General features: G+C 50.5%; 1 protein-coding gene across 1 annotated transcript; it reads right to left on the reverse strand.

The window, feature by feature from the left end:
* Positions 1-26,377: 26,377 nt before the first annotated feature.
* On the reverse strand, positions 26,378-58,125 carry ARHGAP40 (Rho GTPase activating protein 40; the record flags this gene model as incomplete). Its single annotated transcript, XM_080925721.1, has 15 exons — positions 26,378-26,469; positions 27,260-27,309; positions 28,980-29,155; positions 29,943-30,083; positions 32,788-32,991; positions 34,550-34,632; positions 35,786-35,945; positions 36,238-36,315; positions 36,873-36,964; positions 40,341-40,506; positions 42,555-42,706; positions 43,024-43,099; positions 43,553-43,770; positions 47,679-47,872; positions 58,001-58,125. The coding sequence occupies 15 exons, from the start codon at positions 58,123-58,125 to the stop codon at positions 26,378-26,380; spliced, it is 2,007 nt and encodes a 668-aa protein (XP_080781847.1).
* Positions 58,126-60,948: the final 2,823 nt, after the last annotated feature.

The following is a 60,948-nucleotide window of genomic DNA, read 5'->3' on the forward strand; positions in this document are numbered from 1 at the left end:
CAGTTTCTCCCCTGTGAGACAGCCATTGCTGAAATACCAGAACTGCATCGTATAAGCCAATCTGGTCAGTGCCATATATATAATATTGGATCTCACCAACTAGACTGGTGACCAGCAGACTCTGCTCCCACCCCGTGCCCCAGCGCTGGGGTCACGGGCAGTGCACTGCTACGCCCATCATAATAGCTTTGGCATTGTCTGGGATTTTTTGTGTCTGCATATTTTTCCTCTTTGCTCCCTTGTCGATGGTCTATCAGGCAAGTGGGGGGGGGGTGTGGGGAACTCCCGGAGAACTGACAACACCCAGTGTTGAAAGGTTGCAGATAAATGAGACTCCCTGTGTCTATAGTCAACGTGTGAATGACTGTAATCTTTGAGAGAGTAGTCTGTCAGGGTTCATTACAATCAGAACGTGAATTCTTTCACTAAGAAAGTCAGCTTTGGCTATCTAATCTGCAGAAAGAAAGGCTTCAGGATGCATGGGCATGCGCAATGGACACCCACTAAACATCGCCTGTGCTGGCAGAAACTAGAAATTAAGAGTCAGTAAGCAGGGACTGGTTGAGTAAATTCTTCCACATCCAAACTCAGGAATATTTCACAACTATTCTGATGGCTGCAGAAAATCTGACCATAAATCTTGTCCACGGTAGGTAGAAACCTGAAAAATACCAAATCACAGAGAAACTAGTATAATGTGTGTTCTGGCTAATTTTATGTCAACTTGACACAAGCTAAAGTCATCTGAGAGAAGGGCTTCCATAAGATCAGGCTGCAGGCAAGCCTGTAAGACAATTTTTACATTAGTGATTGATGGAGGAGGGCTCAACTCATTATGAGTGGAGCTATCTCTGGGCTGGTAGTGTTGGGTTCTATAAGAAAGCAGGTTAAGCAAACCATAAGGAGCAAGCCGGTAAGAAGCACCCCTCCATGGCTTCTGCGTCAGCTGCTGCCTCCAGGTTCCTGCCTTCACTGCTTTTGATGATGAACTGATCTATGGAACTGTGAATGAAATAAACCCTTTCCTTCCCATTTTTGGTCACGGTGTTTCATCAGAGCAATCATAGCCCTCAGACAACATGATATCATTTTAAAATAAATAAGCCCTGGGCTGTGTTTATATGTATGTGAGACTGGAGGGGTTTGGCATGAAGAATATATACTGATATATTTTATAGGATGCCTGGTTTGTGTGGGCTCTGGGATCTGAACTTTGGTCTTCATGATTCAAGCTCTCTTAACCTCTGAGCCCCTGGGCCTAATTTTAGTTTCTTTGTAAGACAAGGCCATGAGGGGACAGGACAGGACACTGCCATTTATATTTATGTCCACACTGTGTCACTTGTTCCAGAAGAGCAGATAACTTATAAATAAACTATATATGGTTTATCAACAGACAAAAAGCATAAGGCCTGGGCTCAAGTAACCACTTAGTTTCCCCGAGCTCCGCCTCCCTTGTGACGTTCATGTTCATCTCCAAGTCTGACTCAAGCTCCTTTGTGTCAAAGACCCTGAGTCACCCAGAAACAGAGCTTCATGGCAATCCCCGTCCCGGTTGTGGTAGTTCATTTCCACTGTTAGCATGGTCAGACTTAGAATCGCCTAGGTGATTGTTAAGACACACTTACTGATTTGTCACAAGAGTGTCTCTAGAGCACCCGATGGGGAAATTCTGCCCTTAGTATGAGTGGCACCATCCCATAGACTGAAGGCACGGGAAGAAAAAAAAATGGGTAAGGAAGAATGCCAAGTGATGGCCTCTGCTCCCTTCTCTCCTTCTTGGCCAGTCATGTCATGAGCTGGGATGCTCCACCAGGCTCTTCCTCTGAGAGGCCGAACCTCTGAAATCATAAGCAAAAGCCTTTTTCTCTTCAGTTGCTCCTGATGGGCTCCTGTCACAGTGATGGAAAGTATCTAGTATTCTAGCGTAGTCCTGTAGACGCTGTCAGGAGACGCAGGACCCTGTAGTTCGGTTCCATGATCATATCACACGTTTAAGACCTCACCAGAGACTTGCAGGCAAAAAGCCAAGGCAATGCCACAGCTCCTCAGGGGATAATTGAGCATCAGATGGCTCCTTCCTCCGTCTGCAAAATTCTTATTCTGTCCGAGACTGTCTGGGGGCCAAGCCATGTGTGTCTCATTGAGATGATCTCATGGAGTTGGTTTAAGAGGAAACTAAAAGACTTCAGGTCTCAGGTGTGAGCACGCACACATGCTCACATGCTAGCATTCTCATTCTCTCTCTCTCTCTCTCTCTCTTACACACACACACACACACACACACACACACACACACACACACACTCCAGAGTAGGATGGTACCTCCAGAAGGTTCCTTGAGTTACGCTCAGCCTTTCTGTCATTGTGCACGCCTTCTCATGATCTCCATGTCTGGTGAGTGCAGAAGCCAGAAGAGAACGTTAGATCTCATGGGACATGGCTGTTGTGAAGCGCCGTGCACGGGTGCTGGCGGGCAGCTGAACCTGGGTCTTGAAGAACAACAGTTTGTGAACACGGAGCCTTGTTCTAGCTCCAATGCCTTACTTAAGAAATGTTTCACAAATGTAGATAAATCCAAGAATCTAACTGTGCACCGTTCATCCAAAGTGCTTCACAGCTGTAACTCAGGTCAATGACTAGACCCTCTTCTGGGCCTGCCCATGGGACCCTCCTCTCCTTTGTCCTCTTCCTCCAAAAAAAGTCACATTCTGGCTTCTGAAGTCAAGAATTCCCTCACTTCCTTTTAGAGTCTGCTGCTCTTATGCGCGTACCCAAATAAAATGGCATTTGTTTGTTGAGTTGATTTGCAGCAAGTTTCCATGCAGGGCCTGGCACATGCTAGGCAAATGCTATACTGCTGAGCTACATCCTCAGCCTTGCTCACCTGGTACTGGGCACAGCTTGGCCTGTGTCACTCATGTTTGTTGCTGTTGCTGTGAGGAAAACCTGTCACATTGATGCGTCATGTGCTCCGTGTTCCCTCTGCTCTGCCACGCTCTGTCTGTGATCACACCACCGTGTGTCATTCCGCCTGTGTCAGGGGCTTTGGTCATTTCATGTAATGTCTCCTACTGTGTATATGTCCCTTAATGTGTTTTCTGCACCTACAAAGAAGCACAACTCCTGTCAGAGGGCTTGCACAACTCTAGATTTATCTAGATTGTCTAGATTTACTAGATAATCTCTGGATGATTTTTCAAAATGGCAGCCTCAGCAGCAAATGAGAATTCCCAACCACCCAACATCTCACCACGGGCCTTTGTGGATGATCTTTTCTTCAAAGTCTTTGAAAGTGTTGGTCCTACTTTCTAGATCATTCCTTTTATCTAGGTCACAAGGACTCTTCCTCCCAGAAGCTTTCTGGGGCTCCTTTAGCCTATGTTATCTGCCACTCTTGGCTCTCATAGCTCCCACAGTTTCCACAGCACCGTAGACCTCACAGTGCTTAGCTCTAGCCCCTTCCCTTCCACCCTGCCTCCCACTAGCCTTGGGACTCTTGGAGAGAGAATGTATGTATAGGACAGGTACAAAGTTGGTGTCTGGTCCATAACTGTGGAACAAACTGGTTACAATCCCTTCCTTCCCCAACCCATGACTCCCCTCAACCACTGGGAGGCCAGGTGACTATTACAGCTTTTCATAAAATTGTTGCCAAAACAACAAATAATAACTCTGGGGAAATTAATTGTCAGATCTGCTCTTTCATTAGTGGCTCATCAGAGGACTGTGAGCCCCCGGGGGACTCTTAAAACTAAGTAACGGATCAGCATGGGAGGAGGCATCTTCTCCCCTCCACCAACACAACATGCAAACAGACACACCTCCTGTGAATTGGCGGGCCTGGCCATTTAACACAGTTATTACCAACTCCCCCTTAGTGAATTACGGGCAAGAGCCTCGAGAGAGCTTTCAGAGTTCTTCAAATGGATGTTTAAAAGCCTGCGGTTGCTCAGACTGGCTTAGCTAATGGCATTTATTACTTGGAGAACAGGGTATTTACATAAAGCTGGATTTTTATTAGAGTGATCAGGTGGTTTCTGAGGGGGAGGGAGGACGGAGAAGATGGAGAACCAAGCATTCTACTTCAGCTTCAGCAGATGCAGTGGAACTCTGACCCCACGGCAAGGCTGGTCCCCCCACATGCCAGTTACAAGATAGCCTAGGGATTGAGTATGGCGGCCCTAGCACAGAACGCCCCCGTGTTTCCTTGGAGTGCAGAATCAGGACCACGGACAGCTCACAGGGCCCGGCTTTGAGTCCCTTGGTCCCTTTGCTCTTTCTTTGGTAAAACAACAAACACCTTTATGGTTAATTCCGATGATTTCACACATAATGCATTCCGGTTACTTTCTTTTTAATCTCCCACCCCATCAATTTTTACTGCTCACCCCCAGTCCCTCGATCAGACGGAGGACTTTCAGTTCTGTTTTGTGACCCAGTTAGTACAACCAGAGCCATCTTGGTGACCATTGGATCTGCACTCTCCGTTTGACCTTCACGAGGTCACACAAGGATGGCAATGCCTCTGTCTCTCCCTGAATCTATCACTAAGCAATAGTTCAGCAGTGTGGGCAAAACTCCCCAAACTCCTCTTCCATTCCTTCCGTCTGCTTCGCTGCTGACGGGCCCATGCTTGTGCGGAGAATTCATGGGAGCTCATGGTTGCAGTGGCTGTAGAGTTCCCAGAAGATGTCAGGTTTTTAATTGAAGGCTTGGGGGAGGGTCCTCACTCCTTTCAGCTGTAGTCTGGACCACTGGAGGCAGTGAGCCGCTGCCTTTGCCAGCACTTGGGGGAGGAGAGTCTTGTATACTCCCAGCATAGCAAGACAAGACGAAGGTAAACTCAGGCCACTGGATACTGGTTCAAGGAGCGTCTGTTGACTGTCCATTGCTATAGGGGGCTTAAAAGATGGCTCAGAGATTGAGAGGACTGTTGCAGAGGACTGGAGATCCTCTGCAGATTGGGTGAATCACTAACAGCTGTACCTTCAGATCCAGGGGATCCGATACCCTACTCCATGGGCATCTGTATTCACATGCAAATATTCAAACACACGAGCGAGCACGCACGCACGCACGCACACCCACACACACAGAGAGAGAGAGAGAGAGAGAGAGAGAGAGCACCTTGTTATTTATCCCTCGAGAGTCGGTATTCCTGAATTCTCAGGACGTTCCTCTCCTGGACTTTCACCAATAACCCATCCAATTGCAGTCAGTGTCCAGATCACTCGGGCCTGGAGGGTCAGATGATAAATTTAACGGAGGAAATGATGAAAGCAACGAGCCTAGAAGAGAAGCAGGTGTTTGGTAGGTAGGCAGCACTGAGAAGAACATTCTAGAAAGAATGAAAACAAATGACACAGCAAAAGGGCTATCAGGAGCCATGGGGATTGGTAAGCGGTCAGGTGACTGCAGCGGAAGTAAGCAGAGCAACTGGCACCTGCTGTTATCCCAAGAATGAAGAGGCTGGAGCGATATATATATTTAAGTAATTGTGACCTCTGGGATGCAGTGCTGAGCTGAGCAGGTGGGGTGTTGTGCTTTGTTCTTCTCTCAGCACACCCATTCTACAGATGAAAACACTGAGGCTACATCCCCATTCTACAGATGAAAACACTGAGGCTACATCCCCATTCTACAGATGAAAACACTGAGGCTACATCCCCATTCTACAGATGAAAACACTGAGGCTTTCCAGGGACAGCAATGTGATTCAGAACCCAGGAGTTCTGGCCTCGAAGCTGCAGTTTTGATTACCATGCCCCATAGCCTTTCAGAGTGGGTAAATTACACATGCCTGACAGCACACACATGTACAGACACCACGAACATCCACCCAGAGTGGAGAGAGACAGTATGCCCCTGTAATCCCAGCCCTCTGGAGGTCCAGTGTTGTGTGACTTTTCCTGGGGAGAGGCCACCAATGACCGTCTAAATAAATTATCACATTAGATCTAGCGTGAAGGACCAATGAGTTGTAGGGGGGGGGGTTACTTAGGGAATATGTGAGGGGTTACCTACAGGATCGTGGATGTCCCGAAGGCAGCTGCATCCCTGACAAGCCCCCCCTGGGAGGGTGATAAATGAAAAAGCCACGCTAGCACAGGAGATGATTCGCAGAGCCTGTATCCCTCGAGGTCCCTCCTCGATCTGCAGACAAGGCTGCCAGAGAGGCCAGGAGCTGGCAGTGGTTCCTAGCCTTGCTCAGTCTGTCTATCCTGCACCAAACATGCCTTGAGCTTCTCTGATGGGCCTGGACCTGGCTCTCAGTGGTGAATGAGCTTCCAGCAAAGTCACCCATGGTCCCTCCATCTTCCCTCAGAGGGTGGGCTGTAGCCCCCGAGCCAGTCAGTTTTTCTCTGCTGTTGCTTTCTGTGGAGCATGAGCTGAGAGACTCGAGCTGGACCCAAGTGTCTCAGAGCCTTTCCGCATGGAAGCGCATCCTCTGCCTTCCCGGGGTATCGCTCCCCAGAGGCAGGGTGCCTGCTCCTCTAGGTTAAGGATAATGGAAGTATCCAACACCGTGCGTCAAAAAGAGACCCAAATCCTTTCTGCAGGCTTTGGTTGGTCTTCCTGGTGTTCCAGAGTTCTTGGAGTGTGCATGCAGACTGTTCACACCCCAGTGAGAAGCATCCCGGAACACAAGCAGTTAAAAGAAAGAGACTGTTGAAATGTGTCTTAAGCTTTTATCTGTCTGAGTCTCCAACACAAACTGACAGACCAGCAGGCTTAATTCAAATGAAATGCACGTAGTTGGCTCTATAAAAAAAGACTTTATCGCAGCAAGGAAGAGCGATTAGGAGAAATAAATATGTGTGTGATTGGGGACAGGATGCCCAGTGACAGGAGATGGAGGATGCTTCAGCCTAGGCTTGCCTGCTGCCGCTCCAGGATGCTGTCCCCTCATCCCTCAGAGGCAGATAGCCACAGAACCAACCCTGGCAGCTGCCCCTGGATGCAGGAAACAGCCAATCTGGGCCACCCTGGCCCCCTGATGTAGTTGGTGCAAAGGGAGCAGAAGAGGGATATGGCATGTGGGCCCAGCCGGCTTGGGTCTGGATGGCAGCTGTCCCCGTAACAGCCCTGTGGCCTTAGGAAAGTTGTTTAGCCTAATCTCGATGTCTCCGCTGGGAAACGGAGCTACCGATAACACTGTAGGGCATCGCTGTTCTAACTTGGTTGCAAAGAGAAAGTTCTTAACACACGTGAAGTAATAATGATGGTGGACTGGGACGGTGCTCTGTTGCCAGAAGCCCTGGGTTCGATCCCCAGGACTGTATAAACCCACTGCGACGGCAGATTCAGCACTAGAGAGGTAAATGCAGAAGGCTCAGAAATACAGGGACATCCTCAGCTACATGTCTAATTCAAGGCCAGCCTGAGCTACATGAGACAACAAAAGCAAAAACCATGGTGTTCCTGTTGTGGATGCCAGGTGGGACTACAGTGCTAGGCCTGGGCAAGGCCACTCAGGACCTGTATTAGCTAGGGATGCTTGAAAAGCAGCAGGCACACCTGCATCCTGCGTCACCAAGCCACAACAGCCACACACGAAGCTACCTGCTAGCAAGACAGTTGTGGGGCTAACCTCTGCAGCTCAGAGACTCCTAGCCCTCGGTAGCTGTGTGGCTTTAGGCAGTTCCTCTACCTCTCTGAGCCCCAGCACCTGGCAACCCTCATATCACAGCATAAGGACTGATTAGTCATTGCAACAGGCAGCTCAGTCCTGAGAGGGAAGACTCGGGGAACACCAGCAACTACTAGAACCCATTATCCTGACCTGTCTCCTCTCACCTCTAGATCTTATTTAGCCGGTTGGTCTAGAACCCATTATCCTGACCTGTCTCCTCTCACCTCTAGATCTTATTTAGCCGGTTGGTCTAGAACCCATTATCCTGACCTGTCTCCTCTCACCTCTAGATCTTATTTAGCCGGTTGGTCTAGAACCCATTATCTTGACCTGTCTCCTCTCACCTCTAGATCTTATTTAGCCGGTTGGTCTAGAACCCATTATCCTGACCTGTCTCCTCTCACCTCTAGATCTTATTTAGCCGGTTGGTCTAGAACCCATTATCCTGACCTGTCTCCTCTCACCTCTAGATCTTATTTAGCCGGTTGGTTTCCAGAGGACCACTGGCTCATGAAAGTATGTCCTAAGTGCTGAAACCTTCCCACCCCACCCCACCCCCGCACCCTCTCTGCCTCCTTCCCCTGCTCCCTCCCAGATAAGGCTCCCTCAGACCTCAGCTAAACCTCCCAGAACCAGAGCACTGACACAGCAGTCGGTGGTCACTGTCAAAGTGTTCAGACCTGGCCCAGAGCGGTGCCTCCTCCCTGTCCCCTGTCCCTAGATGTCATCCTTACCCCTCCAACTCCCAAATGCCGGGATCTGTGGAAGTCAGGGCCCTTCCAGAAGGAGCCCCGTTCCGTCCCCAGCTGTGGACCCTGAAGCCTGGATCCCTCAGGTTTGGTCCACTCCTCAGATGGGTGTCCACACAAAAAGAAGCCACCTGACTCTGGGTCCTAGAGAGCACTGATCTAACACCTTCACCACCCCCCCCCCCCAGAGAAAGGGCCTGGGGATGAGATGGCAGCTGAAAATGGGAGCAGGGTGGGGGTGGGGTGACTGGCTGCATGTAGGCCTGATACCAATGGGGACCAGAGAACCAAACCAAAACAAACAAACAAACATGCAACAGAAGCACTGGTCCCTGACCATCAGGACCCCTCTCCGAACGGAAGGAAGGTCTAACTTGAGGCACAGAGCCTGGTAGGTCACAGCCCCTGCCAGGCATGGGGCCAACTTTGAAGTCCACAGCGTCCCCACCGTGGGCACATTCATTGCACTTCATCTGTTCCTGGGCGAACCTGGAAAGTGTGGGTCCTGCCAACCCTCTCCTTCAGGTCTCAGCATAAATGGCCCCTCCTCTGGGCAGCCTTCCTGGCTAGCCTGTCAGACCCTAACTCTGTTCTTTCTGATGTCATCTTCTCTATCTCCTTTCTCCTTTCTTTATGAGGAAGGGCCTCTCTTCTCCCCTTCCCCCACCTTTCTATCCTGCCCCTCCCCCTTCCCCTCTGTTCCCCTTCTCCCTTTTCCACTGAGGGGGAAACACAGGGTCTTTGCTTATTTAAAGTTCCGACTCTAGAGCTAACCTGAGTAGCAGGTTGGGGGTGGGGTGAAAATCCTCTCCTGGATGCTTTGGGTCTGGGAAAAGCTGAAAGGACCCAGTTTCCGAGCTGATGGCCCCAGTCCATGTGCAGTGACGGCAACGTGTTATCTAGCCTTGGCCAGCCAGGGCCGCTCAGCCTTGTGCTTTGAGAGGATAAGGTGCTAATGTCCACAGCAGCATGAGACCTAGGCCGGGGAAGGGAGACTGCAGACAGCCTGCAGAAGGCCCAGCATTGGGCACCCAGCGTTGGAAACCTGATCCTAGTTTATGAAGCAGAGTTAGGAGTTAGTCAAAGGTGCCTGGAGCAAAAGCCTTAAGTCCTAAGTGGTTCCCAGTGCTGTGACCCTTAATACAGTTCCTCATGTCATGGAGACCCTCAACCATAGCATTATTCTTGTCTCTACTTCACACCTGTATTTAGCTACTGCTGTGAATCCTAGGGCGAGTATCTGTCTGTTCCAATGATCTTAAGGGACTCCTGGGAAAGGGTTCTTTGACCTCCAAAGAGGTCGTGACCCAGAGGTTGAGAATCACTGCAAATTCAAATAACTTAGAACATACCCAAGCCTGAGAGTGTAGACTTCCCTTAGAAGAGAGTTGCCTCCTTCTCTGTGTGTGAGTGTGTGTGTGTGTGAGAGAGAGAGTATGTGCCTGTGTGTGTTAGTGTGTGTGTCTGTCTGTGTGTGTGTGTGTGTGAGAGAGAGAGAGTGTGTGTGTATGTCTATGTGTGTGGTGGGACATTCTTGTTTGTGATATGGTCTCACTTCATAGCCCAGCTGGCCTTAAATCCCTGTCCCAGCCTCCCCAGAGCTGGCATTACAGGAATTGGTGTGCCATGCCTGGCTCAGTCTCTTTAGTCTTGTGCATTTGGGAGAGTTGATTGGTCTTCCTGAGCCTCCATTTTCCCACGTGTAAGTGGGGCAGTCTTGGGACTTGTGGCCTGACTTCAGATTCAAGTAGGAACTGAATAAGAACAAGGAACCGAGGCTGTTAGTCCCTGACCTGAGAGACAATGAGAGGCCAAGAGTTTTTACCCAGGATCACTGCAAAATCTCCCTCTCTCAAGAAGGAGCAGACGTCACAGCAGCCAGCCCGCGGCAGCTCAGTAGGAACTGTCTCTGTCATCCTCCCTCTTGGCTGAAGCCCAAAGAGGTTAAGCAACTGGGCAAAGGTCACACTGGGGGAGGGGTTGTGTGGAAACTGAGGCTCGAACCTGGATCTGAATCCCCACATCTGCGCTTTGTAACCAGTCTCCTTGGGCACTCTATCCTGTAGACCCAGAGCTGCAGCTGGTGTCCCCCTAGTGAGATCTTCACATTGCAATGAGAAAGTGGAGCAAATTCAGCTCTGAGACTTAGTCTTTAGTTTCCAGTCTGCTTACGTGGTTACAAATAAGCCGAGTCCAGTAGGGAATGATGAGTGTGAGAGTAAGCACAGTAGGGCTAGAGGAGTCCTGGGGACCAGAGCAGGAACCCTGGCCAGGCCACTAACCAGCACGCCCTTGCCCTCCCTGGGTCTCCAGACAGACCTACAACCACTGCCCACAGTGTGCCAAGCAGGGTATGAGGTTTTCCCCTGCATCCTGGTGAGCTTGAGCCTAGATGGTCACCTTCACTTGGGGAAAAAAGAAACTGAGTTTGGAAGTGTGAAATTCCTCCAGAGAGGAAGGGCAGTGCCCAGTTGGGTGGCAGATGGGGCAGCGCGCAGCTCTCTAGGTCTAGGCAGGGGTGAGAGGGAGGAGAGACGGGGGCCAGAGGCTCTTTTTTATGCAAATAGTAAAGAGGCAATTACGGTGCTAATTTGCAGTGCTTCGGGGAGGGAGGAAGCTAAGCAGGGACAGGCCCACTCTCTGGAGAGCCCCAGGCCCGGGCTGAGACACAGCACACACCCTGGCTCCCCAGAAAGAAGCAACTCCTGCCTCACAAGGCTCTTCTCCTCCATCCAGGTTCCTGCAAAACCAGGGCCATGAGGTGAAGTTGCTTGGGGACAGCTCTGATTCGTCCTTCCTCCGGACAATCAAAACAATAGCACAGGAGGGGTGTGTGTGTGTGTGTGTGTGTATCTTTAACTCCTATGTCTCAGTTTCCTTGTCTGTAAAATGGGGTGATGCTGTATCCAAGCCAGATTTGAAGGACATGAGCCTGAGGCTGAGGGAGGAAGTCACACGGTCAAAGCTACCCTGGGCTATGTACTGAGTCAAAGCTATCCTGGGCTACATAGTGAGAGCTGTCTCAGACACCCAAAAGAAAGCAGAAAAACAACACACGTGGTATCCATAAAGGCCTGAGGAAAATGCCTGGCCTGCCGGAAGTGTCGTCTAAGCCAGCACAGAACGGTGCTGACACTGGATGCAGTGCCTGGCAGGTCCTGCTGCCATGTCCACGGTCCCAGCCTTGTCCCGGAGGAAGAGACAATTATGCCATTAGGCAACAGGCAGTGAAGGCTGAGAGGTTATGGATCAAGACAGTGGTGTGTGCTCTTGGCTGGAAGAGAGGGTGTCATGGTAGAACACTCAAGCTCAGAAGCAAGCTACACTGGGTGGCGTGATGGTGCCTTTAATCCCAGCCCTGAGAGGGCAGAGGCAGGCAGATCTGAGTTCAAGGCTAGCCTGGTCTAGAGAGTTTCAGGATTGCCAGGGATATCCTGAAAAACCCTGTCTCAAAAGAAGAAAAAAAGGAAGGAGGAAGAGGGAGGGGAGGAGGGGGTAAGAGATCGTTCACCAGACCAAGGCTAGACTGAGGGCGAGGGACACTGCCAAGGCACCGGCTCACCACCTGTGTCTTGTAGTCCCTAAGCACAGCCACAGGCCAAGGCCACTCATCATGCACACGGCAGCTGACTGCCCGTGACTTAGAACACAGCCTGGGCTGAGCCGCTGGAGTGGTTTATGAAATGCTTGCTCACCACATAGGCTCATGAAGAAGAAAACTGACCACAAGTATGTCCCTGTGACGGGCGCTGTAGCCATGACCCAAAGCCCTTGAGAAAGACACAGGGACAGAGATCAGCCTCAGGGGAGGCTATTCTAGATTTATACGTTTTTACAATTTAATAATTACTAAGCTTTGCACAGTGGCAGTGTCCTAGCCAATGAGGTTTATCCGAGGTGCGATTATTGCTAACTGAAAACTTTCCCAACACCCCGCCGTGATGACTTGAAATACAGTCGGCATTGGCAATTATCAACAGTCTCTACAGAGACTGAATGTTGAGAAATAAATTACTGAAGCAACATAATGTTACATAATATATTATAAACATATAACCTAATTTGACATAAACATAAATACATACATACATTTATAGTGTATGTAAATATAAAATTATGTTTATCCTATAAATTATATAAATCTATTTTTATGAATTTATATTTACATCAGAAAGGCCTTGCTTCCTTCCTCCCAGATCAACTCTCAGAGCCTGTCCAGGAAAAAGGAGGATTTACTTTCGGGTACCCAAAGTGCTCAAGAATTTATTATTATTATTGTTGTTGTTGTTGTTGCTAAGACATTTTCTCATTGTAGCCCTACTGTGTTCCTTTAATCTCAGCACTTGGGCAGTAGGAGGTTCAGACAGAATCAGGCAGGTCTGTCTGAGTTCAAGGTCAGCCTGAGCTACAAAGTGATTTCCGGGATAGCCAGGGATACAGAGAGAACCCCTGTCTCAAAACAAAACCAACCAAACGATAATAATAGTTGTTCTTTTTTAAAAGATAGGGTCTTCTGAAGCTCATTCTGGCTTTAAATTAGCTATGTAGCTAGGTCCGTGACTTTCTAATGCCCTGCCTCCCAAGGGCTGCAATTACAGGCATGTGTGCCATCACATCCGGTCTGGGGGTCAGACCCAGAGCCTTGTGCATGCCGGGTAAGCACACTATGTACAGAGTGGGAAAATATGTTCTGTCCCCGGGCCAACTGAGGGGCCCCAGCTTGTGCCCCCACCATCCTGACTCCAGACTGTCCCGCCTCCCTGAGGACCTTTCCTGCCCCCAGACTGGCAAGTGGGAGGTGAGGAGCTGAAGACTTTAAGAGTAGGGACGTCATAGAGAGTTGTCAGTGTGTTGGGGTTGAGGAGGTTGCTTCCTGCAAAATGGCTTTGTGAAGGCCGGTGGCTGGGCTGCCCCAGGCCCATCTCCTGCTCATTCATTGATGGAGACTTGGAAAAAAATTACTGATTTTTTTCCCCCAGCACTGGAGACAGAGAGCAATCTGGGTTGCTATGCAACCAGCGCCTGTGCCCAGCAGATAACACCAGAGGAATTAACTGTCCTTGTCCTGCTCAGGCTCTGGAGGGGTTGATGCCAGTGGTTAGACTGTAGCCTCCCCCACCAGCCAACCTCTGGCTCCATTTTGGAAGGGGAACCTGGAGCCAGGTCCCAATCCCTGGCTTCCAAAGCATTCAAAGGGGAACCCTTGCCTCCAGTTTAGGGGGTACCAGGCTTCAGGGTGAGCTCTTAGAGGCTGGATGTCCCTGCCTGCTTTGATCTGCAAATGAGCTGTGAATTCAAAACAAACCTGGATTGGAAGGAAGCTGTGAGGAGACCCCAGGCTGCTGACAGTCCGTTGAGGGGTTTGCCAGGGCTGGAAACAAGACAGGCAGAATGAGGCCACCCCCTGGGGCTGCAGAAAAGGCCTGTGTGGCGAGCTGGCCTCGCTCCTATCACAAACCTCTGGGCCCAAGGAGGAGCAGAGCTGGGGTGAGAGCCAGGTCATACTGGAGAAGACAGGACCTCTTGAAGCTGCCAGGGCCTTGGCATTCTGGGAAGAAAAAGAACCGTAAGATCCTGGGTCTGGAGAGCTGAGCACAGCGCGCAGCCTGTCTGAGGGACTCGGGATTGATGGGTGGGACCTGGGGAGATTTAGCGATACCTACGTGGGCTTCAGAGTGAGCCAGAGATGCCGCTTTCTGCAGAAAACCATGTGCTGTTGGTGAACATGGTCCACCCTGGACTCCAGGAACCACACACATCTTCCCAGGAGCAAGGCAGCTGAACCTGCAGGTGTGGGTATCCTAACTTCTGTTTCTTTGTTTCTATCCTGGGCGATGCACAGATGACTAAGAGTCTCTTTTCTAAAATTTAGCCCCCAAAAAATGGTAACTAAGTTTCTTTTTTCACTTTCATATAAATATGTTATTTGCTCTTAGTGTGGGCAAGTGTGCAGACCCAGAGTCAGGCTGGGTCGTAGCATGACCTGGTGCCAGTCACCTGACCTCTCTGGGCACGTGTCCTAAGAATGGAAGGGACTGCGTGCCAGGTTGAGCTCATGACAAACTGCCCTCGCTGTGGGTGAGCGCAGGATAAACGTTGGCTCTTTCTTTTGGTTCAGACTCAGGGATACAAGGGACATATGATTGCTGTCCCCTGCTGTCCTGGGCAGCTAGGTGCCAAAGGACTGTAGGGTCTAAGCTGCAGGTCGCTGCTCCCAGGACAGAGAGATGCAGGCAGGCGATGAGGGAACTTCCTCTGGCCCAGGAGAATTGCTCAGCCTGAGAGGCCAAGTCCACAGGCTTTCCTTCCCGGCTGACAGGAGCCCCCATCCCCGCCTGCCCCCTGGTTTCCTTCCCCTCTTTGCCCCACTTACTGAGCAAAAAGTCTTGTTTCCATGTTACCATGGTTACCATTTACTTGTGCACTCTCACACCAGGCTCCAGGCTAACAGGCTTGGCAGGCATTATTAACTCATTTATTCGGAACAGCAGCTGAACTTGAACTTTATTTTTAACCCTTTGAGGTCATCTTAAAACTCCATTTTGTGTACACAGCATTCCTGAACAATAAATGCTCTTATTTTAACGGCACAGTTCCAAGAATTTGGACAAATGCTATGATAATCCGTGAGATCCTCTCTGCCCTACCCACAGAGAGTTCCCTGGCACTTGGCTCTGTCAGTCCTCCAGGTCATTCCACAGATCTTCCCTCCCACAGGCTGTTTGTCTGTCTGTCTCTGTCCTTTCCTTTTTTTTTTTTTTTTTTTTTTTTTTTTTTTAATGCAGAGCTAGAAGGTGGGACCCAGGGCCTTGGACACACTGAACTGCATCCCAGGCCCCGTAAATGTGCTTTCTGTCTCTTGGGTTCCTTTTGACTTAGAAAGTTATTTTATTTACTATAATTAGTGTGGGGAGGTGATGTATTTGTGTGTGTATTGTGATGTATTTGTGTGTGTGTGGTGTGAAGTATTTGTGTGTGTATACTGTGATGTATTTGTGAGTGTGTTTGTGTGTGTGGTGGGATGTATTTGTGTGTGTGGGGGGATGTATTTGTGTGTGTGTGTGTTGTGGGATGTATTTGTGTGTGTGTGTGTGTTGTGGGATGTATTTGTGTGTGTGTGTGTGCTGTGATATATTTGTGTGTGTATGGTGTGATGTATTTGTATGTGTGTTTGTGTGTGTGGTGGGATGTATTTGTGTGTGTGTGTGTGTGGTGAGATGTATTTGTGTGTGTGCTGTGATGTATTTGTGTGTGTGATGTATTTATGTGTTTGAGTGTGTGTGTGGTGTGATGTATTTGTGTGTGTTTGTGTGTGTGGTGGAATGTATTTGTGTGTGTGTGTGTGTGTGTGTGTGTGTGTGGTGGGATGTATTTGTGTGTGTGTGTGTGGTGGGATGTATTTGTGTGTGTGTGTGTGTGTGTGTGTGTGTGTGTGTGGTGGGATGTATTTGTGTGTGTGTGTGTATGGTGTGCTTATGTGAGGCAGTCAGAGAATAACTTTTGGAGTCAGTTCCCTCCAGGGACTGAGCTCAGCTCATCAGGTTTGCACAGCAGTTTTCTAGACTGAACCCTCTCACAGGCCCTGCTTTGAGACTTTTCTACATCATGAGAACAGAACCAGTGTCTGCTGCCTGCCTGCCTTCTCCTGCCTTGGGCTTGTCCCTTTTCAGAGGATTATTTTACATGAATACTGTACTTTAATTATACCTGCCCATCCCCTTTATTATGGAGTAGTTGTTCCAGACTGATTTGTGAGCAGAGAAACCTACGAGGAACCCACACAAGCCAGTCTCTGTCATCTGGGGCCTCCGTCCCCCAGAACCATGAAGGTCTTTTCAGTTGAGTCCACAGCCATGGTGTTAGGCCAGGCCCACCTGATGAGCCTTACACTCCAGGACCTGAGACCCAGATTCCTCAGCCCTAAAGCACCCAGGCTTCCGATCTCCAGCAGCCTTTGGATGTAAGACCCTTACGGATTACATGGGCGGGGGGGGGCGGTGGTAATCAGTACATCATCTTAAAGTTTAGTCTTGCCCTCAGGGTCATAAATGCTATGGCTGCCAAGTCAAGTCTTACATTCCTCCCAAGCCAAGACGGGTAGTTTGAAAGTCTTCTAGGCCGAAAGTTAGTTCAGAACAAGAACACTCTCCATGTGTGAAGGGGATTCCTTCTTCCAGAGCGAAGGCCACATGTGCCCTGTGCTGGGAATATACTGCATCCCTGACGTCAGGTCCTTACCAACACTAGGACTCAACGGAGGAGGCTGGGGGATGGCCATAACTGGAGCTCACCTAGCAATAGAAACTGGGGTGTACTAAACAATGAGTGCTGATGAGTTAGGGGTCCATTTGGTCTCAGCTGTAATGTGTCTTATCTTTGCCCAGCAGGGTTAGTGTCTTAGTTAGGGTTTTACTGCCATGAGCAGACACCATGACCAAGGCAAGTCTTACAAGTAATTGGGGCTGGCTTACAGGTTCAGTCCATTATCATCAAGGCAGGAGCATGGCAGCATTCAGGCAGGCATGGTGCAGGAGGAGCTGAGAGTTCCACATCTTCATCTGAAGGCAAACAGAAGACTGGCTTCCAGGCAGCTAGGACTAGGGTCTTAAAGCCCATACCTACAATGACACACCAACTCCAATAAGGCCACACCTCCTAATAGTGCCACTCCCTGGGCCAAGCATATGCCAGCCACCACAGTTACCTTGGAGTTGTAGATAAGGCCATGTTTTATAATTGGGGCTTTGGGTCTGTGTCCTCTCTGGTGACCCGGGCTTGCCTTCACTCTGGTCTCAGTCTCCTTCAGCCACGGGGTGTTCTCAAATCCTGTTGACATGCCACCTTTAAGGGTGGGGTATAGAGGACCTGTTTACCTCATCTGCTTCTTAAAGTTAAGGTATGACATCAGCTGACCTTATAAGGATGTAAGCACTAGTCGCATGGTGTGTCTGAGATGTGGTTAGAGTCTAATGAAGGCAAGCAGTGACAAGTCCAACAGACAACTGTTAAGACAGGAAAACCAGTCACTTGACTGGACTTCTGAGGGGTCACCCACAGTGGGCCTGAGTGAGCGATAAAACCCCCAGCCCTGGGTGTTCAAATCTGTCCGGTCATAGCTGTGCTTTCCCAGCAAGGTGATCCTGGGCCACAGTGGGATCTTCCACGCTGGGTGGGTCCCACTGGGAGTTCTGGAAACCGATGTCTGACTAGAGGTTAGCTGATGAAAGCTTCGAATGGGCTGTGGGAATGACAGAGGGTGTCACACCTGATTCTCCCAAATGGCCTAATTTGTTAGCTAAATACTGGCGATGTAGGAAACGTGGGCTTGCTATGTTTCTGAGAAAGGAAAGGCTTCCTGTGTGCCTGACCCATAGGGAAGTGGCCAGGAGCTGTAAGCACCAGCATTCAGCCTCCTGATCTGGCTACTTATGGGGGAGTTTTAGGGTAGGGGTTGCTAACAAGCCCACTGCCCTGTCTCCCTCTTCCCGGGGCACATGGTTGTTCCAGGAGAACTTCTCTGCTGAGGTACTTTGAGCTTGTGACATGACCCACCTGGCTTCCATGCTCATCTTTTAAAAGCTGGACATGAGGAGCTAGAGAGTTGGCTCAGCAGCTAAGAGCACTTGCTGCTCTTTTAGGGGACCCAGGTTCGGGTCCCAGCACCCACATGGCAGCTCACATTTGTCTGTAGCTGCAGTTTCAGGGGATCCAATGCCCTCTTCTGGCCTCTGTGGACACCAGGTACACATGTGATACACAGATATACATGCAGTCAGAGCACCCACATACATAAAATTAAATAAATGTTCTTTGAGACAGGAGCTCACTATGTAGACCAGGCTATCCTCAACTCTGTAGACCAGGCTAGCCTCAAGCTCACAGAGATCCACCTGCCTCTGTCTCTAAAGGTGTGCACCACCCACCACCACACTGGGCTTAAATAGATAATTTTTAGAAACTGGTCACATAGTGTATACTTATGCAACATTAACAATGAACAACACATCGCATAAAAATGGCGTGCCAGTGTCTCACAGAACATAAAATACAGTATTGATGTTGAATATTAGATTTTTTTTGTACCATGCAAACAAACTCGGTGTTACTAATTTGAAAGGGCTACAGCCGATGACCAACTTTTACATTGCTTTCTGGCAGAATTTTTAAAAAACATGTGCGTGCGTGTGTATGCCTGTGCACATGCACACGTCCCATGACACACACGTGCAGGTCAAAACACAAGTTTCCAGAGTCTGTTTCCTCCCTCTACCATGAGGGTCCCAGGGAGTGGAGTCAGGTCACCAGGCTTGGCACTTAACCACTGGGACACCTTGCTGGCTCTGACAGGTTTTAGAAGGTGTGTGTGACACACACCACAAATATGGTTCAGTAAGTGTGACACCACAGAATCTCTTTAAACTAGAACTGTAATAAAAAGTTAAGTAAATTAACTTTAAAAAATTAATTTAAAAAAAAAAATCTGTCCGCAAACTGAAGGAATTACCAGCGGAAAAGTCAAAGTCTCTCTCTGATATTTGTTATTCTCCAAATGTGTGCTAGGCTAGACCAGGCCTGAGCAGACCCTAACATCCCTCGGGGTTCCCAGTGGAACAGGGTCAGGGTACCCCAAGGAAAGCAGCTTGGGTCTGGTATCTGCAGCGTGCAGAGTGTGGGCCGCCCTCATGTGAGGGGAGACCCAGGCTGCTGCTGGGGGACATGGCTTGCCAAGGGGGTTCTGGGCCGGGCTCACAGCAGGGGTCTGGGCCATTTGCCATGTCTCCACTTCTTACTCTGAGCTCTCTGAGGTACAAACGAGGCCCAAGTCTGGTAGCCATAATGCATTGGGTTTGGTAAAAGGTAAAGAATCCAGTGTGTGTGTGTGTGTGTGTGTGTGTGTGTGTGTGTGTGTGTGTGTGTTTCCTAAAGAAGAAAAACCTTAAGAGGGAAAAGTGAGGTTTTACGCATCTCCTCATCCCTACCCTTGCACCCTGTTTGGTTTTCTCCCATCATCCCCTCTCTGTGCCCTCTCCCACTCACCCTCCCCTCAGATCCATCAGGACCCATTGTTCTCTGGTCTCCTCAGTCCAAAGCTCTTGATGGATTTGGTAATTGGGGTAATTACGGTAATTTTACCTTAAAGACAGACAGCTGCGGATTCCCTATTGGGGAGCCCCTCCCTGGGCCGCCTGCCAGTATTTGGGGACAATGACAAGTGGCTCTCATTCCCCTCCCCCAGAATACAAAGTGACTGGGTAGGGGTGGGAGTAATGCATAGACTGTCCCTCTGGCAGCACACGTCTGGTGGGGGTTGGGCCAGCACAGTGTCATTTTCCTCTACCACCCAGCCTTGGTCCTGGGGATTTGTCAACCCAACACACACACACTCTTCCCTTTCAGGCCTGAAAACCCAGGTAGATAAACCCCACTGTCCCCGGTGCGCGGATAAAGTCCCTGAACGACGCCTAAAAGGTTCCCTTGCGCCCATCCTTGTATCTCTAAGGACGAGGGACAAGAAAGAAAGATGCACCTGGTTCGTGAGTGTCATTTACCCCTAACCTGGAAGCACCTGCCAGGCTCGGAGGACCCTGAGCCCGCGCTGCTCTGCCCCCAGCGGCATCTTGTGAAACTGCACCCTAATCCACTGCCCCAGACGCCAAGACGCCGCTGGAGAAGATCGCTGAACCGCTCGCTGAACCATCAGAACTTCAGTATAGAAGGGGTCTCAGAGAGCAGAGGTATCAACCAAGGCCACCACGAATGTGTGACACCACACACACACACACACACACACACACACACACTGGAGTGTGGCAGTGAGAACCCATGTAGATGCTTGAAGCCGACCAGCAGGACAGGCTTTTGCAGAGACATTAGGAGTTGCGTTTAGGGGGAGCTGAGTCAGCCCTTGGGTAGACTCGGAATTCCATGTTGGCGGTTTCCTTCTTCCAAACCCTCCTGGAACGCATCTCATCTCCTGTTCCTCCCCGGGCAGCTCGCTGTCCTGTCATCACTCGGGAAACCCCAACTTTCTTACACTTTAGCTCCAGCACAGTCTCCGCAGCTTGGGGAGGGGGCGGCCCTTCACCTGTCGCCTGCTTACCGAGCCTCCCCTTAAACTCCACTGTGCTAAGCGCATGGTCTCTGGAAGCTCCCCTCTCTCCTGACATTGCAGGGAAACTCCAGGACTGTTCCAGCCTCACCACCCCACCCCCCACACACTGAGGGTCCCTGTCCCCTTCCACCACCTCCCCCCACCCTGTCCTCAGTTGCCAATTGTAATCACACGGCAATTATGCAGCCTCTGTTTGGTATTCTGTAGCGGAGAGAGGGGATTCTGTCGCTGCGTGTTGGGGGAGTCCACATCACTGACGGCGAGAGACACTAATGGGCCTCCTTCAGCACTGAGGAAGGGGGCTGGTGGCTTCAGAATTCGTCAGCTTACCCCGCAGCCTCCCTTGCCCTCATCCTCTGCCGGGCAGCATCTCTGGGTCTCACCCTCCTCCCAAGATGTAGGGCCCAGACTTCCTGGATAGGAACAACCACCCCCCCCCAAAACCCCACCTCCTGCACTGATTAGCAAATCCCCGATTTGACTGAAGGCTGGGGGCGGGGAAAAGGAGAAAGCTTGCCTGAAGAGCGTGGGCGAACTGGATGAGAAAGCTGTAGGGGTGGACTGAGCTGTCCCTCTGCCCAGCCCTCCCCCCGCCCAGGCCTCTCTGATTCATACGCCCGGGGTGAATTTCAAGGCGACGCTGGCTAGCATTTTTCCAGCTCCTTCTATCTGCAGGTCTTTGCGGCCAGCAGTCCCCATGGCTGGTTCCTTTACAGCAATTTAGAACCCGTGTGTCCCTGTAGATGCGTCATCAGTCCAGTCCACTCAACACGCACCCTGGGCACCCATGACGCTTGTACATGTCATTGGGATGCTCTAGCCAAGGTCTTCTCTGTCCCTGAGGTGGTTAGCTTACCTGTACCTGGGCAGCACTAGGGTTGCGGAGAAATCCGTCCCCTGTCGTCCCCCCTGCACCCCCTCACCCCGCGCCACCCCCACCTCAACAGCTCTTAACCAGGAATGGGAATCCTCAGGATACACTCTGCCGCTAGGGGGCGACACGTGGTTGAGGCGCAGAACTCCCAGTAGCCCTGAGGCCCAGTTGCCCACAAGCCTGCTTTTGAGGACTCAGATCTGGACCTCTCTAAACTTCACACGTTCCTGGCCTCCTATCCGTTCCTCTCCTCTCTATCCATTTGATTTTCTCAAAATGTGGTTCCTTTCATCTCTGGATCGATGTCTGTCTCGCTTGTCTATGAGTTGGGTCATTTCCTGCCCTTTGCCATACTCTGAACTTAGCCCAGCCCAGCGCTGGGCACCAATAAAACTCTCACCACAGCTGCTGAGAGACTGCAGACCCCGGGCTCCATCCCCACTGTTCTCTCTGCAACTTAAAAATAGTCTTCTGACCTCTAGGGGCACAGAGTACCAGGCAGACTACCTGCAGCCTGCACAGATGAAATGCCAGCCAAGCCTGTGTCTGACCCTGTGTAGCCCTGCTAAATGCTGCCTCTTCCCGGGGGTTGGCCACCGGGCTACTCTCATCCCCAGCTTGACATCACAACCACCCCTTGTCCTTCCCACTTGAGGACATCTGGCTAATCCCTACCATTCTTGCTCTCATGTGGGAGTGGAGGGCGCCCTGCACATTTATGTCAGTCCCTTGCAGACAGCAGCGTCTAAGACTTTGCTCTTGGGCATCTAGATGTCCTAGTGAGGGTTGTCTTCCTGCCTTCGGGCTGTCTGCCCCTCTTTGTCTTTGCCTAGCCTTTCCTGTGTGCTTTGGGTGGGGAGAGGACTCCCATGATGCCCCCTCTTCCCAGTAGGGCACCAACACCATTGACTGGCACCCTACATTATGGCCTCTTGGAACTTTAATTAACTTTAATTTGGATATGAAGCACCCCAAAGGCTTCCTTTCCAAATACAGTCACTTGGGGGTCAGAGCTTTAACATATGGATTTGGAGAGGATGGGATTGGGTTCCTAAGAATCCCCCCTAATAAACTCGGGGACTCCAGCCCAGACTGCAGAGTCTGAGGAGGCTGGGCCCCCACTGTGAGTTGTGCTAAGGCAGCAGAGGGGTGGCTGTGGGATCATCAATCATGGAGATGGCTGGAAAACGATGCGTTCTCAGATACCAGGGAAGATGAATGGGTAACAGACAGGTGATTAAACTGGACTCCTCCCCCACAGCCAGGACTCACTGCCTGGTACCACAAGCCAAACTGGGGCTCCCCCAGAACATCCAGTGCGCATGCCTACCTCCTGCCGAGGTGAACATTCTAACTACAGAACTGTTGCTCATTCCTGCTGGTTGGGAAGGTGAACACGGTATGCGATGAGACCGGCACAGGCCCGGAGAGCAGCGGTCACCACTGCAGGCTGCCTGGTTCTCCTTAGTAAGGGGATGGATGGTTTGGACACTTCCCATGAGTTTTCTCATCTGTGTCACCAAACGGGCAGGTCAGAGTAAGGTCAGGTGGGGACAGCAGTCGGGCTGTACAGAGGACAGAACAGCAGCACATCGTTCACCCAGGCGACCAGCTTTTACTGTGCATTCAGAGTGTTGTTGATTCCACAAATGCAAGAAAACTCCTAAGTGGTGTCTGCCCCTGAGGGAGACGGGACGGGGGTGATGACTCAGTCACCGACAAAACTATTGCAGGCAGTATTAAACGCTAAGACAAAAGATGTAATGGTAGACATATGCCTATATGAGAGAGAGACAGAGACACAGAGACAAACAGAGACAGAGAGACACACAGAGAGAGAACACCAGGGAACAACTTCAGGAGGAGTGGCCTCTTGGAGAAGGGACCTTTGACCTGAGACCTGACCAGAAGGAGCGGTGGGAAAGGACTGTATATGGAGGAAAGGCCAAGGGTAAAGGCTCTGAAGCAGAAGTGGACTTGGGTTCTCTGGGGACCTAGAAGGAGGCGCACGCATCTGGCTGTGCAAAGGCGGATGGATGACTGTGGAGAGGAGGAGTCAGGGACACAGGCAGTCGGGAGGCCATGGAACGGGTGGGACACTGCTTTAAAGGGTCGAGAGTCGTCTAGGTTTTCAGTGTGAACAATTGAGATTGTCATTGTCATTATCAGTTACTCCCCCACCATTATCCTCACTAATCCCCACGCTCACCACCGTCATCACCATCACCTGCACCACCACCTTCATCACCTCCACCATCACCTCCATCACCTCCTCCATCACCTCCACCATCACCTCTATCACCTCTACCACCACCTCCATCACCTCCACCACCACCTCCATCACCTCCATAACCTCCACCATCACCACCTCCATCACCTCCACCATCACCTCCACCATCACCTCCATCACCACCTCCATCACCTCCACCATCACCTCTATCACCTCTACCACCACCTCCATCACCTCCACCACCACCTCCATCACCTCCATCACCTCCACCATCACCACCTCCACCATCACCTCCATCACCACCTCCATCACCTCCACCATCACCTCCACCACCACCTCCATCACCTCCACCATCACCTCCACCACCACCTCCATCACCTCCATCACCTCCACCATCACCACCTCCACCATCACCTCCATCACCACCTCCATCACCTCCACCATCACCTCCACCACCACCTCCATCACCTCCACCATCACCTCCACCACCACCTCCATCACCTCCATCACCTCCACCATCACCACCTCCACCATCACCTCCACCACCACCCCCATCACCTCCACCATCACCACCTCCACTATCACCTCCATCACCACCTCCATCACCTCCACCATCACCATCTGTAATTCTATTTCTCGGGATTGGGTGCCTTCTTCTGGTCTGTGGGCACCAGGCATGCAAAGTGTGCACAGACATGCATACAGGCAAAATGCCCAAACATGTAAAAGAGGTATTTAAATGGCCTGTCTTTACACAGTCATAAGATCCAACATGGAACCACCATCACCACCACTGACATCATCACCACCATTGCTACCATAACCACCACCACCACCATCACTACCACCACCACCATCACTACCACCACCATCACTACCATCACTACCACCACCATCACTACCACGACCACCATCACCACCATCACTACCACCACCATCACCACCACCACCACAATCACTACCACCACCACCATCACTACCACGACCACCATCACCACCATCACTACCACCACCATCACCACCACCACCACAATCACTACCACCACCACCATCACTACCACCACCACCATCACTACCACTACCACCAATCACTACCACCACCACCGCCATCACCACCATCACTACCATCACTACCACCACCACCATCACCACCATCACTACCACCACCATCACTACCACAACCACCATCACCACCACCGCCATCACTACCACCACCACCATCACTACCACCACCATCACTACCATCACTACCACCACCACCATCACCACCATCACTACCACCACCACCAATCACTACCACCACCACCACCACCACCACCATCACTACCACCACCACCACCACCACCACCACCACTACCGCCACCGCCACCATCATTGCCACCACCACCACCACCACCATCATTACCACCATTAGCATGCCATAGGATGAAGCAGATATTATCAGTGCAAACCCACATTCATCCCTTCAGCATTTACAGTTTGTGTACAGTGACCAGTTTGAATTGCACCTGAACCCTTCGTCAGAGATGCTCTGCAAGGCCCTCAGGCTGCCTGAAGTGCAAGGGAGCAATGCCCACCGTAGTCGGGAGCAGCCTGTATTCAGCGCCTGGACTTGACCCCTTCCTCTGTGCTCCCCACGTGCCCACCAGCCTTGTTCCTCACCCCTGGGATAGGGTGACTCAGATGGACAGCATCTACATTGTTTCTTGGGGTCCCTCAGCAGAAGTAAGCTCTATTTGCCCCTTGTGGGCAATAATATGTGCCCCTTGTTTGATAATGCACCCTCTAATGGTGGCCTCTCCATCTTTCTCAGATGCTCACTTGCTAGACTCCCGGGAGCACCGCTCTCCAGACTCCCGGGAGCACCGCTTGCTCTTCAATCTTCATTTTTGAGTCTACTGAGAAGACCTGAAGTGGAAACGCTGGATACGGAGTTTGTAAAACTTTTAGTATAAGTTTGATGCTCAACATATTTATTATTGAATGAATGAATGAATGGATGAATGAATGAATGAGGCTTCACTTCTCCTGAAGAGAAAACAAACTTTGGCAGGAGAAGGAAGTGAAAGAGCTGGGGTCATAGGTGGTAGATGGAGGTACCAGAAATTCACCCTTGACCTGAAGCAACTGCTGCCCTTCCTTCATCAGGGCTCCCTACTCTAAGCCCCACTCCTGGCCCCACTGGATGGGGTGAAGGTGTAGCCAGACCCCCCCCCCACTCCCGTGGCAAAGCACTGCAAAGTTTTTCACAGCTCCCAGTCTCTGACACAATGACCACACCCACCGTCAGCCAGGCTGGGAAGAACAGGTGGGCGTTGAGCTAGTTGTGTGTTTAATATTAAAACAACTTAAATATGTTATAAAATGACACAGTTCTGTGAAACAGCATTTAAGACACAAAAGTACAGAGGGAAGTTTGTCCCCTCTGCAGCTATCCTATGGCTGCCTGTGGCATCTTTAGGGTCTCAGAGAAGACAAGGGGTTTCCCACCCCACACTGTGGGGACACTTCTAGAATAATATTTTCTGGAAACTTCTGCCTGTTCCTGAGAAAGTTGCCACAGTTTTTATTCCCCTGGTGTCTGGAAATTGTGGACAAACTCCTGTAGAGACGCAGGTACCCAGGTGGCCCCATCCAGGGCTCTGTGTATGTGGTGAGGGGCTGGCTCTGTGCTGTCAGCCACAGAAGAGGGATTTGTGGAAGGGGGACTTTGAAGAAAGACCCGGCATTTCCATGTGAACAGCTCTGCTCCCGGGCTGGACTTCCGGGCTGTTTCTTAGGTGGGGCTCTGTCTAATGACCCATTCGCCATGGGGGTTGGCACGGTACAAATCTAAGAGGTAGGCATCTGGGTCCAGGCGACGTTCACCTGTAGAGAGAAGGGATCCCAGAGGTTGAGATATGGCAGGGAAAGATGCTGTTACCTTTCCAAGAGCCTCTCCCCAGGCAAGGCATCACCCTCTGGTTGTAGAAGCCTTGCTGTGACTCACAGTTACCCTTTCTCTGAGGAGACTTCTGTTGGTAGAAGATGCTTTCCCAGGAAGTTTACTCCCTCTTCCCCAGGCATCCACACCAGCAGTGCCAAGACCCACGACCTTCAGTTCCAATATAGCTATGAGTCCCAGAGCCCCCTGATGGGTCTGGTAAGCTCCTCAAATGTTTTCCCTAGCCTCCATGCCTTTCATACAAAGTCTTTCAGTCACCCCAAAACTCCAGGACTTTTGTCTTGTTGTCTCCCCTTCTTGGCCATTAGTGGGTAAATTTATTAGAAACACAAGTTCACAGCCATTTCCCACTACAGCCCTGAAAGATTCTAATGCCCTACTCAAGTCTGGGGATCATTGCTTGTCCCTGGTTCTCACAAAGCAAGGACACAGGAAGCCAGATGCTGGTGAGCCTACAGCATCCTTAAAGACATCCACATTCGGGGCCGAGGTTCCTGTCTTAGGGTGTCCTGGAGACATCCTTGGTAGCATTGCTGGTTTTCACACTAAGCACCAATCAGTGGCCTTCTTCCAACCGGAAGTCGGCTCCGTGTGGAGCTGCCCAGAAGGAAGAGTTAGTTCCTAAGTCTCTTTGCTCATCTTGACCCTCACAGCAGGAGAGACACGGGAGCCTGAAGCCCCCACTGCAGACTCACTTCCCACCAGGGAACTTACCAATATTTCCTCCAACTTCATAAACCAGGAAGGTGACCGGCTTCGTGTTACTGTAAAACAGAGAAAACCCACTCTGGGCTCTGCTACAGACGGCAAGGCCACCCCAGGTCTGGAAGGAGCATCTTCAGGGATTTGTGGTCTTGGTAGGAAGAGCCTGAGGACTCTTCTGAGAGAACTGGAGCCAATGAAGGGGCAGGGAGGGGCAAGGAAGGGGGGAGAGGGAGGGGCAGGGAGGGGGAGGGAGGAGAGGGAGGGGCAGGGGGGGAGGGAGGGGCAAGGAGGGGGAGGAGAGGGAGGGGCAGGGAGGGGGAGGGAGGAGAGGGAGGGGAGGGAGGAGAGGGAGGGGAGGGAGGGGGAGGGAAATAGTCCTTGGGAAAGATCAGCTCCAGGTGCTCTGCCACAGGGCATCAGAAGTGGGCTTCAGGGATGAGATCGGGTGACTGGTGGAGAGAGCACCCTGCCGTGAAGGCAGCTTCTGCATGGAGGAGGAATGTGGACACTGGGTGACAATGACACAAGTCTAGAATTATCCAATGATGATTACAGGTGTCCTGAATTCAGCTCCAGGATCTACCCCTGACTAGCTTTGTGTCTTTGGACATGCCCTACACTCTGGGCCTTTGTTTTTCTCATCTGGATCAGAAGGAATTGGGTCTGACACTTGGTAGGGGCTGATACTCCAGGGCTCTTTGTGCCAACCCTGTGAGGGAAACTCCCAAGGGCTCCGACTACCCCTGTGTCTGGGAAGGACAGCCACATATCAGCTCCTGATGCACTGGCCACACTGTTTCTTGCTTCCTTGGGACCTTTACACATGTAGTTTCTGTGCTGGGAAGCCTTGTTCCTGCCTCAAATTGCAGTAGGCACCTCAGGGCACATTCATGTTGATCCTTGTATTTTTGTATAAAAGATAGTTTTTAACTTGATTTGGCTACTTAATTTATATCTGTTTCTTTCTCATGGCATGAGCCTGTAAGGCCAAAACCTCTGTTGGTTTTTTTTTTTTTTTTTTTAATATTTATTTATTTTCTTTGTTTCTTTTTTTTTTTTCATTTCTTTTTGTCTTTTTTTTTTTTTTTTTTTTTTTTTTTTTGCTTTTTAACACACAGTTTCTCTTTGTAACAGCCCTGACTGCCCAGGAACTTGCTTTGTAGACCAGGCTGGCCTCAGACTCAGCTCTGCCTGTCTCTGCCTTCCAAGTGCTGGGATTAAAGGCGTGTAACTACTGTTTCTTTATGTTCAGTTATGGGTTGGGGTGGCCTACATGCATGTGTGTGGGTGTCTGCAGAGGGCAGATTGTTGCATACCCGGAGCTGGAGTTACAGATGGTTGTGAGCTGCCTGATGTGGGCAGCTGGGAGCCGACCCCAGCCCTCCACAACCCACAACCGTAGTAGTGTTCCTAACCACTGAGCCTCTCTCCAGCCCCTCTGTTAAGGCCTTTCATTACCACTTTAGCATTCTATATGGTGTCCACTCTACAATAGCCGTATATTGATATATATTATGAAATATATAATAGTATATATATTAATATATATTAAAGTCAGTAACTAATGGTGGCCCTTTTCATTATTATTTGGAACCAAGAAGCTCTAAAAGGGGAAGGCCAGAAACAGATGTGTGTAACTCCTCATGGCCTTCAGCTGGAAGGGACCAATCCCCACCCCCACCCACTGTGGGCAGAAGGGAGGCTCCTGCCTCAGGGAAGTGGAACTTACACGGAGAGAAGGCTGTTTGGGGTCTCACTGCCCTCTTCAGGCTGTGAGGCAGGGTTGAGGTGCTCTGTGAACAGCTTCAGGACGTGGGTCACCCTGGTGCCAGGATTCAGCGGCACCTGCAGAGGGTCCATGCTAGGCCAGGTCGCCTGCACCTGGATCGTTGCGACTTTGGGAGTCTGGAGATTTGGAGATGAAGAATGAAGACCTTCCTTTCTGTCCCTGGAACCCATGCGCCCACGAATACTTAGACCAGTATTCAACATCATGTGCATACACAAACGCACATCTACATCCAGGTGTGGAAATGCATGCACACAGTAGCACATGCAAGCTACATACAGATGTGTATGTGTACACCCTATCTCGGGTCTGCTTGTCAGCATGTACAGTCACGTTCATACACACACACACACACACACAGACACAGTGACACACACACAAAGAAACACAGATACAGATACACAGGCAGGCATACACACAGGCATATATACACACAGAGAAACACAGACAGACAGCACAAGCGCGCTCACGCACACACACACACACACACACACACACACACACACACACACACACACACACGACTTTCCCAAGATGCCTGTTGAAGACTCCTTCCTGCTCTGTGTTCGGAGTCTTCGATTCGTCCACATCCCTGTCCCACAAAGCAGCTCCATCCACTTTCTGAACCCCACCCCAGGCACACAAAGGACCTTCTAAACTTAGGGCCAAGTCAGTGGCTTCCAGAACCCCCCACCCGGCCAGCTCCCCAATCCCTCAGCCCCAGCCTATGGTTTCCAGGCACCAGCTCCCCAATCGCTGAGATGCGGCTCGGACGCCGCCTGGCGGTCACAAACGGTTATGCATGGCAGCTTAGTGGCAGGGACGAGGAGCCACCCGGATGCCCTCCCTCAACCTTTTCTCCACCTTTGAATCCTTCGTTCGCCTGGTGTGGGAGGTACTCACCGCCTCAAGCCCGTCCCCAGCCTTGTCTTTGTCTACGTGTGTCCTGCGCAGCCAAGTCTTGAAGCCCCCATCACAGAGTTGGGAACGACGGCCATTAGTGTCATTCAGTTTTCGAACTTGGGCTACCAAGAAAGAGGCGACCTGTCCAGAAAAATCACGTTTCAGCTGTGATGGTGGCAAGCAAGGCCCCATTCCGGCCACCGCCACTTCTCCCACACAGGGCTTGAAACTGACTCCTTGAAGTGGCTACCAGAGCATTAGTTTGAAGGGATGGATGTTAGACATTTAGCCTCAGTGAGGACCCCAGAGTATTGGATTCAGGATGGAGCATTCTCTAAGGCTTCTGAAGAGGGCTGTGCTTAAGGGAAGCCACTCATTGGCACAGCATGCATAGATGTCTCTCAGACACATCTGGACTGGCCTCCAGCTCTGAGAACCGCAGGCGGGGGGGGGGGGGTTTTAGGGGGAGGGGGGCTGCGGAGTTCCTGGAGACCTGCAGGCCAGTTCAGCCATGTTCAATGAGAACCTAGCAAAGATGCTGTGATCCTCTTTCCAAGGTGTGGCCAACTGTGAGGTGTAGAACCTTAATTACAGGGACTCATGGGGAAGTCCACGAGACTTCTCTTGTCTTGCTGTATACATCTGTGCTGTCTGAAACTTAAAAACAAAACAAAACAAAAAAACTGGTATTTAAGGAGCTTCTTAAAAAAAAAAAAAAAAAAAACTTCCTAAAACAGAAAAAAAAAAAAGTATCCAAGAGCTGGCGAGGAAGGTAAGCTCCTTCACTACTCTTCCACGGGAGCTGGTCTGTCCCCAGCGCCCACCACCTGGACCTCCACCTTTTTTGGATCTGAAGTCTTCTTTTGACCCTCGCAGAGACCGGAAACATATGTGCTGTGCCCACATACATACAGGCTGAACGCTCATACAGGTAAAATAAAAACAAATCTTTAAAAACTGCAAGCCACTATGTTTTAACAGGAATATAACTTGGGGGGGGGGTGCCTGCAAAGAAAAAGGGGTTACAGAGCCTGGGAGGCAGGCAGGAGATTTTCAGCAGGGTAGATGACAGTGAACTGAGTCTTACAAAGTCAGCAGAGGGTGCTTAGTACCAAGCTCTGCCTTTGGAAAGGGGAAGCAGTGTCCAGACAGAGGGAAGGGACTGAGTAGATCCCAGGGTGCATTTGGATGATTTGCTGGTATGTATTAAGTGTGGTATGTATTAAGTGTGTGCCTGTTGTGATATGGATATGCTTGGCTTAGGGAGTTACACTATTAGGAGGTGAGGACTTGTGGGGGTTGGGCTGCTAGACTCCTCCTACCCACATGGGAGCCAATCTTCTCCTAGCTGCCTTCGGAACAAGAACAAGAAGCAAAACTTTCAGCTCCTCCGGCACCATCCCTGCCTGGCTGCTGCCATACTTCCTGCCTTGATGATAATGGACCGAACCTCTGAACCCGTCAGCCAGTCCCAGTTAAATGATGCTCTTTGTAAGAGTTGCTGTAGTCATGGTGTCTGCTCACAGCAATGAAACCCTAACTAAGACAGTGCCTCAAATGTGCGCCTGGTGCCCATGGAGGGCAGAAGAGGGAATCAGGATCTCTAGAACCAGAGTTGTAGACAGCTGTGAGCCACCATGTGGTTGCTGGGACGTCTGAAAGAGCAGTCAGTGCTCTTAACCGCTGAGCCGTCTCTCCAGCCCCCACCGCCCCACCTGCGATGCATTTAAAACAGCATCTGGCTCAGGACAGAGGAGCTGGGGCCACTCAAAGAAGAAATGCATTTGCTCGGATCTGGAGGGGTCAATCTAACTTGTGCATGGACCGAGAGATGAGATGAAAGATAGGTGGGTGGGTATAGGGTGGGTGGATTGGGGTAGGTGAGTGAGTCATGAATGACAGCAGGGTGGGTGTGTAGGTAAGCCAGTGATGAGTGGCTAGCTGGGTGAGTATTTGGGCGGGTATATAGATGGGGGTAGTGGGTAGACGGATAGGTGTTAGGTGGGTGGGTGGGTGGGTACATGAATGAGTAGGCAGTGGGTGGCTGGGGGATGAGTGGGCAGGTAACAGATGGATGGATGACTGATTAGGCAGAGGCTGGGTGATGGGTAGAAGACAGGTAGATAGCTAGATTAGTGGGTCAGTGGGTCAGTGGTGCATACATAGGGATTGTTTGGACAAGTGAGTAGGCAGATGCCTGATACGTGGATAAATGGGTAGTTGTGGGTACTTGGATACAGGGGTGAACATTGTTTGGACCAGTGGGCAAATGGACAGGAGACTGATGACGGTCTTAGCAAAGGGCCTGAGGAGCCCCCATGGGTGGTGGGAACACTCAATGCTAGAAGGACCCCAGGCTCCTGTGCCACCTCCAACTTCTGCATACTAGGATGCGATCCCCTGTGTGACACCCATCCCGCCCCTGCTTCTCAGCATGGTTTCAGGGCATGCTCATGGTGGGGTCAAGGGCACCTCTGATGTCTGGTCCGGGCCTTCCTTGGGCAGGACTTATGCTCCTGAGCCTCAAAGCTGGACATTCTTGTCAGACTAATCCAGGGGTGGTGGGGGAACTGGAGGGCTGTGAGTTGGCTGTGAGGTGAGAATGTGGGTTGTAGGGAAACAAAATGTAGACTTCTTGGACTTGAACGCAGGGAAGGAAAACCCTGGCTTCTGTACAGTCCCTCCGAGTCCAGGAGGAGCTCTAAGTAGTGGCATGAAACATGGTGCCCATGATAGAGGCAGTGGGCAGCTGCACCAGGGAAGTGCAGAATGGTGGAGGCCATGATGGACAGACAGACGGACAGATGGGCAGACAGATGGACCCGCTGCCACGGCCATCACTCACCGTCCAGAGCAGGTCCTGGTACTGCACCATCATGCAGAGCACCTCGGCCGCGCCCTCTGCCAGCTGCTTCTCGCCCTTAGCGAGCTTGGGAGGCCGCCCTCGGTGCAGGAAGAGATTGGGGGCCATGACTGTGGAAACGTTCCACAGGGTCATCTTGTTGTGCTGCTCCTGGGCTGCCACCTTCCTGAGGAATTCCAGGAGCGCCTAGGGGAGGACACAGAACCTGCCTTATTAATAAACCCTCTTTATTGGAGTCTGCGCAGAAAGGGGTGGATCATAGCTACGGTCCAGACGCCTGTGCTGGCCCGGCAGCTAGCCTCTCACACCGTCTGTCAGCCAAGATGTGCCTCCGGAAGTTTTACTGTTGGACCCATTTTAAAGAGATAGGATCTGGCTTAGAAAATGTGCCAAGGGCCACATAGTAAAGATGAGAGAGAGATGGATGGATGGATGGATGGATGGGTGGGTGGGTGGATGGATGGGTGGACAGACAGATGGACAGGTGGGTGGATAGATGGATGAATGGGTGCATGGGAAGATGGATGGATGGATGGATGGATGGGTGGATGGATGAATGGGTGCATGGGAAGATGGATGGATGGATGGATGGATGGATGATTGGGTGAGTGGGTGGGTGGGTGGATGGATGGATGGGTGGGTGGGTGGACAGACAGACAGACAGGTGCGTGGGAAGATGGATGGATAAAAAGACAATACACAGAAAGAAGAAAGAAAAAGAAAGGAAGGAGAAAGTGATGGAAATGACAGTAGGTGTTGAGAAAAGAATGATGAGGAAACTCTGAGTGAGGATAGGAGCGTAGGGGAAGGAAAGAAGTGAGGAAGGAATGGAGGGAGGCTGGCCATACACTGAGCTCCTACAGGAGCCCACACTCTCTATCTCATGATTTTTTCTGAGCTAGCTCCTGCAGCACCAAAACAATCAAACAAAATACTTTATCATCCTCATTGCTAACAGGAAATAGAAATTCCACAATGAAGTTCCCAGGCCTTTTGTAGACCCATCAACCCCAGCCCCACCCCCAGCCCCATACCCCCAGCCCCAGCCCCATCCCCAGCCCCCACACCCCCAGCCCTAGCCCCACACCCCACACCCACACCCAGCCACACCCCCACACCCCACGCCCCAGCCCCACCCCCACACCCCAGCCCCAGCCCCACCCCCACACCTCAGCCCCATCCCCAGCCCTACCCCCCACCCCCACCCCCAGCCACACCCCCACACCCCAGCCCCACCCCCAGCCCCATACTCCCACCCCCAGCACCAGCCTCACTCCCAGATCACACAGTGAAGGGCTCTAGGAAGGGCCATTTCCCAAACTGGCTCCCCACAGAACATTAACATCACACCACACCTCCCAAGGCTGAAGACAGTGGGCACCGGAGTCTGGGATGTGTCGACTGTTCCAGCCCCAGTCTGAGATGCACTAGGCCTTGGCATACCAAAGCCTCAGAGAGGTTCTCAGGGAAGAGTAGTCTGAACTAGTGTATCTCTCCCCTGTTCACCAGACTTCTCAGCACACAGAGCCCTTGCCCTGGAAGATTCCGGCACATAGTAGACCAGGTGTGCTCCGAGACTCCTGTTTTCTTTGGGGAAGACTCTCAGACAAGGACTGTGTAGGCCAGTGGTCAGCACACCCAAACCTGGTTCGGCTGTGTGATGAAGGTATGCACAGGGGGTGAGCACATTTAGAGCCAGCACTGGGGCTGAGGACTGAGGCCAGGGCATAAAAGCCACTTTTACCTTCAAGGTGTTGCGGTTGGGTTCAGGCAGGAGGAGGACGAGCAGGTGGAGAGCCTGCAGGCGCTGTTTCAGGTCAGGGATGTCTGCAGAGGAGGGAGGTAGGAGGAAGAAGCTCAGGGATGCCCTAACATAGCCTCATCCTGGGGGAAATTCAGGGCTGGGAAGCCTAGCAGGCCTTTTCCCACAGGGCTTACCACCACTTCCTGGCTAGGACAGAAACCCAAGCAGGGCTGGTCAGGATAAGACGCCCACCACACTTAGTTGGTAAAAAGCTAGTACACATGCTTGAGGCATGTGCACCCACACATGTATACGTGTGTCTGTACACATGCCCAGACAGACAGACAGACACTAAGTTGAATTATGGCCCAGTGTCAGGAATGCCAGAGGCCAGAAAGTCAACCCTGGGAGGGAGCCTTGATAGCTCACTTCTCCAGGACAGGTTTCCTGATACCTTTCACAAGATGAGGGTTAGAAAGGAAAAGCTAGCCCACGCCTAAGGTCAGAGTCTCCGGGAGAAAAAGGAGTCACAGAAGGGGACATGACATGTCAGGTCAGGGGAGAGCTGAAGCACTGACATTTGACCTTGGGCAGGAGGCAGTGAAGTAGTGTGGGGGAAACCCCTTCTACTCAGACAGCAGCAGGGGGAGCATGAGGACAAGCTGGGGGCGGGGAGCATTGGGTGTCTCCTTGCTATAGGGAGGCAGGGCCTAGGAGGAGGTGGGCCAAGTCCTTCTGCAAGTGTGTTGGGGACAGTTGGTGTGATGCAGGGTTTGAAAGGAGGCTGTGAGACACAGGAGAGAGAGAGAGAGAGAGAGAGAGAGGAGAATATCTCCAAGCTCTCCTAGGTTTCTACAAGGAGGGTTGTAAAGAAGCCAGTGGGGAGTCTGTGTGCCCACACCACCCTCACACAAAACGTTTAAGTTAGTCCCTCATCCACATCAGGACTGATAACAAGGCCGAACAAAGCCTCAGCTTCTTCTCATGCACAAATACACATACTTTACACACACACACACACACACACACACACACACACACGCAGCCACACCCACCACACACAGGCCTGTGCATTCATGTCCACGCTCATACACGTGCAAACACATTTCCAGAGCCATCAGCTTGGGAGCCCAGAAGACAGACATTTCTGAACAGGGATCCAGTCTGCCTGCCGCTGCCCTTCTTCATCGTCCCCTCCAGAGCCAGGGCCTCCCAGCCTCCCACTGTCCCACGCACTGGGAACCGAGGCAAAGGCTGGGAGGTATTCGGCTGTGAGCAGGGGTGCAGGCAGCTTCCGGAGGAACCTCTTGAGCAAGTCAGACGCGTCATTGGGGTGAACCTTGTCCCAGCTAACGAGGCCAGCATAGAAGTCTCGCTCCAGTTTCTGCTCCAGGCCCTAGAGAAAGGAGGACCTCCCTCATAAGCCTCTCACCTTTGCTGTGAGAATGAGATGCCCTCCTGTGTAGAACCACAGTGTGTGGAGGGTGGGGTGAGGGGTCTCTGTTCCACGGGTGTTGGCAGTGTGACTCCAGAGCCCACTGCTCTATTGGGCTACCATCTGTCTCCTGGAATCCCACAACCATACCAAAGGCTGGCCACAGACCAGCCAGGACCCTGACTCTCTCTCAGGCAAACATAGAGCTTGGAGAGGCGAGGCAGCCTTTGAGGTGGAAGAAGCCAGTCATTACCTTGACCCTGGCCTGTGATCCAGGTACTCTGAGGATGCCTTCTGTGTCCAGCCCTCTTTTTTCCAAGCAGGACAGCAACTATTGGAGACAGAAATCACCATTCTAGTTAACCATATCTGCCAGGTGGCTCCAAGCAGGGTCTGTCATGAGAACCAGGGAGGGAGGGAGCCACAAGGGTTCCTTTGAATGACAAGAGACCTTGTTCTTTTTGTAGTTCTGGGGATGGAGTCAGGGTCACAAGAGCCCTTGTTGTTGTTTTCATAGTTCTGGGGATGGAGTCAGGGTCAAGGACATGTTGGGCAAGGGTTTTACCACTGAGCCAAATCCTTAGCTTATCCAAGCTCCCGGGACCACCTTGTGAGCCAGGTGGCTGCTGAGAGCGTTAGATACATCGTTTCATTTAATCCTCAGCTAAAGGAGACTGTTGTTAGAACTCCAGCTACAGACACCAAAAGGAAGGACCTAGAAGGTCAGAGCTGCACCCAGCTCTGAGCTAGCAGATACCAGAGGCAGAATTTGAACCCAGCTCCCCTTCTCTAAAGCCCAGGTTTTCCCCCCTACAATAGGCATCTCCCAGATGGTCCTCAGAGACAGCCCTCCAAGGGCTAAGCGAACCCAAGCTGGGGACAACTTACAGCTTGCAGGAGAAGTGGGACCTGGGTGCTGGGGAAGACTCTGTGGTCAGCTTCCAGAAGGCTGTGAAGGGGTACCCCAAAAAGGCCGGAGTCTGCAGGAGACCAGAAGAGAAGAGGGTGCATCTCAATAACCGAATCAGACTCATTTCTCCAGAGGATCAAGATCTGAAGAGGTGGAACTGAACCTCACCTCAGAAATGGTGACATCAGGTGTGACAGCACAGCCCTCACCCCTGGGTATGAAAGAACTAAAAGGACAATGTCCTGCTGCCACAGTGTGAGCCAACAGACCGGGGCGGAGCTACCTAGTTCTGCAGGACTGGGCCAAGCTCCAGGGGTCTCAGCCATCCTGGCTTGAGGTTGTCCCCAGACAAACCCCTTCACTGTCTTCTCTTCTGCTCTTTCTTCCCCCAGCCTTCTTTTCTCTACCTGACCCTTCCTGCCTCCTTCCTAAACCCGCCATCCCCCTGTCGCTGAAGAACCCCAACAAAGCCACAAATGCATGCTGTTGAGAGTGATCCAGCCAGATGAGCAGACACTAAATGGTAACATATGTCCAGAATTTAATAAGAACTGGGCACAACAGCTCTTTCCTGTAGTCCTAGCAGTCCAGAAGCTGAGGCAGGAGGATAGAAAGCTAAAAGCCAGATTGGGCTACGTTTTGTGAGATTCTGTCTCAAAAATTTTTTTTAAAAAAAACTTTGAGGAATTCAAACTGTTAGATATAACAACTGTGGCTGTGTTTATATCAGGGAAAATATGGGCATAATACCCGTCCTCTGGTTGGGAAATGGTTAAATACACCGCAGTTATAGTCATGAGAAGGAGCAAAGCGTAGTGGGTAAACGTGATGCTTTCCTATAAACTGCTGAGGACGTAAGGGAGACACCGAAGGACAGACAGGCCTCCTGCGTGCGTGGAAGGCTGAGTTAGCATTGTAGAAACAGCTGCAGTTTCTACACTCCAATGACACCCTTGGAGGAGCTGGCAATCCTAAAACTCACATGGAAGTACACAAGAGTCTGCAAGGCCAGATCAAATCCCGAGCAGAAAGAGCGGCACTGCAAACCTCACAGCACCTGATCTAAACTCTACTACAGAGACAAGATGTCAGACAGACAGACACACAGACCGCTGGACTGGAGCACAGGCCCAGGAATAAAGCCACACAGTTATGGCCCCCAATGTTTGACGAAGACAGAGAAAAGAATCCTCTTTGACAGCCTCAAGAAAGCTGGATTTTACATGTAGAGGAATAAAACCAGAGCCATTGTTTCCCCCCAAGTAAATTCAAAATGCATCAAAGGCCTTAATGCAAGACCAAAGCTCTGACACAACTAGAGAAAAATACTGAGAGATTGCAACACAGACAAGGACTTGTTGGAAAGGATCCAAAGAACGAAACCATAGCCCTAAGAACTGACAGATGTGACCAAATGGCATTTAAAAAAATCCACACGAAGAAGCAAACAATTGCAAGATAGTCTACAAAGCAAGGGAAAATTGTGGGCAAACTATACATGCACCAGGGGATCAATATTTAGGATATACAAAGAACTCCACATATTGAATACCAAAAAATCCAAACTGTGCCATCGGCAACAAGCTAACACACTGAATAGACAATTCTGAAAAAAATACAAATAACCAATAAATATTTTGGGAGAAGATTCAACACCCTTACCCATCAGAGAAATGCAAGTCAAAACTGTACTGAGATTCCATGTCATCCACTCGGAACAGCTGTCATCAAAATTAATGAATGCTAACAAGTGCTGGCGAGGATACTGGAGGAGTGAACCAGTATACAACACACTGCTAGTAGGAACCCCCCCCCCCCCCCCGCTGGTGAAGACACTGTGGAAAACTTACAGCAATTTACAAAACAAAATGAAACAAAACAAAAGACCTCCCACATAACTGGAGCTAGAGAGGTTGTCCAACAGTTAAAAGCACTTGTTGCTCTTGCAGAAGACCCAAATAAGGTTTCCAGCTCCCACATGGTTGGTGACAACTCCATTTTCAAAGGATCTGATGCCCTTTGACATCCGCAGGGCACTGCACACACATGGTGCACAGGCACACATGCAGACAAAGCATCCATGCACATAAAATAAAAAGACCTTAAAAAAAAACCTACTATAGGACTACAGTAAGACACCCACAGGAAGCTAAGCCAGCGAAACACAGACACTTCCACACCCATGTTATTGCTGCGGTACTCAGAATAGCCAAGATACAGAGGCAGCCTAGATGCCCGTCAGTGATGTGTAGGTGAAATTGTGGTCCCTGGATGTGATGGCCTGTTATCCAGCTAGAGAGAAGAATAAAAGACCATCTGCAGGAAGGCTGACAGATCACCCTGTTAAGTGAAACAAGCCAGATTCCAAAAGACAAACGCCCTGTGCTTTTCTCATGTACAGAATCTAAATTTAACACACACACACACACACACACTCACATATACACACTCTCGAACACATTTACACACTCACACACATAACAGAGTCTGTAGGGGGGGAAGGGGCTTAAAGGAGATGGTGATTAGGGGAAGAGAAAACATCACATTTTCTCTCATATGTAGAACTATTGTTCCAAATTCAGCTCTCCTCCTGTATACCGTCTCTGCTGTACGAACTCACACTGCATCCCCACTCGGAACACAGAGCGCATCCCCACCCTCTGTGTGGGCCCTGTGGGGCCTGTGTGTGTGAGTAGGTGGAGCTCCATGGCACAGTAACCTGCACAAAGCAGACAGAGGCTTTGGATGTGTTAGGTGGGCCGGCTTGCGCTCTGTGTATCTGCTCTTGCAGGAGAGTCTGTTCCAGATGGCTGGTGGTCCAGAGAGGAGGAGAGCTAGACCGACCCACAGCTACAGCCACACCTGAGCTAGACCAGGGGAGCATCCTCCTGCTCATCCATGGGACAGGAATGGCTAAGCCACAGTGTTGACTGTTTACTGTAAAACACGACTGTAGAAAGGACGCAGGATGTAGGTCTGGGAAAATGGAAAATGCCCACAATTTGTCATATTAGTAGGGAAAAATATATTCACACATACATGAGTTGTGCGGTGGGGGGGGGGAGAACACTAAATGTGAACACTGCCTGTATTTGCATTGTAGCTTCCATGATGTATTTACTCAAACAGGAATAGGGTAAGATGAACTGGAATTGGGTTTTGTTTGATTGGGTGGTTTCTTCAAACAGATTCTTGCTATGTAGCTCGGGCTGGGCCCGAATTCATGATCCTCCTGCCTCAGTCTCCCAAAAGCCAGGATTACAGTTCCACCACACCGCTAGCAAGGAGCTGTTTTTACTTGCAGGGAAAAAAAAAAACAAAAAAACAAAAAAAAAAAACCAAAGATTCCTTAGTGCTGTAACAGGCAACCAGGGTTCACACGGCAAAGGGTGGGCATAGAGGGTGCAGCTTTGAGGGGCAGCCAGGCCTCCGGCTCACGTGCTCACCTGAGCCTTTCCGCTTCCCGGCTTTGCTTCTCTTCAGGTCCAGGCCCAGAATGTCATAGAGAGCTGTCAGCTCTATCAGGGCCAAGGGCGGGATCTTCTTCATGTCCCTCGAAGACAAGTCTCCTATCCTGGTCACACCCAGTCTGCCTTTGAGAACTCTGAACCTCTAGGGCAGGTGGTAAGACAGTCTATCAGGAGGTGCGTGGTAAGGTTCACCCGTCCCTGGGCATTTAGGTAGGAAAAGCACAGAGTGGGTAAGACCCCAATCAGGGACAACAGCACACTCGTCTAAACTCCGCCTCTTGTCACATAATGACATCTGAACCCAGTTCTCCACCGGGATCATGAACTGCCTCAGAAGGCCTTTGTGGGCAACACCGTGTTGGGCTCAAAGCTAGGAAGGCCACCGTACGAGGCTGTTTTGCAAGCTACAGTTCAACAAAAGGGCCTGGAAGAGAGGGACCACCCACGGGTCTCTTAGCATGCTTCCGTCCTTGTCTTGTTCCTCTCGCCCTGGCTTCTGCTTCTGTTCCACCCCCTGCCCCTGGCTTCCTGCCTATGAGCCGGACAGAGACTGAAAACACGAAGGCTGCTCAGCTGCTCCATCTAGAGGCCACTTTGGAGCTCTGCAGGCAGCTTTCAGCATCGTGGTCTTCTGGCTCTTCCTGACAGGCTTGATCAGATAGAACAGTGCCATGTGTGCATGTATAATATACACGCACGTGTGTGGATGTAAGTACACACATGCGTGTGGAGGCCAGAAGTTGAGTCAGGTGTCTTCCTGAATCAGTATACATGTATGTATGTATGTATGTATGTATGTATGTATGTATGTATGTATGTATCAGATACAGGATTTTACTGTTTAGACCAGGCTAGCCTTTAACTCACAGAGATCTGTATGGCTCCACCAACTGAGCCCTGGGATTCAAGGTGCATAGCACCACACCTGTCAATCACTTATCATCTTATTTATTGAGGCAAATTTTATTCCATAGCTGAATTTTATTCCATAGCTGTATTTTATAATTATGACTAGACAATGGCTCCTGCTTCATAGATTCAAATGCTGACATGCACCTTAATCCTGACACTCAGGAGTCTGAGCCACTCAGAACTCTGAGTTTGAGGCTAGCCTTGTCTACAAGCAAAGTCCAGGCCAGCCATGCTGTATAATAAGGCCCTGTCTTTAAAGTGTGTGTGTGTGTGTGTGTGTGTGTGTGTGTGTGTGGTTTCTATTCAGATGAATTGAAGTGCTTTCATTCTTCGATAGAGGTCACTGCAGGTGGGAGGCAACCCCCCTAATTTGTAGAGAGTAGCAATTAGCCGGTTGACTTGAACTTGGCAGCTGTAGAGCCCAGGTTCTGACGTCTGTGCCAGCTGGCTCATCATTTTATATCTCTAAACTTACTTCTCCTTCATCTGCCAAAAAACTGAGGGCATAATGGTATACTCATCTCCCAGGAAAGCTGAGACCACAAGTATGTGTGCAGGAAGCCTAGGGACTGACACCTCCAGGAGGTGGCCCTCTGTAAATGATCCCATGGTTATTCAAGCACATCATGCTGTAGTCAGTGAAAAACTCTCTTGGTAAATGCAAATCCTGGGAAGGCTGCATTCTCTGAAAGAAGTCAGAATACAGCAGACTGTCTGTCTGTGGGAGGGACCACTTCAAAGGGTATGGAGGGAGGGTGTGCTTCGTGGAGTGGAGAGTTCCAGTCCTTGATCTGCATGGAACCTCACACAGCTACAAACACATATTTTACCACCGCATACATTACTGACTTAAATTTCAATCTTTTTTATTAGTAGAATGTATTTAATATTTTTTATAGCCTGTGTAAGTGTGCTTATGTGTGTACATATATGTGTTCTCATGTGGTGTATGTTCTCATGTGCCTTTCTGTGTGTGTAGGCATTCATGTGCCATAAAACATGTGGTAGTCAGGGGACAACTTGGAGTAGTCTGTTCTGTCTTTCTACCATGTGGGACCAGAGACTGAACTCAGGTTGTCAGGCCGGGCAGCAAACTCCTCTGTCCACTGAACCATTCCACTGACCCCCATTCCTGGTCCCCGATACCCAAAAGCCACCCAGATAACAGCTGCAGGAGGAACCGAGTGAGTGAATGATCCAATAGCTTCTCTGCTAGGTGCCTGGCAGCTGTGAGGAACTGTGGGGTGGTGCTCCAAGACCTAGGGCCAGCATCCTCACCGGCAGGGATCCCTTGCCCCAGGCACTGGTGCCTCCTGGGGAAGACCAGGTCCTCTGCAGAAGCGCTGCGGCTTGTTCGGAGTAAGCACAGTCCATGTTGAAGACCTCCTCCATCCCAGCGGGTTCCTGAGATCCCCCGGGATCTGCAGCTCCTTCAAAACGAAAGCCAGGAGACAGGCTTGACTAGGAAGCAAGTTCTTAGGCTAAGGGTTCGCTGTCCAGGAAGTGAGTTCTTATCTGAGGCCCACAAAAGTGTTTACCCAGCTACAGATTTTCTAGTCTGAGGCCTGCAAGCATGAAGGCAGTGGTCCGTTTAGGGAACACCTTGTCCCCTTGGAGTTTCTTCCTGCTACCCTTGTGCAGGGAGGGAGAGGAACCAGGGAAGGTGCAGAGATGAGCGTTCTCTTGCTCCACAGAGAGGCTGAGGCAGCTTGGCTTCCCAGAGCCTTCAAACGTGAAGCCCACTTACTTAGGGGAGACACAGAATCCTCAGAATTGATCTTGGTCCATTTCATCCCTGAGTCGCCATCCTCTGGAGCCAATTCCTATACAAATGACAGACAGAACCCAATTAATCCTGCGGGAGATAAGAAACACTCACTGGTAGAGCAACTGAAGCCCAGAGAGACTAAGTTGTTCAGCCAAGATCCCACAGAAACTGAGTAGACAACCTGACTGTCTAGCTCCGAGTTTATCATTTTCACTACAGGGTTGTGTCCTTCCTACGGATCCTGGAAAGAAGATGCCCATAGTTTACCCGGCTTCAGTGCCAGAAGAACATGGAGATAACAGCCTGAAGCATGGAGTTTGCATTGGTAGTGACTTCGACAGGGCCTAAGCTTTCAGATGCATCCAGGGTCATGGTAGCAACAAGCATATACACCGTGGTCGGGGCAGCGCACGAACACGGGACACGACACGCTGACACGCAGAGAGGCCCAGGAAAGCCGACGTGACATCACAGAAACCCCAGAGAGATAGCACCCAATGGCTCTCACCCTTGACGCGAAGACCCCAAAGATATCCCTGACGTCTCTGATGGGCGCCTTCTGTCGTCTTCGGGCTGAGCGGGCATAGATGTCTAGGCGGCGGCACACGGCAGCCACCTGGGTCTGTGTCAGTGTAGACAGGAGTACCTGATGATCACCATCCAAGCCCAGACCACCAACAAGGCCCGACAGGCCTGTGTCCTGTAGCCACTGGGATTCGGTGTCCCCTTTGACGGACAGAGGAAGGACATCAGATTAACACATAGAACTTCATGCTCACTAATGTAAGCCTCGCATAGAACCGTATTCCGTGCAGATGCGAAGTGTGTGAGTTCTGCAGTGCTCATAATTCTCCCCAGGTAAGAACTGGGGGTGCTTGCGGCATTGGCCAGCATCCAGATTCAAACCTGTACGAGTGAACTTTTGGAGACAGCAAGCCAGGGAGGGCGCGCCATGCACTTGGGCTCTGGATTATAAGCACAAAACTACTTCCACTCCCAGTTCTGGTAAAGACACCAACCACAGCGTCATGGAGGGTCATGAACAGCATAGACCCTCTGTGCAAGACCTTTATATGTTGGAATAGTGCCCTTGGTTGGGTTTCATGCCAGGATCCTATAGCAAAACCACACTGAGACTATAGCTTCTGGTCCCATCTGCTGGGATTTTGCTCCAGTTCAGGCCAGGGGCTAGGACGCTGTACCCAGGCCACCGGCCCCAGCTTCCCTGACTTGGTGCTCTCCAGACCTCCCTGGGGAGACACTGCCTTGTTGTGAACACTCCAAGCAATTACCTAGGGAGCTGTGTGGAACTTCGAGGGGGCTAGGGCTAGCGAGACACGTGTAGTTCTGCCTCGTGTGTTGGACAGGTTAGTCTGAAAAGAGCTGATGGCTTCAAAATAACCACACAAGAGCCTGGGGAGGGGCTCAGTGGTTAAGAGCACTGGCTGCTTTTCCAGAGGATCCCAGTTTGGTTCTCAGTACCATGTGGTCTGTAACTCTGATTCCAGGGGAGCTGATGCCCTCTTCTGGTTTCTGTAGGTACCATATACACGTGATGCACAGATAGACATGTAGGTAAAGTGCCCATATACATAAAAATAAATAAATCTGTAAACACTGTAGGCTTCTGTAGGGCACTGTAGCACAGCAGGAAGAAAGGCAATTAATATGCTCATATAGTGTTTAGTAGAGCTAATGACTTCCTGAACATTTCCCCTTAGTCATCAACTATACTTCTAACTTTGTTTTTAAGCTTGAGGACAATTTTATTAGAACTTAAAAGAAAAAAAAAAAAATCTCAGGGCAGGCAAGCCATGAACCTCAGCAGTTGTCCAGAAGATGGGGGGGGGGGAGGAAGAGGAAGATGGAAAGGGAGGGAGAGGGGGGTAGAGGGAAGGGGAGAGGTAGAAGGAGGGGGAGAGGGAGGGAGGGAGAGAGGGGGAGAGGGAGGGAGGGAGTGAGGGGAGAGGGAAAGGAAGAGGAGGAGGGAGAGGGGAGGGAGAGGGAGAGAAAGGGAGGGAGGGGAAGAGGGGGAGGGAGAAGGAGAGGAAGGGAGAGAGGGAAGGAGGGAGGGAGAGAGCCATGCTGTTTGAGTTAAGCTGGCATAGAGGTCAGCCTTGGAGGACCAGCAGGCACATGGTAGGTAGAAAGTTTTGGAGAAAGGATGGTAAGCACAGACTCCCAGAGGAAGCATGCCTAGGCTCTGGGCAGCATCTGGAAGAAAAAGACAGAGGAAAAGAAAAGGGGAAAGTTAAGCCGTTCTGAGTCCTGACTCAAAGGCAGGCAGACCCAGCAGAGCTGTGTAGTCTAAGAATGGAACTGTAAGAGGAGAATTCTGTGTGCTTGTGAGAAAACCCCAAGGTAACAAGGCAAGAGTCTTGTGGTCTCAGTTGTTCTTGGAATGTGCTTTCCTGCCTCTCCCAGGAGTGAGCTCACTTCAGGTTGCTCATTACAACTGGCCGTTTGTTTATGTGCTTCTAGGGAAAACATGTACTACGTGCAGCTTGTCCTGTGACTCTTCTCAACCCTCAGAGTATACGTTGTCCGATGCTCTGAATAAAGTTGGCTGCTGCATGAGACTTTGCTCTGCCTGATTTGGGGGCTCCCTTCTCCCAGGTCCACCTGCCGACAAGAGCGGTAACAGTTGGGACTACCCTAAAGCTGTGGTAAAGGAACGCTATCCACATGTGAGGACTACTTCATCACCCGCCGTACGTAGAAGTGAAGAAGAAAATGAACACAGAGAGGACCAGCAGGAGCATACCCAGGAAAGAGCCTCAGCTGGCTGTGAGCAAGGCAGAATGATGTGCTTGTATAAAAACGGCACAATGAACCCTCATCCCTGGGCTGGAGGGATGGCTCAGTGGTTAGAGCACGGACTGCCCTTCCAGAGGACCTGAGTTCAAATCCCAGCAACCACATGGTGGCTCACAACCATCTGTAATGGGATCTGATGCCATCTTCTGGAGTGTCTGATGACAGCTACAGTGTATCCAAAACAATTCATGTAAATATTTTATATCTATGTTATTAATATATCATATATAATAATTAATATAAATAGAAAATAATTAAATCTATTTAATTCCTACACTAAAGGAGAATGATGATAATGAACCACATGCACTCTTTGCTCCATCTGTCCGGAGTCTACACAAGTTCTGTGTTTATTTTGTCGTCTGAAGGGGCTCCAGCCTTCCGGCCTTCTGACTCCAGCCCATGTTGGGGTTTTGATGCACTTGCTGGCTGTAGAATAAGGCAGGCAAGCCCAGCTCTTGTGTCCACCTCTGGCTCACCAGAGATTTGCATTTCTTGGAGCCCCTGCACCAAGAAATTAGCATCAGCCTGTAAAGTCTCAAATGCCCGATTTGGCCAACCAAGGCCATCGAAGTCGAGGCATGGGCCAAGTCAGAGAGTTTCCACGTGGGCAGCACAGTCACACCCTGCGGCATTGGGAACGTGGCCAGTTGTTCCAGATACCAGCACGCAGGCTGACGTGGGAAGGGCCGGCGATGCCCTGGCCTCGTGGAAAGTGAATGATGGCCATGTATGAGCAACTGTGATGGAGATGCCAAGGTATGAGCATTGCTACAGAAATGAATAACATGGGCCAGGGGTCCAGGGCTTGTCAGAGCACTGTAGTAAAGAGGGAAGCTAGGAAGCACTTTCTGAGCTCGGCAGCTGGCTAAGCGCAGATCACCTTGTTAGATGCCAGGACAAAGAATATTCTAGAAAGAGGAGGCAATGGGGACAAAGGCAGGGGTGTGCTTTCATGGTTGGAAATGTCAAGGAGGCCTCGGGGAGAAGAGGGTGGTGGAGTGACAGACAGGAGGGTGAGGCTGAGACAGACTCCAGGCCAGTTCTGGAAGGGTTTGTGGCCTAGAGTGTCATCCCACCAAGAGATGGGGTCCCCTCCCCTAGACTATGGGTGCACATAGGGTGATAAGAAGCACAGAGCAGCAGTGGCTGTCTTCCACGGCTGGCTGGGAGCATCCACTGTGGCTCTTCCTCGGGCTTTACTCTTTAAACCCAGATGTCCTGTTGTGAGGAGGCCTGGACCACACACAGAGGCCACGTGGAGGCAGTCTAGACCCAGGCCACACATGTGTGAGGTCACACTTGCTCCCAGGCATATGGGTAAGAAGTCCCTTGAGATGTCTGAGCCAGGTGACCTTGGGCTTGTCACTGAAGGAGATCTAGCTGAGCCCTGTCAGCCCCAAAACAGTGAGACATGTTAACAACGGCTTCTGATGCCATTACAGGGACATATGGCAGCTGGGGTCCTGAGAGACAGAGAGAGTCAAGAGTATTATATAGAGTGCTTAGAATCTATAGAATGTCAGGTTTCCATAGGCTGTTTGGATTTTCCATTGTATCCCAGTGTCTAAACATTTGGCCTGGCAGACAGGAGACACTCAATAGATATTTCTTGAATTAGTTCATCAAATGGAGACAAACCAGCGGGCCTTATAGGACGATACTTTTTGACAATGCCACAGGAAGCTCAGTGGAGAGGCTACTGTAATAGTCCAAGCAAAGAACTCCTCTGTGCTCTAGCTGTGTGTGGGCCCTGACACGCCGCTTCCTTCAGAAAAAGGCCTGAACATCCAGCTTGCAGGCCCAGCTAGTCTCACCTTCTAGGAGCTGGCTTCTGCCTCCACAGTCTTCCTTCTTCATTTCATCCCTCGGTTGGGTCCGTTCTGCCTCCCTCCAGAAGCTGTCCACAGACAAGCTTTCTGCCCAGGACATCTGGGGGTGAGCACAGTCAGCAGGGCGTGGCTTCAGAGGGTGCTGTGGCAGATTTGTGGGGCCTGAAGAGGGGTCAGGGCTGTACGAGTAAAAGGAAGAAGGTGGTCAGGGCAGCTCAGCTCTTGTGTCTGAAGTTAGTGCAGCCCCAGATACTGAACAATGGCTCTCAGCAAATCCACCTGTAACGTCTTTCAGAACCTTTGGCCACAGGCAATGCTGCTAATGTCAGACAACCAAAGGTCCAAAGTGCTTCCTTAGCATGGCCAACAGTCCTTGGCTTGTGTGACAGTCAACCTCAACTGTCAACTTGATAAGACCTAAAATCACCCCGGAGACTGGCCTCTGCAGCCACAAGAGATGGGAGTAAGGGTCCGAGTCCCAGACTGTCAGACTGCGCAGTTTTGGAACTCCTGCTCCCGTCCTTGACCCTCCTTGTCCTTCTACACAACATGTACTTGTGCAGCCAGATAACTCCAGAATGAGACAGACTCAGGCTCCTGATCCCAGGAAATGACAGCCCAGGACACCCAATAAGCTTGGGTGGATGCTTCTCGGCCCCCATCAGAGCCAGAGGTTCCAGGCACCATGGTGCCAATAATGCCCCCAAATAATTACCCTGACACCCACCGGCTACTGGACCTTTAGCTGACCCTATCAGGTGAGAAGGAGGGACAATACCCCCAGGTTCCTCAAATGAGAAGTGAGTATGTCTAGAAAATTCTATAACTGTTCACGCTTAGTATTGATACCAGACAAGATCCCTCCATTCCTCTGGCCTCTAACACAGAACACACACACACACACACCCACACACACACACACACACACATACACACACACACATACACACACACACACACATACACACACACACACACACACACATACACACACACACACACACACACATACATACACACACACACACACACACACACACACACATACATACACACGGGCCAGAGGATGAGAAAAGGAACACAGGGGTGAAGTTGGATGAGCGTTAACAAAGACAATGATCAAAATACAGACTCTTGAAGAAGAACAAATGGTTGTAGATTTTAGAAATGACTGATGGTTGAGTTCGGGGTCATTTGTTACACAGCAATAGCTGACTAATACAGTATACTGCTGAGCAACCAAACAACACTGCCAAGATGGGCAGGAGCCTACATTTTCCTACTCGTACACAATCCCAGATGCCACATACCTGCCACCAGCAGTGTGTGCACTTCACACATTCCCATTTCCAACACTAATGAGTGACTCAAGCCTAGAGAAGGCAGGGACCAGGCTTCTGAGACGTGGTCATCTATAGTGACCTCAGGACACAGCCATGTGCACGTCACTGGAGCAGGGAACCTCGGGTGCACGTCCTTCCATGAGCATGTATACACACATGCACTGTCAGGACTCAGCCTGTGTGAATGTCACACCTTTGGAGTCACACCTTTACTACACAATGCATAGTACACAAGCTGAACCTTATTGCACAGAGCACAACCTGCACATCGGAAATGCTACACTGGCCTCTGTGAGGCTGTGTGCATGTGGGGAGGGCAGGGAGGACGAGAGGTTGTTTATCAAGGCTGCAAATGTCCGTGTCTCATCTAGCAGGCTCCTCAAAACCCTCTGGGGCGGTAGCTTTCCTTTTAGATACAACAATAAAAACGAAACAGGACTCAGCCAGTGTACCCATTCTTTGAATTATAATGGTGCTCGCTGGGCTGAAGATGTAGCTCAAGCAGAATGCTTGCCTAGCCTGTACAAGGCCCTGGACACACATGCATGAATGCATACACATACCCATGCACAGACATGCACACACATACACATACCCAAATATACACACACGTGCAACACACACACATGCAACAAACACACATGAACACAGATGCACACACACATGCACGAATATACACACAGACTCGGATGCATACACATATACATACACATGCACGCACACACACACACACACACACACACACGCAGCATTCATCTGTCTCTGCCTATGGCTTCTGTTCCTTCACATAGGAAGCCAGATGGAAGCTTCTTTTCTTAAATTGCTCTTGTTGGATACCTTGTCACAAGGAAAAAAGGGGCTCCCGTGGCATGGAGGTGTGTTCAGGACACCTTGGGAGCAGGAACGTATTGTCCATCTGCACACGGAAGCTTCCAGATGAGAAAGCAGCATCACAGCAGATGTTGTTATAAATAAAAAGTAGGTTCCAGATTCAGAAGACGCCATGCTTCAGAAGATAGTCAAAGGTGAAATGACTATCCATTAATATTTCATATTGGTTACATGCTAAAATATTCTGGAAATACCAGGTGAAAGATGTATCAATAACCTCGTTAAACAGGCCCCACACCCCAAATCTCATCAAAGTCTCCCTTGTGTCCTGATGTGTTGCTTTTGGCCCAACCGACCCATCGGCCCTGGGGGTTATGGCTGTCTTTGGGAGAGGAGGTTAAGGAGAACTTAAAATCTCTCAGGGAAACTGAAGATGGTTTATGAGTAGCGCTTGCAGTTCTAGTATGAGGACCTGAGTTTGGGTCCCCAGAACCCAGGAAAAGCCCCACATGGTGCACACATCTGGAGCCCTAGCACTGGACATGTAAAGACAGACCCCAGGACTTGCTGACTAGGTAAGCTAGACAAGTGGTTAGCTCTCAGTAGGACCCAAGAGAGGAAGACATTGACTTCTGGCCTTCACAAGCGAGCGCATGTGTACAATTACTCCTAGACACACACTCCTAGAGTACACACAGAAAATACATACATGTGCAAACACCACACACACTCGAGTTTGTTGCTGTTGTTTGTTTGCTTGTTTGTTGTTCTTTAAGAAAAGAATCAGAAAACGAACACAGAGAGGACCAGCAGGAGCAGACCCAGGAGAGAGCCTCACTGGCTGTGAGCAAGGCAGAATGACGTGCGTGTATAAAAACGGCACAATGAACCCTCATCCCTGGGCTGGAGGGATGGCTCAGTGGTTAGAGCATGGACTGCCCTTCCAGAGGACCTGAGTTCAAATCCCAGCGACCACATGGTGGCTCACAACCATCTGTAATGGGATCTGATGCCCTCTTCTGGTGGGTCTGAAGACAGAGACAGTGTACTCATACATTAAATAAATAAATCTTTAAGATTTGTAGGTTTTCTCTCCAGACAGTGGCATGCTGCTTGTAGATGACCAACACTGATGATTTAGTGGCTCTAAGGTCTTACAGGGGCCACCTTGTTTCCAAAAGAGCCCTTCTACAAAGCAGCCGGAAACCAGTATCACCGTGAGAAAAGCACTGGCTCACCTTGGCTTGCCTGGCCCTTACCATGCCACAAAGGCAGCCACTGTAGGAATCTTTCTCCATTTCCCTGGGGTATTCGAGGGCTTAAGAGGCAGACAGCAGGGCTGGGAGGAGGCTGGATGGATAAAGTGCAACCTGAGGACCTGAGTTTGGAGCCCCAGCACCTACTGAAAAAGCAGGTGCGGTAATGTGTGCCTATAATCCTGGCGCCGGGGGAGGGCTGGGGATGGGAGGATCCCACAGGCTCCTTGGCTTTCAGTCCAGCTAAAGCAGAGCTAAAGCTAGTGAAAGACGTGTATTAAATAAAATACAGTCAAGAGCAGTACAAGAAGAAACCTCAAGTGACACTCTAGCTCCCATGCATACACCACACACACACAAACACACACACACACATACACACAGAGGCATACACATGCACACACACATATACCACACACACACAGAGGCATACACATGCACACACACATACATATACCACATACACATACATACACAGACAGAGGCATACACACACACACACACACACCCCACACACAGAGGCATACACATATACACATATGCATGCACCACACACACACACACACACACACCACACACACACACACACACACACAGTAAACAAGTAAATGTAAATAAAAATTAGACAACAATGCCTTATCTAATTTAGAAAGAGTTTGCAGAAATCAAGAATAAAATATCAATAGGTTAGGAAACTTGATATATTCTACTCACGTTGAAAATGAAAGGATGCAGAACCCACAGTGGTGAGGAAAATGTACGTTCAAACTGGTGAGATACTTCACCCACCAGAAGGACAAACAGCTGAGGACTCCTCAGACCTGGCCTGAGTGTGAGTCACGACATTCTCACTCCCGAGGCTGCTGAGGAGTTGGTAGTCATGGATGCCTGAGGAAAGGTATGTAAACAGGGTCCCAGGCCAGTGACGGGCTTTGGTGCTCCTGCCCAGCTCTGTGTCCCGCAGTGGAGACCCCCGAGGATGTTCATGATGATGACAACCACTCTCAGAGTACCACGGATCTGAGTACCGAAGAATGGGTTTGGAGAAGAGGGGCCTTTCGTAAGGAGGGTGTGGATTCAGAACTCTAAATCAAACTAACACTGCAGGAAACCAGGGGGCTGGGTCTGCTGTTCCCATGGGAACAGGCCTCCACGCATGCTCCCTTTGACCACTGAGGTGCATCGTTCACGCCCTGTACATCAGTCACCGTGCCAAGCACAGACTCCATTTTACCCTCACAGTAAGTCCATCACTGCTGGCCATGAGCATTTAAAGCTGAGGAAAATTAGGCTCCGAGAGGTGGAGTCGTGACCCTCCGAGCACACAGCTGGCAAGTGGCGTGTGCTGAAGGCTCTGAGATGCAGGTTGACCTTGTCACTTCCACTGTGCACTTGTGATTCACTCCGATCTTACATCTGCACATTTCTGACTTCGATGGCAGGTGACTGCAGTGTGAGTTGAGGATGTAAAGTGTGACCTGGCTCACGAGCTACTAGGGTGTCATCAGCCAGGCTACCTAGCTATTATTGGCGGAGCCTGACAGTGGCGCTAGGACCTAAATGGGTCTGCCTGCCTCTTGGCTTCAGCTTGGAAATTCTGCCAGGGACGGAGTATGAGAAAAGCTGCCCAGCCTATGGGCAGCGATCTTAGAAAGGCAAGTGATGGGGCTGGAGGGGCAGCTCAGTTGATAGAAGGCTGGCCTAGAGGGTGCCGTCAGATGCTGAACACCACATAAATGATGTGCTGCTGTGCACGCCTGTAATCCCAGTGCTCTGAGGCAGGAGGATTACAACCCAAGGTTGTCTTCTCCTACTTTCTGAGTTTAGGCCAGCCTGGACAGCATGAGACACTGTCTCAAAAGACAGACAGGCCGACAGACACACACACACACACACACACACACACGACAAGTTTATTTGGATTCAATCAATAAAAACCAAAAAGTACAATAATAAATGTCAAGAATGACCCAGGTGTGGTGGTAAATGCCTTTAATCCAATCATTCTAGAGGCAGTGGCAATCAGATAGATCTCTGAGTGTAAAGCTACGTCTACAGAGTGAGTTCCAGGATACCCACAGCTCCATAGTGAGACCTTGTCTTAAAATAATAATAATAACACCGAGAAACATGGCCAGGGAGATGGTAAAGAGGGTAGAGGAGCTTGCAGTGCAAACCTCATGACTCGAGTTTGATTCCCAGGACTCACATAAAGGTGGAAAGACAGAACCAACTCCTCACAGTTTTCTTTTCAACCCACGTGTGCTGTGGTAAATAGCATGTGGCAATAGAAAAACAGACAAACAAAAACACCCCTAACTGAAATACAAGCCTAAAAACAAGAATGCCAAGAGCACAAGGAATCAAGTTCCTGACCTCTTGAGATGGTCAGGAGCAATGCGTGCCTGGAACCCCACCCCCCCCCAGGACATATTTCAATGTTCTCAAAGTTTATACATTGTGAGGTCAGTGATCCCTGTGGAGAGAGAAATTTCCAGTGATATAGCATGAGAGCATTGCAGAACACCTCGCAGCAGTACCCCCCAAAAAACAAGAGCCCGGAAAAGGACCTCAAATTCCATTCAGAGGAGGCCAGTAGACAAGACACAAGAGAAGCAGCTAGGCACCCTGGAGAGGCAACATCGACCTGTCTCCAGCAGCTGTCAGGTGGGAAAGGTTTTTCTTCCGTAGACTGTACAGTACACCAGGGAGTGTGTGCACGCTCATCCACAAATACATGAAAGGATCGTATATAATGTCTGAGTTATGTAATGAAGAGCTTCCTGCCACTGTGATAAAACCTCTGGCAAAAGCAACTTAAGGATGGGAGTCTTTCCTTTGGCTCAGCTTGGGGAATGTAGTCTATCACGATGGGGGATTCCAGATGCTTTGGCTGGCACTCGGTTACATTGTATCTGTGGCACTTGGTTACATTGTATCTGTGGTACTCAGTTACACTGTATCTGTGGCCAAGAAGTGGAGTGATAAATACTTGTGCTCAGCCTAAGTCTTTCATCTTATTTTTATATCGGCCTGCTTGCCTGCCTATCTGTCTGTCCACCCATCTGTCTATCTTGAGACAGGATCTCACTGTATCGACGACTAACCTGGAACTCCCTATGGAGACCAGACTTGACCTTGAACTCACAGACATCTCCCCCGACTCTGCATCCTGAGTGCTGGGGTTAATGGTGTATGTACCTAAGACAGTTTCTTCTTGATGTTGTCCAGGGAATAATGCCTGCCTCCTCTATAGGGTAGGTCTTCACCCCTAATCAGGACAGCCCCCCCCAGAGGCATGCTTAGAGGAGTGTAATCTAAACCCTCATAGTTGTAATGGGGTTTTATCTCCTAGTAAGAACAGATCCTCTTACATTGACAACATGCATCGTCACATAGACATTTTACATATACATGTGTGTGTGTGTGTGTGTGTGTGTGTGTGTGTTTACAAAGCATAAAATCCTTCAGGGTGTGCACTAAACCATTCTTGGTGACTGTCTTTGTGGGTCGGAGGTGGGAAAGACAAGTGAATTTTGCTTCTAAATTTTTTTTCACAGTAAACAGTGCTTTCCCATGGCAGTCACACAAGTCATTAAGTACTGGTACCCAAAGAGGTCAAAGTTACTCGGCTCATCCTTGGTCCACAGAGCGCTGGATGAACTACAAAGGGATGGCTAGGACCACAGACGTGCATCCTGCCTTTGGGAAAGAAAGCCATGGCCACAGGTACGCAGCATATGCCGTCCCCACCATGAAACTATGGCAGCTCCCTACCAGAAGGCACTGCCTGCCTGTCCTTCAGAGCCACTGCCTCATGATGTCCCCTGGAGACAGCTTGTGTTTCCCTGGTTTCAAATCATTGATGGTCCTTTCACAGCAGAGGCTACAACATCTCGGCTCAGTTACGGCTCACCAACCACAGTGGGCGGCTTCCAGGAATCAAGTCACCACACAGCTGTGGCCAGTGAGATATGGCTCAGCCTGTAAAGACACTTGCCACCAAACCTGACAACCCGGGTTCCACTCTAGGTCTCACAGGGTGGGAGGAGAGAGCCAGCTCATGCAAACTGTCGTCTGACAACCCCCACACACATACACACACAAGTAAAGTAAGCGTGGTGTAAGTATTTGCTAGTTACCACGTGGGAAATGGAACTTTCCTTACAGTTTTGGGTAGCTAACAGAAAATACATTTCTACCGGGGTGGGGAAGTGGAAAGAGATCCTGCCAAAGCCACCTTGCTCAGATAGGACTTCAAGACTCCCCCCAAGACCAACACTGCAATGTTGCACAGTTTTAAGATTCTGTGCCTGAGCCCTGTTCACTTTATAGGAAGCCCTACTAGATGGAACGCTGACTTTTGCAAACCTTCCTGTCTTCCTCCCACACTACCTATTTGGACTTCTGCCTCCCTGCCCACCAGGAACTTCACAAACCAGCAGTGAGATTTAATTCATCAAACGACTATTTCCCCAACAGATCTGAGGGGCCAGCCCTGGACTGCCACATGCAGACACACAGGTGCAGGAAGCCAATGCCAAATGGAGTGTGACTTGAAGGCTGTGGCCTCGCTGGAATTTTCCGGATAAATAAATGGCTCAGGGAATGCCTGGTGAGAGGAACTGTCACAGTGGGAAGTTTGACATGGTGACTTGTGGATGGTATCCTAGAGGAGTCGCAACCACAACCATCCCAGGGAAGCGGTTTCCAGTCGGGGGACAGTGAACTCCATTCTCGCCGAACAGAGAAAGAGAGTCGGCTGTTCGCCATTCATGGTGGAGTTCGCTGTAAAGCACCGGCTGATCATATACTTAATATCATTTTGATGAACAAAACTATTCAGTATATTGTACATTGGAGGACATGTCTTCAGTGGTAATTTATGATTTTTCAGTTTCATTTGTGTATGTATGCATGTATGAGTGGTTGTGTGTGTGTGTGTGTGTGTGTGTGTGTGTGTGTGTGTGTGTGTGTATGGGTATGTGTGAGTGTTTGTGGTGTGTGTCCCTGTGTATGTATATGGGTGTGTATGTGTGTGTGTCTATGTGTGGTATGTGCATGGGTATGAATGAGTGTGTGGGAGGTGTTCTCACCTGTGCAAGCCAAGAGTGACCCTTTGCATCAGGTTTCTGCCTCCACTGTTCTGCACCTGATATTCTCGAGACTGCTTCTCCCAGTTTCAGACAGACGGCCTGGCTGCTGATGAACCTGAGTGATCCACCTGGCTTCACACAGCCCCTGCCCAGCTCTGGGTAAGAGGTGCACAGCACTGCGCCCAGCTCACACCACTGCTCCCGGTTCACACCACTGACTACTCCCAGTTCACACCACTGCTCCTGGTTCACACCTCTGCTCCTGGCTCACACCTCTGCTCCCGGCTTTTACCTGCATGTTTTGGATCTAAACTGAGGTCCTTTTGTTTGCAAAGACAGCGGTTCACCCACTAAGTCATCTCCTCGGCTCCTTTACTAGGATTGTCTTTAAACACTTAAAAAAACGATGACAATGCTGGGCATGGTGACCTCTGCACTGGGGAGGCAGATGCACAAGGACTGAAACTTTGAAGCAAGCTCAGGCGACATGTAGTGAGAGGATGTCTCAAAAAGAATACAAATAAAACTTAAGACAATGCTTACGTAACCCTGTCGTTTGGAAAGCCGCTGTTCTGAAAGCGAGATTTTGTTCCTTTCGTATTGTTGTAAGTAAACAAAGGGGAAGCTATGAAATTCCACACTCTTAAAGGGTCACTGTTTGTACTTACAGCCATAATCACTGAGTACATTCGCCGACTTTCTCACATTTGGATCAGTATTGATAGGCGATTAAGACATGGTAAGAAGAGCCACCTTAGTAGATAGGTTGTTGGGTTGATAGAGATTAGAGATAGGTCGATAGAAGGATGGACAGATGGAATGATTGGACAGACAGGGGAAGTGATGGGTAATGGAAGGCCAGTGATAGGTCAGTAGTTAGGAATGATGTGATGAATGTATAGATACATAGAACACGGATGGCCCCTCATCTAATGTTTGCATTCAATCCCCAGAATTTACGACTATGTTCTGGCAAAGGTGAGGTGGGAGACACTTTGCAGATGTGGCTGTGACTGTTCAAGATGAGGGAGAGCCCAGATCATCTGAGTGGGAACAAGGCCGCCGCTGATGTCACCCTGCTAGTGGCAGAGGCAGGCAGGAGAGGCAACAGGGATGGAAGGGAAGGTCACGGCCAAGAGTAGAAGGCTCTCAATGGTGGCATTGCAAATGGAGGAAGGCTATGAGCCAAGTAACGTGTGAGCCCTTAGCATCTGGGAAAGGAATCCAGGTCCCCCGGGAGCTGGATGGTGGCGTTTGGGGAATCCCGGCACACTGGACTCGAAGATAGTAACTCCTGTTTCATGTCTCCGGACAGCAGGAACGGGAAGCCAACACATCTGACAGACTGACCGGGGCAAAGTGGACAGACAAACAGGTTTCACCTGGTGAGCTCATTTCCCTCAGATGGGACAGAGCCCCCACTGTCCCCCACAGGCACTCAAGGAATGCGCTATGTGGCACAAAGATCTTTCTGTATGCAAACCACTCCCTGCCAGAGCCCTAAGTATGAGAGTGTCAACCCCACTTCCTGAATCTCTTCCTGAGGAAGGACCACATCCAGTCTCCAGGTGTCTGAGCCAAAATGTGTGTGACAGGAGCTGTCACACCTGTAATTATCCATCTAAGAATGGATTTGCCCAGGCTAGTCCCTGGCATCACTTAGAACTGCTAAGAATCACCAGCCTAAAGGTGCCCTTGCCTCACAGAACTGTTGTGAAGACTGAAGAGACACCTTCCACACAGCAGACCCAATCCTCCTCCACCACCCTTGACGCCGGTACCTGCAGCCCAGGTGGGCCCATCGCCTGGAGATGCGGGCTCGTGGGATCCGAGGACAGGGAGAGGCCAGGGGCAGCAGAGTCAGCCCCTCCATCTGGGCAGCAGGGAGAAGGGACGGCTCTGTCATGGACAGGCACACGCGGCTACCAGTGCTGCCTCTGGGACTGAATGAATCACGGTGAGAGTCGGAGGAAGGTGGTACTGCCTGTGGCACACCCTTCCAGGACACCCCCATACTGAGGTGGGGCTGACTCAGCCCAGTACCGCCTACAGGCAGGTAGGTATGTGTGAGCACACACTTCTTGGCCCCAAGCCAAAACAGAAATGACACCAAAAGGAAGCAGACATAAATTAATCGTGTTACCCATGCCTATAATCTCAGAAGTTAGAAGGTAGCAAGAGAGAATCATGAGTTCAAGGTCAACCTGGGCTGGAGAGAGGGCTCCGCAGTTAAGAACACTGCTTGTCCTTCCCGAGGCCGGAGTTTCCATTCCCCCAGCACCTGCACAACAGCTCACAACCATCTGTAACTCCAGGTCCAGGAGATACAAATGTCCTCTTTTGGCCCATGTGGGTTTTATATGCATATGGTGCAGACATATATGCAGGTAAGATATCCATACACCGTTTTTTTTTTATTTTTGTTTTTAAGGAAAGGAAAGATTAAAAAATAAACAATCAAGCAGCCAAACACACTTTCACCAGACGTAAAGCCTGCTGTTGGTGTGGGCAGTCTACCTCCTGCAGCTTTCCCAGTTTCAAAACAAAACCAAAAGGAAAGAATCAGAGCTCGTGGCTGGTGGAGACCGGAGCCTTTGCCTTGGCTTAGTCCCTTCCCATAAGCCTCTGGGAGCTGTGGCTTCCTCCTCTGTAAAACGGGGGGGGGGGGGGGGGGACGTTTGCCAAGATACAGAAAACAAGCAGGCAGGCTGTACCAAGGGTGGGCAATGGGCAGTGGAACAGAGGGAGCCGAGGAAGCAGCACCCTGGAGTGGCAGAGCCGGAGGGGCCCGAGGCCTCCGGGGAACAGGCATTAGGATTGAACATGGAACAGCAGGGACGGGACAACTGGACAAAAGGCTGAGGGGGAGGAGTCGGGGACTTAACTCCCTGCCTAGCTGGCTAGGAACAGCTAGGAAGGCTCCTGGTAGAGACAGCTTCTTAAGTGCTGTAAGAATGAAGGCCTTGGGTCACGTAGGCAGGGGTGGAAGGGAGTCCCTGCAGGGGGTGTAGATGTGAAACTGCCTCTGCCAAAGATCATGAACCCCTCCTCTCTGACCAGACCACCACCGGCTCTCTCCTCCAGTGACCTCCTCCAAAGCTTGTTTACCTTCCGAAAGAACGGTTCCCAGTCTGGAAACCAATACACAAGGAATCAAGAAATGGAGTCAGAGAAACTGGAAACATGACCGCGTAGGAGCCCCAGTCCTAGAACTATGTGTGATCCTACGTCATGGGAAAGGGGACCGCGAGAGCTCTAGTTTGCAGGCGGCCCTCACTGGCTCAATCACACCATGCAGATGAACCACTCGCCCGCACAACTTCCTCAGGAGACCAAAGAACCCAAGTGGGAAGAAATTGGGTCCGACTGCTGCCTAAGCTCTTCCCCGGGTATAAAGTGAATCTTCGAGGCACGAGACTGGCGCAATGATGGGGGTTCATTGAGCTTTGTGTGAGGAACACAGTCGGTGCTTAATGAAGGATGGACGCATAGGTGGGTGGGTGGATGGACACATGTGTGGACAGACAGACGGACGGATGGATGAAGAATGAGGGTGTAAGGAGAAAATGGTTAAATAAGGAGCTAGAGATGTGCACTGGTTAAGAGGACCGCTCTGTGGGCTGGATTTGCAGTTCCCAACACTCACACTGATTGGCCCACAACCACCTTAAATTCCAGTTTCAGGGAATCCAATACCCTCTTCTAGACAGCTTGAGCCCCTGCCCATTTGTGGTGTACATATGCACACACACACACACACACACACACACACACACACACACACCATGTCTTAAGAAAATGGCTGAGAGGGATAACCAGGAGGACCTTCAAGTGAGAGGATAGGTGGATGATGGACGGACAGATGGACAGGTGAGGGAGAAAGGAGACAGCAGGCCTGGGTGAAGCGATAAACCAGCTAGCCCCAGGGGAACAGCAAATGGATGCAGAAACGAGGGCCAGGTGAGAAAGCTAGGGCTCAACTACACGACTGACCTGGCACCACAAAGTCAGAGGCCGGGAGAAAGCAGGAGTGAGCAATCAGCGGGGATCCTGCTGTGAGCCTCTGGCAGGAAGTGCCACCTCCCAGCTTCCTGGAGAGTGTGTGTCTTCAGAATGAAGACACCCTGGCAACATTCCTCAGTCCCATGGCCCTGTCACTGGAGTATCGGCCAGGCCGGCTAGGTCACAGTAGTGACTCAGACCCGTGGGCCTTGCACCTGGCAGCCTGCCAACACCTCCCTAGGCAACCTGAGATCTAGACAACCCTCTTCCTACTGAACTCCCGTGTCCCTCACAACAGGAGGCCCCAGAGACCACGCTCTGGGCTCAGAATCTGTTCCACTTGCCTGTGCTCACTACATAGTGAATTACCCTAGGAAAATACTACTCCACCCTGTACGGTGTGCTGGGGCCTCATCCTGAGGACTGAGCTTTCCCACTAAGCTCTGTGACTTCTGGCAAATGCCTTAACTGCTCTGGTTCACGGCTTTCTTGTTTAAATGAAATCATGGCATGTTCTGACAGTGGTGGTAAGGACTCAGAGAAACCCACAGCAGACATTTTAATCGCCCCTGGTCTACATGCGACACAGCACACCTTGTTTCCAGGGGCCTCACTTTTTTTTAAATTTAATTTTCTATATGAGTGTTCTGTGTGAATATATGGTATGTGCCAAAAGAGAGCAACAGATCCCATGATAGATAGTTGTGAGTCACCATGTGGTTGCTGG

Source organism: Micromys minutus, assembly GCF_963924665.1.
Source record: "Micromys minutus genome assembly, chromosome: 11".
Taxonomy (NCBI): domain Eukaryota; kingdom Metazoa; phylum Chordata; class Mammalia; order Rodentia; family Muridae; genus Micromys; species Micromys minutus.